At 42.9% G+C, this 72089-nt stretch overlaps 1 protein-coding gene across 1 annotated transcript; it reads right to left on the bottom strand.

Moving 5' to 3' along the window:
- Positions 1-27601: 27601 nt before the first annotated feature.
- On the bottom strand, positions 27602-54436 carry LOC126336558 (uncharacterized). Its single transcript, XM_050000406.1, has 4 exons — positions 54134-54436; positions 53597-53697; positions 51024-51164; positions 27602-28319 (listed from the first exon to the last, which is right to left on the bottom strand). Exons 2-4 carry the CDS (start codon positions 53652-53654, stop codon positions 28102-28104), a joined length of 417 nt encoding a protein of 138 aa, XP_049856363.1. The 5' UTR covers positions 53655-53697; positions 54134-54436; the 3' UTR covers positions 27602-28101.
- Positions 54437-72089: the final 17653 nt, after the last annotated feature.

The following is a 72089-nucleotide window of genomic DNA, read 5'->3' as shown; positions in this document are numbered from 1 at the left end:
TTCATCTTACAATAAGTCAAAGGTCACCGAGACCAGCAATGCCAAGATATGTGGAATGCATTCCAATAAAATAAAGATAGATATTATGCGGTATTACAGTCTCAAATCCCTAAACGTCCGTGGCTGGACCGATCAACGATTTCCACCATCTTCGCCTGTGCTTTAAGCATGTTATTTTTCGTCTACGTCTGTACATGGTCGACTTTTGATTCGCATGCATATGAGTGTGATTCTGAGTGAGAAGCTGATATAAACCGCACCTTGTTTTCGTGTCCCAGATTTGATAATGAACGATCGGAATTTTTGGAGACTTTGATGAGTATGGGCTATCTTCTCACTCAGCGTCTTCTCTTTTGGTTACTAAAGATGTACGCCTTTATAATGTGACTGTCGATTTCATTGGGATTATAGGGAAAAACATGGTAATTTTAATAATATATATCTGTATCGGTTGTGATTAAGTTTAAAAAATAGTGTGAACTAATGACATAGAAATGTCTAGTTTACTTATGACCCTATCAAAAATGGTTCAAATGGCTCTGAGCACTATGGGACTCAACTGCTGTGGTCTTTAGTCCTCTAGAACTTAGAACTACTTAAACCTAACTAACCTAAGGACATCACACACATCCATGCCCGAGGCAGGATTCGAACCTGCGACCGTAGCAGTCGCACGGTTCCGGACTGCGCGCCTAGAACCGCGAGACTATGACCCTATCGGTTAAATATTTATTGTGGATAAAAGTATTTGGTGACTTGAGCTTCCAAATCTGTAAATTAGCATTTATGTATTTTTCCTGTACAATTATTTATTCTATGCAAACATATGTTTTCGATGGCTAAACATAGTACAAACGCTGGAGGCCAAATAACACAAAAATGAGAACGATACGATTTATCGCTGGTAGCAGTAACATCAGTCCTCAGACAGGACACCAGCACTCTCCTTGCTAAAGATCAACAATTCCGTAAAAATTAAATCACCTTGTAGCACGCAGAATAGTTCCAGAGAATAAACAAAACAACATATGTAGCTTATCAGGTGTCACTCTGGGATGAAAGAAAACTGTATAGAGTACGGCCAAATTGCAATGTACGACAGCACATATCAACTTCCTGCACATATCAATTTCCTGAAACGACTTAGTACAAAAGGATGCATCACTAACGAGAAATGAATGGAACAAATCAGATCCTGGTACGCGAAAAGCTGTTATAGGAGAAAGATTGTATGCACCACAGCACAATATTAAACTTCAATCACTCATGTTTCAGACAGCATTTACGCCGCATTCAGATGGTCAGGTCACCGTTTTCTTAATGTGCAATCGCGGACGATGTGGACCACCAGTCGGAGACAACAATCCAAAACACTGGTTCGCGCTTGATGCGTTAATATATTTTTTGGCACCTTCTGTGCTGATACTGATGGTGACAAGTGGTCTAAAAGCTATAAAAGGAGCTATTTCCTTTTCGTGTGCATGTAAGTCAAATACATAAATAAATTATTCAATTAGGAAAACTCTATGAAGCAATAACTGCTAAGAACTGATAGAAGAACACGTACATTTAAATTTACTTGCTAATGTTCTATATGGTAAGTACAGCTGACTCGTAAGGGAACTATTCAGAATATGTAGCCTATTTGTAGGACTTTTATCACTCAGGTTATACCAAGACCTTGACTAAGTCTATTACTCATCAGTTCTATAAGGTTATGTAAATCAGAATGCAGATTTTGTTTTTCAGTGTTTTTCTATCTAAACTGATACGAGTATGTCATGATACCACGTGTCCGCCCGGATAGCCGACCTGATTAAAGCCCGCGCTTCCAGGAGACGGGTCTGCCCCGTACCGAATCCGTCTCGCACATTAACAACGTTATCTCGAGGACTGGCGAGCCTGGATGTGGCTTTTTGAAGGTTTTCCACAGCTAACAAGGTAAATACCGGGCTGGTACCCACGTTTCGCTTCAGACACACGCTGCACAAATATCTGTAAAACAATTGAACACCTGTTTACTCTAGACGCAGACATATGGGGAACACAGATTTCGTCCCAGGGGGAATGGTGGGTTCTTGAAGGACATCTGGTCACTACCATAACTAATGTTGCCTCAACCCATATAACTGTGCTGAACGGGAAAAAGAAAAAGGAAAAAAGCGTGCATGCGAGTGCTTAAATGAAGGAGCACTCTTGAGAACGTAACTTCATTCGTGTTGATTGATCTTTAGTCGCTTCTTGGTAGAAGAACTTCAAAATTATAAATGAAAAGCGCAAAATTGTTGATGTTCTTCGTTGCTTCACTCTCGCAGTAGGTTGCGACAGTGCGGAGAAATATATTTGCTGTTCATGTTAGAATATACTCTCCAGCTTGATATACAACCTTACAATGTCACATGCTTTACGTGAAATATTACATAACGTAATAATACTGTACTAACAGCTGTTATTTGGATTCTTTTGCTAGGCAGTCAGTTCCGACGTAGCCATTATGTCAACTTCAGACTTGTGGTTCATATGGCTCTGAGCACTATGGGACTTAACATCTATGGTCATCCGTCGCCTAGAACTTAGAACTACTTAAACCTAACTAACCTAAGGACGTCACATAACACCTAGTCATCACGAGGCAGAGTAAATCCCTGACCCCGCCGGGAATCGAACCCGGGCGTGGGAGGCGAGAACACTACCGCACGACCACGAGCTGCGGACTTTCAGACCTGTGGCATGCAAGTACCACTCATTCAATAGATAAGGCACCAACAATCTCGTCTAGTTCTGTAGACATCCGAACTTCATGAGTATGTGTACTCTTCTCACAGGTGACAGCAACTGTCAAACCCGGCATCTGTAGCCGAGCGGTTCTAGGCGCTTCTGTCCGAAATCGCGCTGCTACTGCGGTCGCAGGTTCGAATCTTGCCTCGGGCATGGGTGTGTGTGATGTCCTTAGGTTACTTAGGTTTAAGTAGTTGTACGTCTAGGGGGCTGATGACCTCAGATGTTAAGTCCCATAGTGCTTGGAGCCATTTGAACCATTTTGAGCAACTGTCAAACGAATAGTCAAAGAAGACAACAGAAGATGTGTAAGTAGGCTGTTTAGGTTTTTATGTTGGTAGCACTCTGCATGAAAATCACTGACTGTACTGTGTGCAATCTGTGGCTGGTTGGCATTGTTGGAATATTCGCTATTGTAGTGTTGGGCAGTTCGATGTGAACAGCGCGTTGCGTTGCGCAGTTGGACGTGAGCCGCCAGCAGTGCTGGACGTGGGGAGAGAGATGGCAGAAAGTTGAGAGCGGGCGATCTGGACGTGTGTCCGTCAGAAAGAGGAAATTTGTAAGACTGGATGTCATGAACTGATGTATATATTATGACTTTGGAACATTATTAAGATAAATACTTTGTTTATTCTGTACCAAAACCTTTCATGTGCTAACTATGTCTATCAGTAGTTAGTGCCTTCAGTAGTTAGAATCTTTTATTTAGCTGGCAGTATTGGGGCTCGCTGTATTGCAGTAGTTTGAGTAACGAAGATTTTTGTGAGGTAAGTGATTCATGTAAGGTATAGGTCATTGTTAGTCAGGACCATTCTTTTATAAATGGCTCTGAGCACTATGGGACTTTACTTCTAAGGTCATCAGTCCCCTAGAACTTAGAACTGCTTAAACCTAACTAACCTAAGAACACCACACACATCCATGCCCGAGGCAGGATACGAACCTGCGACCGTAGCGTTCGGCGGTTCCAGACTGTAGTGCCTAGAACCGCTCGGCCACTCCGGCCGGCCCATTCTTTTATAGGAATTATTGAAAGTCAGATAGCGTTGCGCTAAAAATATTGTGTGTCAGTTTAGTGTTGATCACAATAAGTAAAGAGAGTAATGTCTGAGTACGTTCAGCTTTGCTCAGCTGTAACGTAAACGTTTACCAGCACAGTCATTCATAATTTTTCTAAGGGGACGTTTTAGATGCTCCGCTGGCTGTCACATGTGTGAATAGCACACAATCTAATGGAGTTCGGATATCCATAGAACCAGATACGATTATTGGTCCCTTGTCTTATACAAGCACATGTGGTACTTGGTGTCATTCATGTGAAAGGTCTGAAGATGACATGATTGGAACGTCGAAACTGGTTGTCTAATAAAAACAATCAAAATAACGGCTGTTTGTACAGTATTACTTGTATTACATTTCATCAACCAGCCGCAGCCCAACGGTCTTGAACCTAAGATGGAGCTACATTTACTGAAATATTTTTTTTACTACCCGAAGTAGAGAGGATATAAAATGTAGACTGGCAACGGCAAGGAAAGCGTTTCCAAAGAAGAGAAATTTGTTAACATCGAGTATAGATTTAAGTGTCAGGAAGTCGTTTCTGAAAGTATTTGTATGGGGTGTAGCCATGTATGGAAGTGAAACATGGACGATAAATAGTTTGGACAAGAAGAGAATAGAAGCTTTCCAAATGCGGTGCTACAGAAGAATGCTGAAGATTAAATGGGTAGATCACATAACTAATGAGGGAGTATTGAATAGGATTGGGGAAAAGAGAAGTTTGTGGCACAACTTGACCATAAGAAGGGATCGGTTGGTAGGACATGTTCTGAGGCATCAAGGAATCACCAATTTAGTATTGGAGGGCAGAGTGGAGAGTTAAAGTCGTAGAGGGAGACCAAGAGATGAATACACTAAGCAGGTTCAGAAGGATGTAGGTTGCAGTAGATACTGGAAGATGTAGAAGCTTGCACAGGATAGAGTAGCATGGAGAGCTGCATCAAACCAGTCTCAGGACTGAAGACAACAACAACAGCAACTATCCTGAAAAGTTTGTAACCTGGATTCGGATTTTCAATAGAAAAGGCAGGGTAGTGCCGTCTAAAGGGGGTAGAGGTTGCCAAGAAGGATTCCCAGTTTAGCGACAGTAATAAGCCGGACGTCAGGAAGGCGACCGCAGCGGACGTGCTGCTTTCTGAGGCAACGACCTCTGAGCGCTCCTTTCAGGCGCGCGCAGCAGATCGGGCTGAAGCCACGTACAGCCTACTAGCGGGCGGCGGCCTTGAAGTCAGCGGTTTGAGGCGATCGACTTGGCGCGAGGCGCCGCGTCCGGATATTTCGGGCGAAAGGCCGCCCGTTCAGGCGCGCACCGGATCGTCTCACGGGGTCAACAATCGCCCCACTGGCGTCTATAGCGAGAAGGGCGCCGCTGCAGTTCGCTTCTGCCGCTGCCCCGTCCAAAGCCGCGGTACCGAAGCTGCGAAGTGAGAGCGGCGCGATGGAATCCCGAGTACGTGTCGAGGATAGAGTCGATACCGCTGAAGCAAGTGTCACGTGACCGTTAATTCTGTCCTAGCAGCCGAATTTTTGGTGAGTTTTCCGCTTTCGTGTGTAACAGTGTATCTATAGCAAATTAGAAATGTGTAAAATCAGCAAATCTTCGATGTTGTTTGCTGTTTGATCAGCGACGTCCGTACGTCAATGCACCGTAATTGTCAACCCCAAAAGAACGATGTGATCCTTCACGTTTGTCGCTACACCATCGGATTCTTCTTTCGAGGAACGTATACCGCGCCCTGTGGACTGCAGTTAATCACACTAAATAGTAATGAACCTGGATAAACAGCTGTGCAGCTACAGGACAAATAAATATAACGAAAAGAAGAAGAGCACAGTTACGTACAGTTACAACTGAGTACGTTTGTGCTACAGTTTCGTGCAATATTGGCTGATTTAAGCTACAGCTGCGCTGCCTTCCCTCCAGTACCAAGAGAGAAATAGGCCATACAACTCAAAGAGTGAGCCACTTCTGGCAGCCTGTCTTACGTGAACCGATTTTCGGGAACAGTTCTAAACATATGATTTATCTCTCTCACGACCGTTGCCAGAGGTCTCAAAAACAGATATGACACATATGTTTGTTGCACACGAAGCATTAGTTTTGTTCACACACGTGATGCATCCTTTTGCTGAAAGAACTCAACCTTCTGTAAAAAGAGACTTTAACGTCTTTCAAGAGCGAGACATATTGGTTGTACATTTGGTTCAAATAGCTCTGAGCACTATGGGACTTAACTGCTGAGGTCGTGAGTCTCCTAGAACCTAGAACTACTTAAACCTTACTAACCTAAGGACATCACACACATCCATGCCCGAGGCAGGATTCGAACCTGCGACCGCAGCGGCCGCGCGGTTCCAGACTGTAGCGCCTAGAAGCGCTCGGCCACTCCGGCCGGCGTACATTTGGAATAATGAATAAGAAGGACTGTTTTTGCAGTAATCTTTCAGTGTCTCCCTCGAACTTTTGGAAGACATAATAAAATGTTGTCGTTGTACTTCACAATTGTGTCCACACTTGAGAAGGAATAATATTTTACCGTTCTTTGCAGTGCAATGGTCTTAAAGATTCAGTATCTGACTCGGTTACAAACTGCAAAGCGACTGTAGCAAAAACTATTCGCGGTAATTTAGCGGACTACATCATCGGCATTACAGGACAACGCACTTGGCGGTATTATGAAATTGAAGCCTGAAAAATTGCACATATCGAAGAAGAAAATTTTTAACTTGTTGTCTCCTACCTTGGAAAGAAACACAACGTATTAGTCACACGCGATTGTTCGGCAGATATCTTCCCAAAGATTATCTAGAATTTTTAGAAGTACTAGCAGGCATATGTCTGCAGTACGCACTTCAGTCCGCGGACCACAGTACTGTACCATCCCGCTAGAGCACCCAAAACAAAATGGTGCAGCCATTTGATGTAAGTGTGGAGTTTATAGACTACCTTAGCCCACCCTAGACTATCTTAATGAAGCATAGACTACTGTACTTTTCATAGTAGATTTGGTCAGTTAAGATCGCACCCACATGACCTCTCAGTTAGCCGTGTTGCACACATATCAGGCGTTACCTTATTTCTATTAATTTGTTTGTGTATGCAATCAGTGTGTTACTAACTTCCCATAAAACCTGGAAGTGGTGAACCCTCTAGAAGCCGAATTAAATATCTAAAGAGCCCAACGCCAGAGGAACACTTTAGTTCTACATAGTTAGCCTCCCGTCTGTTACTTAAAAATGAACACTATTAGTGCCGAGCGGTTCTAGGCGCTACAGTCTGGAACCGCGCGGCCCTTCGGTCGCAGCTTCGAATCCTGCCTCGCGCATGCATGTGTGTGATGTCCTTAGGTTAGTTAGGTTTAAGTAGTTCTAGGTTCTAGGAGACTCATGACCTCAGCAGTTAAGTCCCATAGTGCTCAGAGCCATTTGAACAATTTTTTGAACACTATCAGTAATAAAAGTCAAGTTTTCAATGTTTAATTCAGATTTTAACAGAAACTTGTCGATTTGTAACGCAAAAAAGAGGGATGTTATGGTGACAATTGTTTTAAAATTACTGGTTTATCACATGGTGCTAGGAAACACAATTTCCGCAATAAAAATATAAAGTAAAAAAAAAAGAACATCAGGAAACGAAAATGTATCAGACATCGCTTGAGCACTTAGTCAAGCTTATACAAAACAATTTTCTGTTTTCATAAACAACGTTTTCATTTACCAACAATGACAGGAAACTCTTACGTTTGATCATGATGAAGAACGTTCTACTGAGTACAAAATAATAAAAATTATATAGACCTTTTTATGTTTGTGCACGTAAACGGTACTTGCATCAAAAGTGAATGCTTTGTTTGCATAAAAGCAAAGAAGTTAGGCGATCAACCAGTTCATACAATAAAGGCTTTCACGACAGGATGCGACAGGATGTTTCAGCTGCCTAGAATTCTTCCGAGTTGTATGGCCGTGGTTCATGGAACTCTTCTATCCGTGACGTTTCGTCCAAAGCTACGTTAGACGTCTTCGGAGATGCTTCTGGTTGTGCTGAGTCCAGACTCAGCACAACCAGGAGCACCTCCGAAGATGTCCAACGTAACTTTGGATGAAACGTCACGGATAGAAGAGTCCATGGACCATGGCCATACAAAATAGAAGAATTCTCGGCAGCTGATCAATTTTTCTTACTTATAAAATGCAGTTTATATTTTGTAAAGTTATAAAATGCTAATTGTACTGACAATGAACGATTTGCGATTCTAATTATGTGCAAAACAAAGAAACCAAAAAAAAGAAAGAAGTCCGCTTCGAGTTTCCGTCAAACTAACAAATCGTAGTTTCGGTGGAGTGTAACTCTAACCACGTGCCGTTCTACAGCAATGTGGCACGGACATTTCAATGTGTACCAGGGCTACCAACATTTACCGGCAAACAAGAAAAATAATTACCTAACCTTTTTTTCTATATGACAATCAAAACTTCATGACCGCTTGTCATAGCCATATATTTTGAAGGCACACTACTAATTCCTCATGTCTACGTCTCCCCTTCATCTTCCGCATCTTTCATGCCGCCCCAGATACAAGAAATCTACAGTCGCAGCGCAGCTATTTACATGAGAGAGCCGTTGCTCATCCGTTACAGCTCCCCTGTATCGCCGCCGTAAAACACATCGCTCGCTGTTCCGGGTCGGCCACTTCATTTATTTACCGCTCCTCGCCCCCTGGAGACACTAGTCCGGAAGCTACGCCGGACTGTTATCGCGTGGGCGTCGTCCCGATTCCGCGGGACGGCTTCTGCTCTGCTGATAGCATCCGAAGAAGAGTTTCCGCCGTCGCACTCCTCGCTCCCAGTTCGCCATATCTGCCGGCTGTTTTTGTTAGCCAGCCGCGATCGTTCTTTTCTTATCGCGACGAGCACGGCAGAGTTCTAAAGTCGAGGGGAGACAATCGTGGCCTGCAATAAACTCAGGGGCCGAGGCGCAACAGGAAGGCAAAAAACAGGAGCGGAAGCCATTCCGTGGACTGAGTTTGAGAAAAGAGGCGGTACCACAAGTAAGTTAGTTATTAGTATCCTCTTTGTAACTGGGGTTCTTCTCTACTGTAAATAGAACTGAAACTGTTGTAAGCGGTACTTGCGTTTGGTTGACTTGGGCGGAAGGATCGGGCCTTAAGGGACTGAACATCATTGGCAACAATTATGCATATAAACATTTATTAATACCATCATAATTTTCTTGCTACCTCACAGCTGAATTAATTAAGAAAGTTGGAGAAAGTGGCCGCGGTCGGACGATTACAGTATCGATACATAAGACTCCAATAAGATCTTGCATATGTTCCTGAATGGAAATGTTCATCAATAGGTGTTACTAATCATGTAAATGCGCATATTTCGCTAAGCCAGTGAACAATGTCATGTCACGTCACTTACCACAGTTTGTGTGCATTTACATGACAGTGCGATATCTGGTGTGTTACGTGTCTTCCTGAATGTTGTTGACATGCTCTTGTAAGGCGCTTGCATCGGTTTCTTATGAAGCATTATCTATCAATGTTTCCATACCTTAAAAACTATATGAAGAAAAGCTGATTGAGTATTTATTTGCTTACGCACGCTATTAATACTTTTATACATCCTACAAGAATAAAAAATTAGAATTTGCATATAAGCGAAGATTAAACATTATAATTCAGTTATTAGGACACAAGCAACGTATGGATCCGAGTGCCGAACATTGAATAAGAAAGGCGAATTAAGAGAACTAGAAAAAAGATAGAGAAAAATACTAAGAAAAATTCTAGGTCCTGAGAAAAACAAGTAAAATAGGTGGATTAAAAGGAGAAATGAAGACTTATACAAAAATACAGAAAAGATCAGAGATACAATGAGGAAGAGACGGCTAAAATTTTATGGACATTTAAAAAGAATGGAAGAAACACGGATTACAAAGAAAATTTGTAATTACATTAATAAGCTAAAAAAACTGTAGGATGGATAGAAACAGGAAAGAAAGACGCCAACAAAATAAGTGTTACAGACGAAATAATACGTGACACTAATCACTTCAGGCTACTGATAGAAAAAGCAAACTATGAAGAAGATGAGCTAAGACCTCGACTCAAGAGAATGTGGACAGATTGGCAGAGACGAGCAGTTGGCGAGAAAATGAAGAAGTACTGGGAAGTACGGAAGAAAAAGGAACACCATAAATCGTAAGTTGTATGAGGTCCATAGCTGGCCACACCTACGAGACGGAAGGAGCCAGATACGTGCACGGAAGTTCACTGCGCCACCGTCGGCGGCCTGTCTTGAAATAGGCCGACACACGGACACGATAGCGCAGTTCTGCGTCAGGCTGTGCTCCAGTCAAAGCCTAGATCACGGCATGCAGAGTAGCGCATCCGGCGGCAACAGAGTTAGAGATAACCAGTTAGACTCCAAGCTAATCAGCAATCCTTGCATATTTTTTCTGAAATTTGTTTTTGAACAGTACTACGAGAAAGGGCGTCTACTGAGCAGTGCCTCGAGTTGTATTACCAACGACTGTGTACGGTATTTCATCACAAGTGTTTGACTGGTCCTATCAATGTAAATACATGTACCTACGCCCTGAGCCACAGAAAAGAAGAAATTGTATAACAAAAGGTAAGTGTTCATTTTGACGGTAGATATATTTCAGTTCTTAGATTTGAGGCGGGCAATAATCATGTCATTTATCAGCTGTTCCGAACACAATTCATTTGTGACAAACAACCCATCAGAACAAAATTATTGGAGATATGTCGAGGATGTTAATCTTATAGCTCTGAATTTTATCGGTTTTGGAGAACATCAAAGAAACGACTCCTTCCCAAGATGCACCAGCCCTTGACACTCTGCAAGCAGATACAGTTGATGCAAATGTTCAGTTCTTAGATTTTACGCGTGCAATAATAATGCCATTTATCAGCTGTTCAGAACACAATTCATTTGTGACAAACAACCCATCAGAACAAAATTATTGCGAGGCATGTCGAGGATGCTAATCTTATAGCTCTGAATTTAATTGCTTCTGGAGAACATCGCAGAAACGACTCCTTCCCAAGATGCACCAGGACTTGACATTCTGAAAGCAGATACAGTTGATGCAAATGTTCAGAGAAGTCTGAAGTAACACAGAGTCTGAGGTAACATGGAGCTAACCAGGAACCAACTGCGGAAGAGAGAAAGGAAAGAAAGGAGTATAGAACATACAGGTGCAAGAGGGTGGGAACGTTGTATGAAAATATATTGATCCTCCATCTAAATGGGCTAAAAACGTTCTGAGTGTATAAGTGAAGGCAAGCAATGCATACTGAGGAATTTCTGGCACCTGAACTGTTATGATACGTAAAATGATTGCCTACAAGGTTGTTAACGGTGAAAAAATGTTATTCGTAAATGTATCTATTAAACTTATATTTTGGAGAGATTTCATAGTGATACACTACTGGCCATTGCTACACCAAGAAGAAATGCATACGATAAACGGGTATTCATTGGACAAATATATTATACTAGAGTTGACATGTTATTACATTTTCACGCAATTTGGGTGCATAGATCCTGAGAAATCAGTACCCAGAACAACCACCTCTGGCTGTAATAACAGCCCTGATACGTCAGGGCATTGAGTCAAACAGAGCTTGTATGGCGTGTTCAGGTACAGCTACCCACGCAGTTTCAACACGATACCACAGTTCATCAAGAGTAGTAACTGCCGTATTGAGACGAGCTAGTTGCTCGCCACCATTGATCAGACGTTTTCAGTTGGTGAGAGATCTGGAAAATGTGCTGGCCATGGCAGCAGACGAACATTTTCTGTATCCAGAAAGGCCCGTAAAGGACCTGCAACATGCGGTCGAGCATTATCCTGCTGAAATGTAGGGTTTCTCAGGGATCTAATGAAGGAAGCAGCCACGGGTCGTAAGACATCTGAAATGAAAAATCAACTGTTGAAAGTGCCGTCAATACGAACAAGAGGTGACCGAGACGTGTAACCAATGGCACCCCGTACCATCACGACGGGTGATACGCCAGTATGGCGATGACGAATACACGCTACCAATGTATGGTTACGGCGATGTCGTCAAACACGGATGCGACCATCACGATGCTGTAAACAGAACCGGGATTCATCGGAAAAAATGACGTTTTGCCATTCGTGCACCCAGGTTCGTCGTTGAGTACACCATCGCAGGCGCTCCTGTCTGTGATGCAGCGTCAAGGGTAACCGCAGCCATGGTCTCCGATCTGATAGTCCATGCTGCTACAAACGTCGTCGAACTGTTCGTGCAGATGTTTGTCGTCTAGCAAACGTCCCCATCTGTTCACTCAGGGTTAGAGACGTGGCTGCACGATCCGTTACTGCCATGCGGATAAGATGCCTGTCATCTCGACTGCTAGTGATACGAGGCCGTTGGGATCCAGCAACGGCGTTCCGAATTACCGTCCTGTACCCACCGATTCCGTCTTCTGCTAACAGTCATTGGATCTCGACCAACGCGGGTAGCAACGTCGCGATATGATAAACCGCAATCGCGATAGGCTACAATCCGACCTTTATCAAAGTCGGAAACGTGATGCTACGCATTTCTCCTCCTTACACGAGGCATCACAACAACGTTTCATGAGGCTGTTTGTGTATGAGAAATCCCTTGGAAACTTTCCTCATATCAGCACATTCTAGGTGTCGCCACCGGCGCCAACCTTGTGTGAATGCTCTGCAAAGCTAATCATTTGCATATCACAGCATCTGCCTCCTGTCGGTTAAATTTCGCGTCTGTAGCCGTCATATTCGTGGTGTAGCAATTTTAATGGTCAGTAGTGTGACTCGTTAGTTCGCCCGGCAAGTAAAGCGTGGTAGCTCACAAGTAATTGATGTTTGCACCCTGCTTGCACCATGAGCTATAGATGACAGGGGTGAACGACAGCTGCGGAAATCTGTAGGGCGAACAGACGTCCAACTGGTGGGCAACTGACTGGTGAGATGAACCAAGAGACTACCAACATTGTCTCTTCAACGGCCGTTCAGCGAACGTTGCTGCACAGGGGACTCCACAGCAAGTACCTGGTTCATGCGCCCATGCTGTTTAGTGTTCATCGGCGACGAAGACTGGAATTTACACTCGACTACCGCAACCGGACGTCAATTGTGTGGTGTTAGGTGGCCTTTTCAGATGACAGGTGGCCGCCGGCGTCTACAGAGCGAAACATCTGGATTTAAACACCCCGCAACACTCGTCGGAAGGATCCAGGCCAGAGAATGGAGCGTTATGGCCTGGGCAGTGTTTTCGTGGCATTACATGGATGTCCTCATCATTCTGGAAGGCACAATAGATCAACACAAGTATGCATCTATCCTTGGGGATCAGACGTGCCATTCGTGTTTCCTCGGTACACTGGCATCTACCAGCAGGACAATGCATCGTGTCACACAGCTCGAACAGCACCAGTGTGAGTACAGCGTTTTCCTGGCCTCTAGACTTCCCGGATTTAAATCCAGTCGAGAATCAGTGGTATCACCTCGATCGGGTTGTTCACGCCATGGATCCTCAGCCGAGAAACCTAGCGTAAGTGGCCACAGCACTGGAGTCGTTATAGCTCCACATCCCAGTCCGCACCTTCCAGAACCACACTGATTCTCTTCCCGCACGTCTCGCAGCAGTCCACTCTGCAAATGGTACTTTCAGTCCTTAGACAGGCGGTGACATTAATGTCAATGCAGAGTGTAGGTGAAAACAGTGACTTATGTGCATGAAACATTGCGTTGTACTTACATATAATATCTTATTTATAAGAATTTATCAAAACTTCACTGCGAGATTTCTCGAAACATCCAAAATGTTGCTTGTCGTTGTTTAGAGGCAAAATCTTCATATGATAGCAGAAAGAAGCAGAGATTGTGCAAAATAAGCTGGGACGCTGTCGTGGAGGAACCACTTTCTCGGACACATTCCGCGACACTTCATCATGAAAGCCTCCAGTAACCTTGTCGGGGTATTTCGATAGTTTGTTCCTGAGACACTTTGCCCATTACGAACATAATCTGTTAGCACTATACTGTGCCAGTCTCAGAATCACTCACCATCACCTGCCACCATTTTCGGCGTTGGTGAATGCACCTGTTTCCACTTCTTGCTTTTCTCCCTCGTATCAGGTTCCTAGTGATGGATCCAGCATTCTTCCATAGTGATCAAGCAGCTAAAAAAGTCATCTGGATTGGCTTGTTACAACTTCAACATTACCGCCGGCTGGAGTGACCGAGCGCTTCTAGGCGCTAGAGTCTGAACCGCGCGACCGCTACGTTCGCAGGTTCGAATCCTGCCTAAGACATGGATGTGTGTGATGTCTTAGGTTAGTTAGTTTAAGTAGTTCTAAGTTATAGGGGACTGATGACCTCAGAAGGTAAGTCCCATAGTGCTCAGAGCCATTTGAACCATTTTTGCAAAATTACCGCATGCTGTCTCGATTGGGCAGTATTTTTTAATCGGTATCAGCAGTCGTGGAACCCAGTTGGTTCTTGTTCAAAATGCCCTGTGACATATTCACAAGTGATCTACTGATTTGCAATTTTTCCATAATCGCCTTAAGTGTGACATGCCGATCTCCGAGTACCAGGGGATTCATTCACTTGCGATTCACGGATCTTCCCAGTAACGTGATCGCAGTATTATGAAGCGCGATCAGAAAGCTTCCCTTTGAGGCGTTGCTGCAGCTTATGTACAACGTAGCGCGACTCCGATGCAGGTATGTCAATGATTTGTGAGGTATTCGCGTCTTTCCGTCGTGCGTGTGGTAAATGCGGAGACGTGAACTATGGTGACGTTATTACCAAATGCGTCCAAAGAGGACCAACGTGCTATTACTCTTTTCATTGCTCCCTGTGGACAAACACCAGTAGACATCCATCGGAGAATGAAGAATGTGTATGGGTCAGCATGTCTGTCGAAACTACCATTGAGGAATGGAGCGTCAAGTTCTGTGCCAGTCATATTAATGCATCTCCTCATATCAAACATATCGTAACGGAGAAATTACGCCCACTCAGGGAGGACGCACCCAAGCACCCCTTTCCTCCCCCCGTAGTCCTGATCTCACTCCATCCGATTATCACGCCTTCAGTCCCTTAAAAAATACATAGAAAGGCCGAAAATTCTGTCTGACGACGATGTGCAGTAGGTAGTTGCCCACTTCATCCAGCAGGACGTTGTTTTTTACCGGACGAGTACCTTGAACCTGGTACGTCGGTAGCATGATTGCCTCAATGATCACCGTGATTTTGCATGATTGGCATAACGATTCTGGGCTGTACAGCCTTTGAACAGAAACTTTTTGATCGCTTCCCATACATGCTGATTCGGGTGGCCCTACCGACAGAATTATGCAACATGCAGCACCTTCAAATACTATGAATAAGATTTTCATATTCTCTTCCTCACCATATGCGAACTGTTAGTGATACATAAAAATCGAACAGGACCTTTTTGAAGGAAATTCAATGTAGTTAAATTTTATACAAGAATAAGTTTTCGCTAGAGGCCACAGGTTTCGAATTATTCAAGAAAAACGTGAAAAGGGACCTTGAAATTTAAAATGATTTTAATATTCAGAATCTGTATTAGATTGTATTACACCATGAAAATATTTTTTAACTGAAACTGGAGCGTGTGTATAACTGAGGCTCCTTAAGACGTATGTTTGTGACCACTGAAATTCCAAATGGCCCACAGCTATCACCCGACACTGTGGGGAAGAGGCGTCATCAGTATTTTACTGACTTGTAGCTTCTACAGCAGGGTTTTTTCATTATTAATACATCTCGTGCTTTGATGTTACGATGATGAATAAATGAATTCCATACGCTAAAAAAGATCACATCTAAAATTTCAGGACGATCAGGATCAACAACATTTAGGCCTTTTATGCTCTCCTTATCATTACTGGATGGTTCTGCCACAGACCTTCAGTCCTTCAGTCGATTTCCTGCTCTGATTCCGTCTACCTCAGACAGTCGTCCACTTCTTACATCCGCATTGTCGATGGGACAATCACTATTAACTAACCTCAAGAAACTAAATATCTCCACAAAAGAAATAACAAACAGAGAAATATACAGAGAAAACATCAGAAGACAGAAATTCGAGGAAACACCAAAAGAGAAGAAACCAGGAAATAAGAGAGAAGAGAGGAAGAAGAAACACAGTGAATATATGAGAGTTTTTTGGGAAGAGAAAAGAAAGAGAGGAAAAAAGTGCCCTGAAAATTTATTGTTTTAACTCTCTCCAAAATGAGAAATAAACCATAATAATAATAATAATAATAATAATAATAATTAACATTCCCTCTTGCTTTCTCACCTAGAGATTTTGTGCATCAAAGTAGTATCTTCTGACGATGATCAATAAATATATACATGTATAAAGAAAGTAAGTTGTATGTGACATAAAAAGCTGCTACCTAAGCAAATCTTCATTTGCTGCCAGTTTAGATGGAACTGATCATGATCAAGAAATATAAAATAGTTAACGTTAACAGAGCATTTAAACATCCACTTCAGCCTTGACACAGGAAGTTAGCCTGGCTATTTGTAATTTTAGTTTTAAAATTGATGCCACAGAAAGGGCGATGCCACTAGGTTCCTGAACAAATTTACGTTGGCTGATGATCAATTTTGTCAAAACTCGTAGCAAATACTCAACTGTTTAAGCACCAGCTACTGATATTAAATAAAGATTACTTCTTTTAAAAAACACTATCTGAACAAAAGTATGTGGACATCATTAACTGGCCAATAATATGGGACTTGTCCACTCTGTGCCTTTATGAGGGCTTGAACTCTGCAGGAGGAAATTTCAATTAGGTGCTAACCCATTCTTTCCCAAAAGCCGGAAACAGAGAAGGTAGGGACGTGGTACCCTGTAACCTGGAGCGAAGCCTACGTTCTGACTCATATCAAATGTTTCAGTGAGTTCATGTCGGGACTCTGGGCAGACCAGTCCATTTCAGCAATGATATTGTCCAGAACCTATTCCGCATGGATGCTGCTTCATTCCAGGGTGCATTAACTTGCCGATACAAAGAAATCATCGTATACGGCATGTTTCTCTACTCTACGCAGTACACAATGCTGAAAAATGTGTTCTTACCTGAAGACCACCTGCTCCGCACTTCGCTGTTGACACTGCACACGACGGCGGGTAACGCTCTCCCGGCATTCGCCAAATCCAAAGCCTCCCATGGGATTCCCACGGGGTATAGTACGATTCATCACTCCAAATTAGTCGTATCCAGTCATCCACTGGCCAGTAGCGTCGCACTTTACATCACTTCCAGCCCCACTTTGTAGTGTCTAAAGAACCACACTGATACGCCAAAGAAACTGGTACTGGCATGCATATTCAAATACAGAGATATATAAACAGGCAGAACACGGCGCTGCTGCTGGCAATGCCTAAATAAGACAAAAAGGGCCAAGTGCGGCTGTTAGATCGGTTACTGCTTCTAAAATGGTTACCAAGACTTAAGTGAGTTTGAACGTTTTGCTATAATCGGCGCACGAGCGATGGGATACACCATCTCCTATGTAGCGATGAAGTGGAGATTTTCCCGTACGACCATTTCATGAGTATACCGCGAATATCAGGAATCCGGTAAAACATGAAATCTCCGACATCGCTACAGCCGGAAAAAGATTCGACAAGAACGGGACCGACAACGAGAATTGTTCAACTTGACGGAAGTGCAACTGTTCGGCAAATTGCAGCAGATTTCAGTGTTGGGCCATCAACAATTGTCAGCGAGCGAACCATTCAACGAAACATCGTGTACCCTTGATGACTGCACGATACAAAGCCTTAAGCCTTGCCTGGGCCTGTCAACACAGACATTGGACTGTTGATGACTGGAAGCATGTTGCCTGGAAGGACGTGTCTCGTTTCAAATCTTATCGAGCGAATGGGCGTGTACAGGTATGGAGACAACCACACGAATCTATGGAACCTGCATGTCACCAGGGAACTGTTCAAGCTGGTGGGGGCTCTGTAATGGAATGGAGCGTGTGCAGCTGGAGTGACTTGGAACTCCTGAAACGTCTAGATACGACTGTAAAAGGTGACACGTACATACGTATCCCGTGTGATCACGTGCATCCGTTCATTATGATTGACTTGTCCAATTTCAGCAGCACAATGCGACACCCCACGCTCCCATAACTGCTACAGCGTGGCTCCAGGAACACTCTTCTGAGCTTAAACATTTCTACTGGCCTCCAAACTCCACAGACATGAACGTTATTGGGCATATCTAGGATGCCTCGCAACTTTCTGTTCAGAAGAAATCTCCATCCCCTCGTACTCTTTCGGATTTATGGACAGCCCTGCAGGATCTATGGTGTCAATTCCCTGCAGCACTACTTCAGACATTAGTTGAGTCCATGCCACGTCGTGCTGCGGCGCTTCTGCGTGCTCGCGGGGGCCATGCACGATATTAGGCAGGTGTAGCACTTTCTTTGGCTTTTCAGTGTATGTGGCTTCTGAGAAGCTGCTCGACTATTGTACCCCATTCTTTTTAACACCCTAACCACAGTCATTGTGTTTGATGTTCTACTGGTAGCATTTTAAAACTCATTGGCGATTTCTTTCGCGATTTCATGGCATTGTTTACAACCATCCTCCACAACAATCGATGATGTTTCGCTGATTGGTTCGCACGCTGACACTTGTTGATGGCCCAGAATTGAAATCTGCAGCAATTTGGGGAAGGTTTGCACTTACATCTCGCTCAACGTTCCTCTTCAGTCGTCGTTGGTCCCGTTCTTGCAGGATCTCTTCCCGGCTGCAGCGATGTCGGAGATTTGATGTTTTACCGGATTCCTGATATTCACGGTACATTCCGGAAATGATCGTCCCGGAAAATCCCTACTTCATCGCTATCTCGGAGATGCCGTGTCCCATCGCTCGTACGTCGACTATAACGCCACGTTCAAACTCACTTAAATCTTTTTAAGCTGCCATTGTAGCAGCAGTAACCGATGTAACAACTGCGCCAGACACTTGTTGTCTCTTATAGGCGTTGCCGACCGCAGCGCCGTATTCTGCCTGTTTACAACTCTCTATACTTGAATACGAATGCCTATACCAGTTTGCCGGCCGCTGTGGCCGAGCGGTTCTAGGAGCTTCAGTCCGGAACCGCGAGGCCGCTATGGTCGCAGGTTCGAATCCTGCCTGGGGCATGAATGCGTATGATGTCCTTAGGTTAGTTAGGTTTAAGTAGTTCTATGTTCTAGAGGACTGATGACCTCAGATGTTAAGTACCGTAGTGCTCAGAGCCATTTGAACCACTTGGACCTATACTAGTTTCTTTGGCGCTTCAGTGTAAATGTGAAGATCCAACTCCACTAATACTTTCCGAGTTCTTAGTCGTCATGGCACTGCGCATCGCATTTATCTGGTTGATTTTTGTAATTTGTCTCTGTTCTGTTGCCGTTGGGGAACGGTTTGATTGGAAGTGTATGCTACAGGAATCTAGTGAGCACACAGCTATGGGGTCAGTCTAACCTGTAATCATATACAATTCGTCCACGTGTCGTCACAATTGTCTGTACAGACGCTGAACATCAAGTGTCTTCTGCCTCCTCTTAAAGACGAAGTCAAGTAGAGTCGGAAGTTCCCTCGTATTTGTTGCCAGACTGTTGACACTGAGCTGAATGCGATCAACTTCCTCCATGACAGGGAGATTTATGGTACATCTTTTTGGGTGATTGTGTCTACTGGGTGCGTTATTCGTATGGTTAGCACATGCATATCGTCTGATTCAGCCAGTCTCATTGCATTTTCACAAATTTCGTAACCTTCCCACGAGTCAGAGCACAAACATATTCCCATTTTGAAACTTCCATTTTTCATGTCATGTCCATCACTGTCATCCTTTCCGTAATTCCCGATGCAGGCTGTAGGTGTTATGATTTGTGTATTTTCATAATCTTCCTCTGTTAGCTGTTGCGTGCTACCACACTCCGCTCCTACAATATATTGCGTGCTATCACACGTTGCATTTATTGCACTTTCGACTTTTTCCCAATTTGATAGTATGTCATTAAAAAAAATGGTTCAAATGGCTCTGAGCACTATGGGGCTTAACATCTGTGGTCATCAGTCCCCTAGAACTTAGAACTACTTAAACCTAACTATCCTAAGGACATCACACACATCCATGCCCGAGGCAGGATTCGAACCTGAGACCGTAGCAGTCACGCGGTTCCGGACTGAGCGCCTTAACCGCGAGACCACCGCGGACGGCTATGTCATTATTTATGCCTTTTTTTGTCTAGAGGTGGGCTGTCTGTCCCTTGGTTTCCTTTCTTCTTAGCCACTTCCAGAAACTGCACATCTTCTCTCTATTGTTTTGCCATTGATTATCTCCTTATCGCCCTTGTCTACACGGTGAGTCACGTTTTCTATTACCGTTACTATGTCTTCTCGTTCTGCTCTTCACATTGGTCCAGAATATCTTGGCTCTTTCTGCATCTCGCTTCCTTTTCGATGGAGGATTCCGTTTCATATACAGATAGCAGGCAATTTTATAATCGTTTTGGTCAGTGGACGGGTTGAATAGCTTTCTTCTTGCACAGCGTTTTTTCATCTTCATCGACTGTCGACCTGATATTTGTTTCGTTTGTAGTTACTCTGTGATTTCCTGTGCTGGCCAGCGGATTATACAATGGTTCAGAATCCATATCCGTTTCGTTGAACTTCCCGCTCCAAGAACATTTGGTACGTCGCATAGTCTTTACCTCGTTAGCTGCATGATTTCTTCCTTTTCACATATGGAATGCTCACTGGAGCTTGCTTCGTGTTGTCACAGTTTCTTTAGATAGTCACACTCCTCACAGTCGGAGCATGTCACTTTGTTTTCCTGACAGTATTTTGCAATGTTCCCATAGTCGTGGCAGTTGTAGCATTTGGTGAGTGCATTGTAGTCCTTCACAGTGATTGATCGAAATACAATGTATATTCTTTTCTGAATAACCAACTGTGCTTTGACTTTCGGATTGACCTCCATTACATAATTTACTGTCAGCTTCTCCTCTGTGTCCGTTTTGAGCGCGACTTTTGTGTCTTCTAAGAACTGTTTCCTCTCTGTCGTTCCCTCCAAGTTCTGTTCGTATAGTGACTCAGTTAATTCACTTTCTGGCATGGTAACTGGGAAGTCATCCATTATCACTTCCGGCCTACGCTTCCTAGGCGGCTCGCAAGTCATTTTTTTATTTCCCTCCCACTCTGTTCCTGTTTCAGTTATGAGTACATCGTTTTCTGCCTTTATTTTCTTGATTCTTATCTTTTCTTTCTTCGGACCAATTAGCTCTGTCACTCGTGTCTGCATTTTCTTTGCGTCTTTCTTGTTCATGGATTTGATGAATAGTGTGCTATCTTGCCTTGGCTTGTGTGTTCTCAATTTTGATTTTGTGGCGACCTTCTAAACGACTGAAGCAGTGGCTACCTCACTAGCGAACGAATGCACCTCTTGTTTTTGTTTTCTTCCCTAAGCCTGGCATTTTCTTTTTCTAACTGTTCTATACGCCTCGTCAGTTTTGCGTGCGATGTTGCCCAATGATTGAGTTTGTATTTCAATGCTAGTTCTTTTAAGGCAGCAACATTTATGGTTTCGCTGAATTGCAGATCAATATATTGTACATTAAAGAGCCAAAGAAATTGGTACACCTTCTTAATATCGCATAGAGCCCCCGCAAGCACGCAGAAGTGTCGCAACAAGACGTGGCATTCACTCGACTAACGTCTGAAGTAGTGCTGGAGGGAACTGGCACCATGACTCCTGTAGGGCTGTCCTGAAATCCATAGGAGTACGAGGGGTTGGAGGTCTCTTCTGAACAGCACCCTGCAAGGCATCCCAGATATGCTCAATAATGTTAATGTCAAGGGAGTTTGACGTCGAGTCTTTAAACTCTGTGTGTTCCTGGAAATACTCTGTAGCAAATCTGGGCGTGCGGGGTGTCGCATTGTCCTGCTGGGACTGCCCAAGTCCATCGGAATGTGCAATGGACATGACAGAATCAGGTGATTACACAAGATGCTTACGTACGTGATACCTGTCAAAGTTGTATCTAAGCGTATCAGCGGTACCATATCACTCGAACTGCACATGCCCCACACCATTACACTGCTTCCATCAGCATGAACCGTCCCCTGCTGACATGCAGTGTCCATGGATTCATGAGGTTGTCACCGTACCCGTACAAGTTCATTCGCTCGTTACAATCTGAAACGAAACTCGTCCGACCACGCAACACGTTTCCAGTCATCAACAGTCCAATGTCGGCGCTGACGGGCCCAGGCGAGACGTAAAGCTTTGTATCGTGCAGTCATCAAGGGTACACGAGTGGGCCTACAGTGCCCAAAGCCCGTATCAATGATGTTTAGTTGAATGGTTCGCATGCTGTCAATTGTTGATGGCTCGGCATTGAAATTCGCAGCAATTTGCGGAGGGCTCTCACTTCTGTCACGTTGAACAATTCTCTTCAGTCGTCGTTGGTCCCGTTCTTGGAGGAACTTTTCCAGCCGTAGCGATATCGGAGTTTTGATGTTTTAACGGATTCCTGATATTCACGGAACACTCATGAAATGGTCGTACGGGAAAATACCCATTTCATTGCTACCTCGGAGGTACTTTGTCCCGACGCTCGTGCGCCGACTTCAACGCCACGTTCAACTCACTTAAATCGTGATAACCTGACACTGTAGCAGCAGTAACCGATCTAACAACTGCGCCAGACACTTGTGCTATATAGCCGCTGCCAGCTGCAGCGTCATATTCTGTCTGTTTACATATGTCTATGTTTGAATACGCATGCCTATACCAATTTCTTTGGCTCTTTAGTGTATTATATCCTCAAGTTCGTCCAGCAGTACATTAATTGTTTCTGAGTGATCGGAAGTTATTGTGGACGGCTTTGTTGCTCTCACTGTGTAGCGTTTTGCCTCATCCACGTTTCATAAGGTGTAGGTGAGATACGTAGGCCTTGATGTGTTGGTACTCACCTGTATGTACACACGCCGTTGTTACTAACGCGTCCGCTGTCTCCGCAGTCGCAGTCGTCCCACACCTCCTCCGCCGCCGAATCCGATGTCCCCCGTGGCTGGCAGCTTGACAGATGGTGCCGGTGTCGCTACTAATGAAAGCTGCGCTCCAATTGGCCCGGGCCGCGGTGAACGACTGTTACTTGCAGACGAATACACTATGAGTATTTATACGTCTCGTATTTTCACAGCAACGTCCGCACGCATTACAGTCACTCACAGTGAAGCCATTACATGCACTAGCTACTGAACGCGAACGTTGGTAGATTCCGTTTTCCACTGCAGATATGCAATACGGATATTAATCTACTACCGACAAGGCGGCCACCCATCTTGCCTCAGTACAGTGTCTAATTTCCTAAACCCAGTAATTGTTTGGTGGATGAATAAAGTTGACACAAAGGAACCGAGAGCAAGCAGCGAGGGTGTGGCGCAAAAACCCATGGACATACCACGACCGAGCCAAAATTTGCATCACCTCGGTTCCGACAGTCCCAGAACTTGCACAGAAAAGTGGAACAGAGATCAACATAAACTTCATTTCCGCCTTATTTATTGCTCATGAAACCATACATCGCGCATGTTGCACTACCATACAGCGAGACCCTCAGAGGCTGCGGTCCTGATTGCTGTACACACCGGTACCTGTAATACCCAGTACCACGTCCTCTTGCATTGATGCATGCCTGTATTCGTCTTGGCATACTATCCACAAGTTCATCAAGGCACTGTTGGTCCAGATTGTCCCATTCCTCAACGGCGATTTGGCGTAGATCCCTTAGAGCGGTTGGTGGGGCACGTCGTCCATAAACAGCCCTTGTCAATCTATCCCAGGCATGTTCGACAGTGTTCATGTCTGGAGAACATGCTGGCCACTCTAGTCGAGAGATGTCGTCATCCTAAAGAAAGTCATTCAACAGAGGTGCACGATGAAGGCGCGCAATTGTCATCCATGACGACAAATGCCTCGCTAATATACTGCCGATATCGTTGCACTCTCGGTCGGAAGATGACATTCACGTATCGTACAGCCATTACGGCGCATTCCATGATCACCAGCGGCGTATGTCGGCACCACATAATGCCGCCCTAAAACAACAGGGACCCTCCAACTTGCTGCACTCGCTGGACAGTGTGTCTAAGTGGTTCAGCCTTACCGGTTTGCCTCCAAACACGTCTCCGACGAGTCTCTGAAGGCATGTGCGACACTCATCCGTGAAAATAACATGATGCTAATCATGAGCTGTCCATTCGGCATGTTGTTGGGCCCATCTGTACCGCACTGCATGGTGTCGTAGTTGCAAAGATGGACCTCGCCATGGACGACGGTAGTGAAGTTGCGCATCATGCAGCCTATTGCGCACAGTTTGAGTGGTAACACGACGTCCTGTGGCTGCACGAAAAGCATTATTCAACATGGTGGCGTTGTTGTCAGGGTTCCTTCGAGCCATATTCCGCAGGTAGCGGTCGTCCACTGCAGTAGTAGGACTTGGACGGCCTGAGCGAGGCATCTCATCGACAGTTCCTGTCTCTCTGTATCTCTTACATGTCCAATCAACATTGCTTTGGTTCACTCCGAGACGCCTGGATACTTCCCTTGCTGATAGCCCTTTCTGCCACAAAGTAACAATGCGGACGCGATCGAACCGCGGTTTTGACCGTCTATGCATGGTTGAACACGAGCCGTGTACCTCCTTCCCGGTGTAATGACTGGAACTGATCGGGTGTCGGACCCCTCCGTGTAATAGACGCTGCTCATGCATGGTTGTTTACATCTTTGGGTGGGTTTGGCTCAAAATGGCTCTGAGCACTATGGGACTTAACTTCTAAGGTCATCAGTCCCCTAGAACTTAGAACTACTTAAACCTAACTAACCTAAGGACATCACACACATCCATGCCCGAGGCAGGATTCGAACCTGCGACCGTAGCGGTCGCGCGGTTCCAGACTGAAGCGCCTAGAACCGCTCGGCCACTCTATCCGGCAGCAAGTTAGTAGAACACCTAGCCAGAGTTATGTTGTGTGTAGTCTCTAAGATGCCTCACGAGTCATTGCTGCTTTGAGATGGTAGTCTGGCCACTGCCACATTATGCGCACTCTGGTTCCGACAATCACAGCACATTTTCCATCCGCTACAGCCTAATTTGTGAGTCAGACGGTCAGCTCTGGTCTTTACTGCTGAGTGGCCAGCAGACCCAGAGCTTGATGTTATCTGCCTCTGCACAGCGCAGTAATATGTCATATTGTAGACAATTCGTAATCTCATAACGTCTGATTTTTAAAAAAGTTATCGATTAACCGAATGTTTAAAGAAATTTCTAGCCAGTCACTATGTACTACATTTCACAGTATTTCGACTTTGTTACCGGCCCCTCATATTCAGGTGAGCCATCGAAAACTACCCCTCTGTCCCGCAGTTTACTAGTGCTCTGTATGTATTCTTTAAATGCATTAAGATTGTGGTGGCAGATCGGTCACAGTACCCAGTGGGCAGCGACACCGCCGGTGGAACTGCAGATCTCAACAGTCCTCAGGGATGTCTCTCACCTTGACCATCAGGGTAACCTGTAGTCTTCGGTTAGAGCAAATTGTGGGAATGATCTGGTTCCATGCATTATCCAACTGGTAACCGCTATCACGGATCATTACATTTTGAGTATTTCTCCGCATTTGAATCTGATGAAACGTCATAGCTGGTATAGGATAATGCGTGAATGTCCATCATTTCCACAATTTGATCCAGACGAAAGCCACAGATTACACCAATGGTCAATGCGAGTGGCATCCCTGAAAACAGCTGAGTTCTGCTGTTCCACCAGCGATGGCGCTGACCACTTGGTAGCGTGGTCAATTTGCCACAGTTTTAACGCTTAGCCGGCCGCTGTGGCCGAGCGGTTCTAGGCGCTTCAGTCCGGAACCGCGCTACTGCTACGGTACCAGGTTCGAATCCTGCCTCGGACATGAATGTGTGTGATGTCTCAGGTTAGTTAGGATTAAGTCGTTCTAAGTCTATGGTACTGATGACCTCAGATGTTAAGTCCCACAGTGCTTAGAGCGATTTGAACCAATAACGCTTGCATGGAATACACACAGTATACTAGTAAACTTCGAAACAGAGTGCGCATTCTTCATCAGTTTAATGGCCCACCTGAAGATGACTTGCAGGTGCCTGATAGAAATGACGTGTAGTAAAGGCCAATCAGCTATATGTTCACACTTCTTTTCATACACCATGTGTCTCTAGTGCTACCTAGGAAACATACCCCAGGAGAATTTTGCTCTCTGAAAAGCTGATCGCAAATGTTTCTTCACAGTCAATCACTCACAGTAACGCGATTTTATCACGGTGTTTGTGTTTCAGTGGTTAATACTTGTACTCGCCAACGTTAATATTTCATTCCATTAATGTTTCCTTCAATTCCATTCCATGATACCCCATATTTTCATATAAATTTCCTACCATTCTGCATTTCAGGATTGTACGCACGCTGTAGGATGTTTTAATTGGGGTAACAAGTTAGGCGCCCAGACCAAAGAAGTAATTAAACTTCTTAAGCATGAACAACTGAACGGAATGGACAGTGCCTTGAAAGGAGGAGAATATAAGATGAAAATCAACAAAAGCAAAACGAGGGTAACGAAATATAGTCATAATAAATCAGGTGATGCTAGGGAATTACATTAGGGAACGCGACAAGTAATTTAGCAGGTGAGTTTTGCAATTTGGGCAGCAAAATAATTGATGATGGCCGAAGTGAGAGGATTAGAAGAGCGCTGAATATTAGATGGGTGTTTCACACAAATAGGTGCTAAATAGAACTGAGGAGAAAAGATATTTGTGGCACAACTTGATTTCAAGAAGGGGTCGGTTGACAGGACACATTCTGAGACGTCGATGAATCAGTGGTTTAGCACTCGAGGGAAGTATGGCGGGTAAAAATCGTAGAGGAACAATAATGGATGAATACAGTAAGCAGATTTAGAAAGATGTTGCTTGCAGTAGTTATTCGGAGATGAATAGGCTCTCATTGGATAGAGTAGTATGGAGAGCTCCATCAGACCATTCTTGAGACTGAAGTCCACAACAATAACAAACATGAACGAACGCAGCAGGAACGAATTCTTCTATAAACTGAAATCCCAGTGTGCAGTTGCACAAATTAGAACATTCTCGTCTGTTACGAAAATGCTCCAACAACCACGTTATACCTCTATCAGAAATTTCAGACATAATAATATTGAAGTGATTAGAGATGGGACTGGATAAGAAATTGGCTATGGGTTTGTCAAAGAAAGCAGCCCCGTTCCACCAAAATGTGAACCCAGTCTCCTAGGGACTGCACCACATGATCTGGTATGAGATTATCATTGACGGAGTGGTTCGCCCAGTTCGTGTGAAGAAGTCTGGCACTTCGTACTGGTCATTGGTTCACAGTTCTCACTCTGTTTGCCGGCCATACGCTGATCAGGTTAGAAACTTCCACTACTAGCATTAGTACCAGCAACCTCATCCCACACTCACTGTGTTGAATGCAATAGTGACTATGATTTTGTTATTTCAGTCCCCCCGAGGAAGATGTCCCATAGTGCATTCCTTGCTCATGATATCTGAAACATGATCTCACGTATGTCTACAGAAGAGAAGATACAATCTGTTTTCTTTAACTGAGGTATTTACTTAATTATCCAGCCCCAAACCACTTGCGAGGTACAGTAAGTATTTGAAGATACATTTACTGCAAACATTTTTGTCGTTTTCCCTTTTATCTTTATTACATGCATAACATACACAAATAATAAAATACTATACTACAGAATAGGTCTAAAAAAATTGACACATAATCAATGCACTTGCTGCAAGAACTTCTAAAACTCAGTCTAATAAAATATGCCTGTGCAGACCATAACGTGCCGCTTCGTTCCCATTTCTCCCCTCGTTTTCCATAAAATCTTTTCGGGTCTTTCAGACGCAGCTTATGTGAAGCGTTCAGTTCGAAGCATTATTTTTGTGTCCACACAATAAATAATAGGAATAGGAATGAATCTTACAAATCCGGTGAAAGGTGTTGAATCATGCAAGTTTCTCCATCTGAAAAAACACTTGGTACCCAATTATCGCTCGCGCCAGCACGGTAGTGGCAGCGGGTCAATGGCTCTAGATGGCTATGGCGATGACGACGGTGATCGTGGCGGCTGCGGCAAATGTCGGCAGGTGGCGAGCCTCGGCACGGTTGCAGGCATCGTTGACACACTCGCAGGTGAGCTGGTAGCCCGTGTGTGGGAACCGGGACAGGAAGCACGCCTCCTTCTCGGGGTGCCGCAGGTAGCCGCACTCCCGCACGTACGCCTCGTCACTATTCTTCGTGAAATACACTGCACAGTGTTACACCGCACTCTTTACCAAATGCTGCAGTACGGTTGTCTAGGATAGTCTGTTCCACAGCTGGCCCACCCAGTACGAACGTCACCTAGCGTCACTCACTAGGAACTATTCCCAGACGTACTTATACACAAACGACCTTAATGAAACTACGCAGGTATGTAGAGGGAGCAAAATTATGCAGTACCTATTTTTTCGATTATGCCAAATTCCATATTTAAGGGGTAAAATAGACCACATAAGGTAATTTGGCGTATTAGGTATAGAAGGAATATGCTCTAAACCATAATATTTAAAAACTATGTTTCACATAAAGATTGGAACGTAATTAACGTTCTTGAAAACTGTGCAATAAATTTCTCTAATAATATAAAATTTTGCAAAATACCCCATCACACTTAATTATTTCTGAAAAATGAAAACTTTTGTTGCAATTTAAACTGAAGGAGCTTTCACGCCACATACATCCATGTGTAATAAAGCTGGTTTCTGAAACACCATGTTTGGAAAATAAAGTGTACATGGTGCGCTGTCGAACAATTTTCGACATTTAGAATCAAAATATCTAAACGTTCAATATTATTCTGTTTATGTTACTTATTTTTGTTTTATTTTTAAAACTGGCGTCTTACGTTTTACATTAACTTTCTTCTGTTTCACATATGCTTATTTTGTTTATAAGGAGGTAGATGAAATTGAAATGGAAGATATGATACGGCGTGAAAAGTTTGGCAGAGCACTGAAAGACCTAAGTCGAAACAAGGCCCCAGGAGTACACAACATTCCATTAGAACTACTGACAGCCTTGGGAGAGCCACTCCTGACAAAACTCTACCTTCTGGTGAGCAAGATGTATGAGACAGGCGAAATTCCCTCAGACTTCTAGAAGAATATAATAATTCCAGTCCCAAAGAAAGCAGGTGTTGATAGATGTGAAAATTACCGAACTATCAGTTTAATAAGTCACAGCTTCAAAATACTAACGCGAATTCTTTACAGACGAATGGAAGAACTAGTAGAAGCTGATCTCGGGGAAGATCAGTTTGGATTCCGTAGAAATGTTGGAACACGTGAGGCAATACTGACCCTACGACTTATCTTAGAAGAAAGATTAAGGAAAGGCAAACCTACGTTTCTAGCATTTGTAGACTTAGAGAAAGCTTTTGACAATGTTGACTGGAATACTCTCTTTCAAATTCTGAAGGTGGCAGGGGTAAAATACAGGGAGAGAAAAGCTATTTACAATTTGTACAGAAACCAGATGGCAGTTATAGGACATGAAAGGGAAGCATTGGTTGGGAAGGGAGTGAGACTGGGTTGTAGCCTCTCCCCGATGCTATTCAATCTGTATGCTGAGCAAGCAGGAAAGGAAACAAAAGAAAAATTCGGAGTAGGTATTAAAATCCATGAAGAAGAAATAAAAACTTTGAGGTTCGCCGATGACACTCTAATTCTGTCAGAGACAGCAAAGGACTTGGAAGAGCAGTTTAACGGAATGGATAGTGTCTTTAAAGGAGGATATAAGATGAACATCAACAAAATCAAAACGAGAACAATGGTACGTAGTCGAATTAAATCGGGTGATGCTGACGGAATTAGATTAGGAAGTGAGACTCTTAAAGTAGTAAGGGAGTTTTGCTATTTGGGGAGCAAAGTAACTGATGATGGTCGAAGTAGAGAGGATATAAAATGACTGGCAATGGCAAGGAAAGCGTTTCTGGAGAAGAGAAATTTGTTAGCATCGACTATAGATTTAAGTGTCAGGAAGTCGTTTCTGAAAGTATTTATATGGAGTGTAGCCTTGTATGGAAGTGAAACGTGGACGATAAATACTTTAGACAAGAAGACAATAGAAGCTTTAGAAATGTGGTGCTACAGAAGAATGCTGAAGATTAGATGGGTAGATCGCGTAACTAATGATGAGGTATTGAATAGAATTGGGGAGAAGAGGAGTTTGTGGCACAACTTGACTGGAAGAAGGGATCGGTTGGTAGGACATGTTCTGAGGCATCGAGGGATCACCAATTTAGTACTGGAGGGCGGCATGGAGGGTAAAAATCGTAGAGGGAGACCAAGAGATGAATACACTAAGCAGATTCAGAAGGATATAGGCTGCAGTAGGTACTGGAAGATAAATATTTTGAACAGGATAGAGTTGTATGGAGAGCTGCATCAAAGCAATCTCAGGACTGAAGACCACAACAACAACAACTACTATTACTACTTTTTCGGCTTTGCCCAATTTCATTTTTAAGTTGCAGTACTCTGCCAGCCTCTGCCGGCTTTATAAGGCCAGCGCAGCAGCAGTACACTCAGTATAATGTCGTTTATTAAAATTGAACTACACTTCTCGAAAAATCACTATATACACACAAAAACAAATAACTTGTAGACGACCATTCATCAAGAGCGTTGGTGAGGTTCATAGGAGCTGGTCCTAGCTCGGCGAGGAACTGGCTGTACTGCTACTGCACTGTCCTTATAAAGCCAGCGGTGGTTGGCAGAGTACTCGAACTTTCCCTGTATCTGTGAGGCGACCTCTACAGAAAAAGGTTTGCATTAGTCTCTAGCAAGTTATGTTTGTTTTCAAAAATTGTGTTCCTCTTGGTTGCGCCTGCAACTGCTTGTTTATGTTATATGGCACACAGGAGTGTCTTGAGTGTAGTCTGCCTGGCAGGGGCCATCTGTCGTAGACGTAACATTATCTAAACGTTCAAAATTATTCTGATGATATTACTTATTTTTGTTTTATGTTTAAAACTGGTATTTTACGTTTTACATTAACTTTCTTCTGTTAACTGCTTCACATATGCTTATTTTGTCAATAAAGAATAACTCATTCATTACAATAATGATAATCCATAAATACATGATTAAATCATAACGTTTTTTACACTATGCAGATAAAATGAACAAGATTTCTACACAAAATACACACGACAGACGACACAAGACAACACGAAATTCAGCAGGATTCTCAAATTGTGGCGGGTGACCCTCTAAATATTCTGATTTGTACACGCTGTTTTCAGAGAAATGGAAAATCTTGGTCAAGAGAATTGATTATCCACTACTGACTGCAGTTTGCTTACATTGTTTGTCTGAGATGGTAATCATTTAGTAGAACTCACAAATGTCTTCCCACATCGAATTCCATATATGGCCAATAAATGCATGTGTCCCATTGAGCCTTTGGGATCATCAGATGAACTAGTTCCTTGTCCTTACATACAATGTTCAAAACTGTTCTTTCCCACTGACTACAACAAGGATCTAACAATAATACAGATTTTTCTCCCAGACGGGGAAAGAAAACGTTTTTCAAATACCTTTTTGTCTGGGTCAGATGTTAGTTCACCAGATTTGGGGCTTCAAACTCAGATTCTCAAATTCTTTCTCTAGACTCTCCATAATTTTCTTTTATGACTATGAAAAGTCGGAGGTTCAGTGAGCGTCCTAACTGAGAACAAGGAACCCGTTCATCTGGTGATTCCAAAAGACACAGGGGTTCGCACAGCCGTGGGATGTATAAGATCTTCGATATTAGAAGAGCTTTGTGAGTTTTTCAGAACAAATTCTGCTGAATGATTTTGATGTCAATCTTCTCTTGAGAGACATTATATTCAAGCTGGAGCCACTAGCACATAATCAGTTCTCCCAGTCAAGGTTTTCCATCTACTCAAATGTGCATTGCACAAATCAGTATATTTGAGAATCACCAGTTGCTGTTTCAGAATCCTGCAGAATTTTGTTATATATTGTGTTGTCCATCGTGTGTATTGTGCATGGTGTAAAAAAGTTATGTTTTAAACGTTTCTTTACAGATTATCATTATTATTACGATTCTTCATCATAATAATGAGCTATTCATATGTCAATGGTAAACTAAAAAAACAAAAATAAAAATGTCAACGTAAAATAATTTGCAACATAAAAGTTAATTAATTTACATAATTAAGAGTAATAATGATACTGTAACTAGGTATATTGAAAATACTCTGGCAGTAAAATGCGTACAGCTCATTTTCCAAAAATGATATTTCAGAAACCAGCTTTATTATCCATGGACGTATGTGGTGTGAAAACTTCTCCAATTTATGTTGTAAGAAAAGTTTTCCTTTTTCAGAATTGATTAATGATGTTGCGATATTTTGCAAAATTTCAGATTATTACAAAAGTTGATTATATATTTGTCAAGAACAGTAATTAAATTTCAGTTTTTATATGAAACCATTTTTATATGTCACGGTTTCGAAGATAATCCTTCTAAACCTAATATACAAAATATTACATTTTAATGCATTTTCCCCTTAAAAGTAAAACTGAGCAAAATCGAAAAAATAAATATTGTATTATTTTCACCTCCCTACATACCATTCAAGATTCATCAAGATCATTTATTTATCCTTGGGAATGTTCCCTCGTTAGCTCCCTCTCAAACAGGTACAGCTGGCACATGCTACCCACCAGTCATCCTTCACATGTGCGAGTTACTCAGCAGCAACCACCCACGTGTGGCTGACCGGTACACTCCGTAGGCTATGTCTTGACTGCCTGTTCATCAGCTTGTTTTAAACCTCTGCCTATAGTACAGTTTGAATAAGAAGTTTTCTGACAGCTGCAGAGGGCTGAGAGAATCAGCTTCCCACCTGCCTCAACCGGCCGCGTAATGGTATTTTGTAAACATGTCTATGGCAATGCTGCCAGGTTTCAGGAATCACCTTACGCCAATTCGACTATACTTGCGCCCATGGGTGCCCGGCTGCCCGCTGGTGGCCAGTCGCGCTGGAACAGACTGCTCTAGAGAATTTTTCAAAGTGCGACGTTTCTACTTAACGAACTTGGTGCTCACCAACAGCCATAGGCCAATTCACACTTGCCCAGTAACCGTCTAAATGGTGTCATGTGCGAGGCACTGGTATGGAAATCCATATGGTGACTTGGACATCTACTCAGCTAAGGCTGGTGCCGAAAAAAATGGACATAGCAGCGGTAGAGCCGCCGGTCGTTCCATCTGTAGTGGACAGCAGCCGAGCATTCTGCACGGTGCAGCATAGGGTAGTGGGGACCTATACTTCAAATAAAGTAAGTCTGTGACTTCTCAACGATAGGAGTGTTAGAGAGGCCAGCCAACAATCAATCCTGGTTCCTTCTCAAGTGTTACATGCTCTCTGTGTTGCCTGTTTTGCTTGTACCTCTCAGGTCTGGCTGGCTGCACGCCTCCAACACTGGTCTCCAACGCACCAGTGCGTCAACCATTCTCATAACTGCCTGTGTAACAAGCCAGCCTCATGGAGCAGAGTTCTTGACAGTTACTAGGACAGGATTCATAAAAAAAAGTGCCAAGTAATATATTCTTGGAATCGAATCGATTATTTCCACACATGAACAGCAAGAACCGAACCGAATAAGTAAATATCAAATTTTTTACAGCTCCATTTTCAAAAAATGGTGTTTGCCTGAAACTGATTAATAAAGATCTTTCTAAAAGCTATATTTTAGAGGTCTTGTCAGTTCAGAGACGTATCTAACACCAACAAGCAATCTGCCATCACTTTCCTGACATTTCCTGAAATTCCTCCTCATACTTGCCCAACTGCTTATACCTGATCAAGTCTAGTTATCAGTAACGTTTCTCTGATTAGCCTTCTTTTCTAACCAACAATAAACTGAAATCCCTGTTAGTATTTCTCCAAGTTATCTTTTCCTGGAACTGTATTGAGATACAGGAAGCAATGAAATGAAGGGAGACACTGACAATCGTCGTGAACTGTGCACCACAGCTTTCGAATAGAAGTGAAATCAATGCAATAGCATGCCATGAACGTAGTGCCATTTAGATGGTGCACAGCAAGTGTGAAATAAGCTTTATGATTTCTGTCTGCAGAACGAACCTTTGATTTTGGCGTAGAAAGTTGTATTACATACTTCATCAACTGTAGACAGAAGATATTTTTCTGACTGGAGGAGAGTAGGGGGACAGGGAGCAATAATTAATGGAGTTCCATAAGGTTCAATGTTAGCTCCACTACTGTTTCTGATATGTGTAAATAATTTATCTTTTAGTCTTTTTACATACTACATAAGTAATAATCAGTTCCAATAGACATATAGCAGAATATGTAAACTTTGTTAGTCAAGTTAAAATACCTAACTCCAAAGACAAAATTGTAAATAATGTGATTTAAATAATTATTGACTTTTTCTGCAAGTAGTCTCACAGACTTTAAAGAAATGCAACATATTCAACTCAGCACACAAAAGCATACAATGCCAACAAAAATGAATTTAAAAGCATGGACAAGTGTTTCTAAGTATCTTCAAAACTTTTGGGTGCACATACTGATGACAACTTAAATGTGAAATGTAAACATATTTTAGTGCTTTTTTAATCAACTCTGGTCAGTCACTTCTGCACTTTGTGTAGTTGCAAGTACTGAGGGGAAAAATTCTGTATAATAAAATACCTTGATCATTTGTATGCAATAAATCCATATGAAATTACACTCTAGGGTAACTCATTCTCACGAAATAAACTCGTCGTTACACGAAAGTGCGCCACATGAATAATATCTTATCCTCACAAAAGCTTGTCACATAACCAAATGTGATGTTAGGTATTGTAACTAGACCATAAAAGTACAATACATACTGCCTCTCATGAAATTTGGTGTAGATAATACATAGATTTTAGAATGAACAATGATAAAAATAATTAAAACTCTAGAAGATAAATGACTTGATTATTCTTAATTAAAACTCACTTTTGCTCCAAAAGGAGTGAATAATACTACTAACAAAACTTTTGATTAATTATCCATTATCATTGAAGCCAGAACATTAGCAAAGTTAAATTGTGAAGTAGACTTCAGTTCCAGACATGAACTTTTATTCATATTCTTGTAGCTGATTTAGTGCAAAACCTTATGTACTCAGTAATGTTATTAAATATTATTGTTTATTATTTGAAATCCCTATAAATTGTCAGCATACAGCTATAGTTAAATAAAATTTTAATTAATAGAGTGCCCATTGACTCGTTCCATCTTATTACGAGATATTGTGCATGTTATCTATGAAACACATAGCATACAAACTAACTGCTAGAGTGATGTGCAACTACGAAGATAAGTTGTGAAAAAAATGCACAGAAGCACATAGCAGTGCGCTGCACAGTATGTGTTGCGTTAGCCGTTACGTCAATTTTGTCTCGTGAGTCTAAGCGAGACTGACGACCTTTATAAAAGTAACACTGTCCACAATGGATCCCAGTCCGGCGATGTTTTCTTTAACTAAAGAGTAGTATAGCACGTCCACAATTCGTGCACATGCACCACATCACAAGGAATGTGTCGATTATGACAGCGAAGTCGTCATATCTGTCAGTTTTAAGTGGGTGTGGCTAGGAAATCATTGAGAACAGTGCATATGTTATCCTTCTAAATATTCATATTGCCACCAGCCAACACATAACCATTTTCTCCTGGAGTATTTTGTATATGAAAATTTAGTGTTGTGAACGATTTTGAGGATGAATATCGATGTAAACATGTTGTCAGTTTTACACTGCAATACAGCAGGGCAGTTTGAAATGATTGCTATCAGTTTTGATGTGTGCAGAACCCTGAATGTAGCCCATCCCTATTATCTACACACGTTTCAAACATGGATTATGAGAAAATGAGTGGAATTGGGCGATTTGGTATAAAGTAATTCGTTCCTTAATGTTACCAAACCACAGTTACACAAAGATTACTAGGATCACTTTCCTCTGACTTGAAGCCTAGGGATGTTCTTTCAGTAAACTTAAGCTCCTGCATGAAACTAACAGGCAGATTAAAAGTGTGTGTTGGACCAGGATTCGTATCCGGAAAGCTTGCCTTTCGATGATAATGCTCTAACCGACTGACTTTACAGGCTTCATTCACGACCAGATCTCACAATTTTTGCTATGGAGAAATGCTTTAGCAGCAACCTATTTGATTTTTTTGCAGAAGGACTCTTTCACTCTGCAGCTTATTGTGTGATGTTTCATAAGTTCATGGCTGATACATAAGTATAACGTTTTCCAAAGGACAGTTTGACCGACGGCATTATATTCATTAAAACGAACGCTCTGGAAGGTTGTTCAGATTTTTAAGCAGGTGAATGATGATATCTGGCAGGTACGTAGCACAATAAAGAAAGGAATTCCTCGTTGTTAATATCCCCTCTTCCACAATTCCTCGCGCAGAGGAACGAAGAAATGTTTTAAAACTTCATTACATTGACGTGATGTTCCCAACTGTAACCTATAGTGATGATCTGGTTGTTTAATATAGCCACATAGAATTTATTCTAACACTTCTCAATAAATAGCTGCATTGGTCACTTATTCGTAATCTAGTTACAGTTATATATCGTATTCACAAGTCTTAAGCACGTGTCACTTCAAGCGCAATAAGAATTGTACACAATTTAAGCAAACATTGTTTTATAACCATCTGCTCAAAATATTATTATGTTTAATGAAGCATTCCGCGTTCTAGAAACGTTTCTCAAATGTCAGATTGATACTTACTGTGCCTACGTCTCTAGACAACCCAAACGGTCTCAGAGTCGAGCGGGAAGCATATTTTAGGCGCAGCAGCTGTCGTGCCTTCTACTGGATTCGTATTTATATCAGTGAATGTATTGCAAATCCTCAACTTTATTTCAAATAATTTTTTATGCATTCACGCCACTTTTTGTCTTACTACTGTTTATTGCAATTTTATGTGCGAAGAGGTATGTATGTCTGCGTGGTAAAATACACTACGCACGGTAAGGGTATATGAGAATTCCACTGCTTGACAAATGATAAGATACTGAAACATTGTTGAACAGTAATAATCACAGGCAACGATGGACGACGTAAAGCACAGCACGTACGCAATGGAGTTCTAGAAATAACGGAAAATGGTATACATTTCACCGCATGTGAAAGCAGGATAACTGGACACAAGTAACGTTCATGTTTGACACAGGTCAGACTCCCAACGTAAAGGTCGACATCGGACTTTCTGTAAGGAATATGTCCTCCTCGGGCACTTATGTACATTCTGCATCTGTTATTCATGCTGACTACAAAACTGTTGAAGAGTCCTTGGGGGATATTGTGCCAGTCCTCTCTCAATACGATTTTCAGTTCTTGAACGGTTCGGTAAGGGAGTGTTCGTTGAAAATCACATCTGCCAAGAGCATCCCACGCATGTTCTACAGGCTTTAGGTGGGATAGGGGGGGAGGGGGAAGTATTAAGCTCATTCCACATGTTCAATATCTTGAGTTCCCAGTGCGTCCGACAACTCAGCAGTCCTGTGTGTGTGTGTGTGGAGGGGGGGGGGGGGGCATTGTCGTCCATAAATAGAAAGTCGGGGTCCACCGTACCCCTAAACAGACTGACATGATACAGAGTGATCTACCTGCAATACCACTGTGCTGTCACAGTAACTCGCAACAAGATATGCAGCGGTGTTCGGTCATTCTGCCTGAGACCTAGGCCATAGTCAAGATCATATTTGATATATGACGTGTTCCCCCCCCCCCCTCCCCTCTCTCTCTCCCCCTCTCCACGTTAACTGGTGACCGGAATCACTTGCCACAGTGTAACGCGATTCGCCGGAGAACTTCATTCTGTATCACTGTTGCTTACCACAACCAACATGCCTCTACACCAACGTATTGTTTCTCGACGACGACGTAACTGAAGTGGGTTTAACAGGCTTCCGAGCAAACAAACCAGCCTGATTTAATCGTTGGGAAATCGTTTTTGTGGAGACACCTGTATCGTTACCGGTCGGAAGGTCTGCAGCGATCTGCCTAGGATTGGGATGTGTGCACCTTTTCGCCACCGGGTCTACGTATCCTCCTGATGTATGAAGGTCCATCTACGAGCACCCTCATCCTCAGTAGCCTTTTCTAATCGCGAGATGGCACTTTTGGACACACTCATTACTGCAGCCACAGTAGAGACACTTTGGAAAGCTTCGAGCCCTTTTGGACACACTCATTACTGCAGCCACAGTAGAGACACTTTGGAAAGCTTCGAGCCGTCCAGCTGCTCGTCGACGATCGCAGACAAACTAATGATGTCTTGTAGACATGGTGCCATACCACACATGATGTCGCACTAACGGGTTCCGCAACAACCACCGTCGAACACCGTACTGCGTGAACTTAGGAATACATACAGAGGGTCTGGGAACAGGCTTCAAGGAATCCCGCCCTCAACATTTCCTCTTACTATCATTGGTTAAGTATTCCGTAGAAATTGTTGGTTGCTCCGTTACAACGGCCAGTTGCTCCTTAGCAAATGTCAGCAGCTGTCAAGCAGTGTAGATAAATAACGCAGCAAATGTTTAATGAAAATGTCTCTAACACACATTGGTTTGTTTGACTTGTACCGTATTAACTGGCATTCGAGTCTTCCACAAAAGTGGAACGTCCTTAAGACCACTGAACCACTTACCTTATTCGACAACTAAAATACATATCACAGTAATTCTTCTATATCACAGTAGCAAATATTTCTTGAAAAGATTACATGCAATTTTGTAAGCCATCAGTACATCTAGTGGTTTTATATTGTCCTTTCTCGTTCCCTCTCTTGTGCCAACCTTTCCACCTCTATACGACTGCTACACTTTACACATTCCATGATCTGTTTTGCATAATTTAATCATCTGCCTCTGATATTTTCCCTTCAGATACTTCTAACAGTGCCAAGTAAATCATTCACAGATTCTGTAGCAATTATTCCACTGATTTGTCGTTTCCTCCAGTTATGGTCTTCCAGGTATACTGTCTGACAAAAAAAGTGAGGCGCCCAGAACGGTAGGAGGAAACGAAAAGTTCAGGTGTTGAGTGGGTTGTTGTTGTTGTTGTTGTTGTGGTCTTCAGTGCAGAGACTGGTTTCATGCAGCTCTCCACGCCACTCCATCCTGTGCAAGCTTCTTCATCTCCAAATAACTACTGCAGCCTACATCCTTCTGAATCTGCTTAGTGTATTCATCTCTTGGTCTCCCTCTACGACTTTTACCCTCCAAGCTGATCTCCAATGTTAAATTGGTGATCCCTTGATGCCTCAGAACATGTCCTACCAACCGATCCCTTCTTCTAGTCAAGCTCAGCCACAAATTCCTCTTCTCCCCAATTCCGTTCAGTACCTCATTAGTTACGTGATATACCCATATAATCTTCAGCATTCTTCTGCAGCACAACATTTCGAAAGCTTCTATTCTCTACTTGTCTTAACTATTTATTGTCCATGTTTCACTTCCATACATGGCTACACTCCATATAAATACTTTCAGAAAAGATTTCCTCACACTAAAATCTATACTCGGTGTTAACAATTTTCATTTCTTCAGAAACGCTTTCCCTGCCATTGCGAGTCTACATTGTGTATCCTCTCTACTTCGACCGTCATCAGTTATTTTGCTTCCCAAACAGCGAAACTCATATAGTACTTTATGTGCCTCACTTCCTAATCTAATTCCCTCAGCATCACCTGATTTAATTCGACTACATTCCATTATCCTCGATTTGCTTTTGTTGATGTTGAGTGGGTATGTGATATTATTTCAGTGATCACCAAAGCGAGTGAAATTTACGAAGAACTTGGCAGTACGAGCCCATTTATCAGCATGACGTTGCACCCGCTCTCGCCTGGATACATGTACTAATTCTGTTTGGAACGGTGTCACAAAACCGTTCAATCCTCTCACGAGCCAAGTTGGCTCACATCTATTGTAACTGGTCCTTATATCATGGATACTGGGACATGGACGGCCAAAGTGGTCCCCATGTGTTTTATCGGGTCAGATCTGAGGATATTGCTTCTCATGGGACTACCTCAACGTCACTTATACTGTTTATAGAGTACTAAGCCATATGTGGACGAGCATTACCACAATAATGTCGTATGAGAAGTAACACGTAAGGACATAAGATGTGCGTGACGTGCTGTTATGCCATCAGAGTTCCCTCAGCCTTTACCAGCCACGACCTGACGTCATACCTGTTGTCTCTCTAACAACGAGGCCAGGAATAACACCGCAGTGCTTCACCAAAACACTGGGAGAATCTGACGTCTCCCAAAGTCGCCGCTATACTTGCCAGCGATGGTCAGAAACACGATTTACAGCTGAACACAATCCGACTCCATTCATCAACAGTTCCTCGTTACCAGTCACAACACCACCCCAAACGCAGCCGCTGTGTTTAGGAACAATGAAGAGCTAAAGAAACTGGTAGACATGCCTAATATCGTGTAGGGCACGCGGGAGCACACAGAAGTGTCGCAACACGACGAGTTATTGAGTAGAGTAATGTCTGAAGTAGTGCTGGAGGGAATCGACACCTTGAATCCTGCTGGACTATCCATGCGAGTAAGAGGGATTGGACCTCCCTTCTGAACAGAACGTTGCAAGGCATCCCAGATATGCTCAATAATGTTTATGTCTGGAGAGTTTGGTGGGCAGCGGAAGTGTCTAAACTCAGAAGACTGTTCCTGGAGCCACTCTGTAGCAGTTCTGGGCGTGTAGGGTGACGCATTGTCCTGCTGGAATTGCCCAAGTCTGTCCAAGTGCACAATGGACATGAATGGCTGCAGGTGATCAAAAAGGATGCTGACACACGTGTCACTGTCAGAGTCGTATCTAGACGTATCAGGGGTCCCATATCACTCCAATTGCATGCGCCCCACACCATTACAGAGCCTCCACCAGCATTAACAGCCCCCTGCAGACATGAATGATCCATGGTTTCATGAGGTTGTCTCCATGCCCGTACATGTCCATCCACTCGATACAATTTGAAACGAGACTCGTCCGACCAGGCAACATGTTCATAGTCATCAACAGTCCAATGTCGGTGTTGACGGGCATAGAGGAGACGTAAAGCTTTGTGTCGCGCAGTCATCAAGGATACACGAGTGGGCCTTCGGCTCTGAAAACCGCTATCGATGATGTTTCTTTGAATGGCTCAAACGCTGATACTTGTTGATTGCCCAGCATTTAAATCTGCAGCAATGTGCGGAAAGGTTGCACTTCTGTCACACTGAGCCATTCTCGTCAGTCGTAGTTGATTCCGTTCCTGCAGGATCTTTTTCCGGCCGCAGCGATATAGGAGATTTGATGTTATACCGGATTCCTGAGATTCACGGTACACTCGTGAAACAGTCGTACTTGAAAATCCCCAACGATGTAACAACTGCACCAGAAAATTGTTGTCTCATATAGACGTTGCCAACGGTAGCGCCGTATTCTGCCTATTTGCATATCTCTGTATTTGGAAACGCATGCCTATACCAGTTTTTTCGGCGCTTCAGCCCGACCATCGGATGGTATTTTCGTAGTGTGGCAACTGCTAGTTTCAGACGAGTGGTGAGAGATGACGCAGAATGTTGCAGAAAGTCAATTTCTAATTTCGGATGGTAAGCGCAGATGTGAAGGGGTTCGATGTGCTTGGTGCAGAATAACGCGATTCTCCCATTTGGTGGTTAGACAAGGACGACGGTACCTTGACGATGATTATGCCCCCCAAACGTTCCCATGTAGTTCAACATTGTGCTTCCGTCACATCCGAATGCCCTACAGATCCGCATATTGCACGATTCGACCAGCTGGCGAAATGGATACTCGCAATGAGGCAGTTTCAAAGTCTGTCAGGTGCCAATAACGTTGTCTCTCACGACTACATGACATTCCGTATCCTTCAAAGTGGTCACTCAACATGCGACGTTGTGCACACCCTTACATATCCTAGCATGCCTGGTAATAATACTAACCACGGACAAGACTAACGAACTCTTGTGGCCGTTCTACCTGTTCCAGATAGTTGAAACTCTGAATAGTTTACACACCCACCGATGGAGAGTAAGTGTACGACGTTACACTGCAACTTACAGTGTCTTATGGGTGCTTCACTTTTTTGTGAAGCAGTGCAATTCTTTTGTCGCCTGTCTTTTTGGTGCTTCATCATTCCATACTTCATATGTCCACCTAATTTTAATGCCCTTGGATAGCACCGTATTTTAAATGCCACCAATGAAATGAAACGAAACTGCAGAAACTTAACATCTTTATGTTTATTATACATAAGGTGACGAACTAAACTGAAAGACTATAGATGGAGAATAGTCTCCGAAACCCGTCTTGACTAATAAAAATATATCTGAACATGTGACAGCGGAATGTTTTTGCCATGTTAACAATACGTATTTATCATTAAATTGAAGGTATTGTGGTTCGTAATTGCGGTTTACAAAAAATTCTCGAGGAACCATTTTGTACACCCTTACGAAGTGGCAGAAGATTGAATACTTCCTATGTCCGTACTAAAAAAAACGAATAATTATGATTTTCAGAGGCCTTAGGTAACGCATCTATTTTGTCTGTTGGCCGTAGGTGTTACATACTGGAGAAATGAGAGTGGACAAATTAACGAATTTGTAAGTGAATGGGTATACATTTTTTGTACGGAAAGATCATAAATTAGACACTGAAAATACAGTCTAAAGTAGACACAAAAGTTAAAGTAAAGAGAGTAGCAATATAAAGGACGACACTTTCTTCGACAGCTGCCGCTACACATGTTAAAACACCTTCAAATTAAGGCTTTGGGCGTTTCAAAGTGGACAGTATTATTAATCAATCAAACAAAGTATTCCCTCTGCCACACAACTCACGGTGAATTGTGGTTTGTGAAGTACTAATACAGATGTACAACATGAAAGTAGTTGCTATGTCTCCTAAACATTATTTCTGTGCTTGTAGCAACATACCCTTCTTCAATAGACAATCGTCTCACTTATACAACAAATAATCTGATTAAGGCGTTTCCGATACCGCAAATCCATCTGCTTTTTAGCTGCAGAGCTTCTACTAGAAACGGGAACTTTATTTATTATGAATCTGAAGACTAATTGACAATGTACGATTCTCTGCTGCCGTCGCTGTTGTAACAATTTGTTACTGGGCTTCTCATTTCCAGCAAGGTAACATTCCCATTCACGTGTCGGAAAACACAATCGAGTGCCTGAAGTGAGTGAGTGTGTGTGTGTGTGTTGCCGACCCTACATGCTTCATAGTGTAACAATAATGGGTAAATAATATCAGTGTTGATGAGTTAAATTATGACTTACAAAGAAATCATACACGACTAAGATTGGAACATGAAATGAAATATGACAAAATGGATCGCTGACCAAATATATTGAAGTGAGAAGTGGCAGCTACCCAGGACTTGAGGAAGAGGACAGTAATGGTCTATGACGCCCGCCCAGTTAGCCGTGCGGTCTAACGCTCGGCTTTCTGGCTTGAGAAGGAGCCCCTAGTCACTTGTGTCGAGGTGCAGTGAGCCGGCCAGTCTGTGGATGGTTTTTAAACGGTTTTCCACCTGCCCCGGTGAATGGGGGCTGGCTCCCCTTATTCCGCCTCAGCTACGCTATGTCGGCGATTGCTGTGCAAACACGTTCTCCGCGTACGCGTACACCACCATTAGTCTACCACGCAAACATAGGGGTTACACTTACCTGGTGTGAGACGTTCCCTTGGGGAGGGGGTCACCGGGAGCCTCTCCGTCGTTTCTAGGCCCCCAGAGCAATACGCAGACTGACTATTCTCACCGAGAGGATATATGACGAGGGCATTCGAGGTGGAGATTAGCGTTTAACGTCCGTTCGACAACGAGGTCATTAGAGACGGAGCACAAGCTCGGATTAGGGGAGGATGGCGAAGGAAATCGGCCGTGCCCTATCAAAAGAACCATCCCTGTATTTGCCTGAAGCGGCTTAAGGGGGTTACGGATTTGAACCTTCGTCCTCCGGAATGCTAGTCCAATGTGCTAACCACTGCACCACCTCGCTCGCTAAGGACTTTCAACCTGGAGGATTTAATTAAGGGTATGCTAGTCCGATTATGTAGAAAGATAGCGCCAAAGAATGGGCAATGATTACTATTTCGGATTACAAAAGACGCACGTAGCGTTGTACTGATATTTGATAGTACAATTGACCATGATGTGAATGTTGTTGTTGTTGTTGTGGTCTTCAGTCCTGAGACTGGTTTGATGCAGCTCTCCATGCTACTCTATCCTGTGCAAACATCTTCATCTCCCAGTACCTACTGCAACCTACATCCTTCTGAACGTGCTTAGTGTATTCATCTCTTGGTCTCCCTCTACGATTCTTACCCTCCGCACTGCCCTCCAGTACTAAATTGATGATCCCTTGATGCCTCAGAACATGTCCTACCAACTGATCCCTTCTTCTAGTCAAGTTGTGCCACAAACTTCTCTTCTCCCCAATCCTATTCAATACCTCCATGTTAGTTATGTGATCTACCCATCTAATCTTCAGCATTCTTCTGTAGCACCTCATTTCGAAAGCTTCTATTCTCTTCTTGTCCAAGCTATTTATTATCCATGTTTCACTTCCATACATGGCTACACTCCATACAAATACTTTCAGAAATGACTTCCTGACACTTAAATCTATACTCAATGCTAACAAATTTCTCTTCTTCAGAAACACTTTCCTTGCCATTGCCAGTCTACATTTTATATCCTCTCTACTTCGACTATTGTCAGTTATTTTGCTCCCCAAATAGCAAAACTCCTTTACTACTTTAAGTGTTTCATTTTGTAATCTAATTCCCTCAGCATCACCCAACTTAATTCGACTACATTCCATTATCCTCGTTTTCCTTTTGTTGATGTTCATCTTACACCCTCCTTTCAAGACACTGTCCATTCTGTTCAACTGTTCTTCCAAGTCCTTGCTGTCTCTGACAAAATTACAATGTCATCGGCGAACCTCAAGGTTTTTATTTCTTCTCCCTGGATTTTAATACCTCCTCCGAATTTTTCCCTGTCTTACTCCCTTCCCAACCACTGCTTCCCTTTCATACCCCTCAACTCTTATAACTGCCATCTGGTTTTTGTACAAATTTTAAGTAGCATTTCGCTCCCTGTATTTTACCCCTGCCACCTTTAGAATTTGAAAGAGAGTATTCCAGTCAACATTGTCAAAAGCTTTCTTTAAGTCTACAAATGCTAGAAACATAGGGTTACCCTTTCTTAATCTTTCTTCTAAGATAAGTCGTAAGGTCAGTATTGCCTCACGTGTTCCAGTATTTCTACGGAATCCAAACTGATCTTCCCTGAGGTCGGCTTCTACTAGTTTTTCCATTCGTCTGTAAAGAATTCATGTTAGTATTTTGCAGCAGTGACTTATTAAACTGATTGTTCGGTAATTTTCACATTTGTCAACACCTGCTTTCTTTGGGATTGGAATTATTATGTTCTTCTTGCAGTCTGAGGGTATTTCGCCTGTTTCATACATCTTGTTCACCAGATGGTAGAGTTTTGTCAGGACTGGCTCTCCCAATGGAATGTTGTCTACTCCGGGGGCCTTGTTTCGACTCAGGTCTTTCAATGCTCTGTCAAACTCTTCACGCAGAGACCTTTGTAGAAAAGAGAACCACTTGTATGAATATCAATAGCTCAGATGGAAACCCAGTTCTAAGCAAAGAAGGGAAAGCAGAGAGGTGGAAGGAGTATATAGAGGGTCTATACAAGGGTGATGTACTTGAGGACAATATTATGATGTGAATAAGGATCAGTTTTATTTCAGAAAAGGGAAATGAACATCGAGGTATCGTTGGATGTTTGAGAATTCTATGACACCTAATGCTAGAAGTCAGCAGGAGTATATAAGTCTACAATAACACTTGGCTACATCATTTTGAGCCGGCGTCCAAGTGTCAAAGCATGCAGTAGAAACATACTGAATCGCCAGTGCGGAAGAAATTCAAAACGCAAACATTGGTTGGTAAGGTCGATATAAGTACCTTTTTAAATCCCAATAATCCCATTTTCTGTGATTTTTTGGAAGATTAACGCAATACTGACCCTACAATTTATCTTAGAAGATAGGTTAACAAAAGGCAAACCTACATTTGTAGTATTCGTGGACTTACAGAAAGCTTTTGACATAGTAATACTCTCTTCGAATTTTGAAGGTAGCAGGGGTAAAATACAGGCATCGAAAGGCTGTTTACAAGTTGCAGAGAAACGAAACGGTAGTTATAAGAGTCAGGAGGCATTAAAGGGAAGCGGTGGTTGAGAAGGTAGTGAGACAAGGTTGTAGCGTATCGCCGATGTCATTCAATCTGTACTTTATACAAGGACGAAAGAATGGCCGGCCGGAGTAGCCTTGCGGTTCTAGGCACTACAGTCTGGAACCGAGCGACCGCTAGGGTCGCATGTTCAAATCCTGCCTCGGACATGGATGTGTGTGATGTCCTTAGGGTAGTTAGCCTTAATTAGTTCTAAGTTCTAGGCGACTGATGACCTCAGAAGTTAAGTCGCATAGTGCTCAGAGCCATTTGAACCGTTTTTCTTTCTTTTTTTCACGAAAGAAAAATTTGGTGTAGGAATTAAAGTTCAGGGAGAAGAAATAAAATCTTTGAGGTTTGTCGATGACATTGTAATTCTGTCAGGGATAGCACAGAAATTGGAAGAGCAGTTGACCGGAATGTACAACGTCTTGAATGCAGGATATAAGATTAACGTCAACAAAAGCAAAACAAAGATAATGGAATGTAGTCGAATTAAATCAGCTGATGTGAGAGAATTAGATTAGGAAACGAAACAGTTACAGTAGGAGTTTAGTCCTCTTATTTGGGCAACGAAATAACTGATCATGGCTGAAATAGAGAGGATATAAAATGTAGACTGGCAATGAAAAAAAAATCATTTCTGAAAAACGGAAATATGCTATCATCGAATATAAATTTAACTGTTAGGAAGTCTTTGCTGAAAGTATTTGTACTGGGTGTAGCCATGTATGGAAGTGAAACATGAACGATAAACAGTTTAGGCAAGACGTAAAAAGAAGCTTTTGAAATGTGGTGTTGAAGAAAAATGCTGAGGATTAAATGGGTAGATCACCTAACTAATGAGGAGATACAGAGTAGAACAGGGAAGGAAAAAGAATTATGGCACAACCTGACAAGAAGAAGAAATCGATTGACAGGAGATCAAATGTTTCAAATGGCACTGAGCACTACGGGATTCAACTTCTGAGGTCATCAGTCCCCTAGAACTTAGAACTACTTAAGCCTAACTAACCCAAGGATATCACAAACGTCCATTCCCGAGGCAGGATTCGAATCTGCGACCGTAGCGGTCGCGCGGGTCCAGACTGTAACACCTAGAACCGCTCGGCTACTCTGGCCGGTTTGATAGGAGACATCAAGGGAATAGCGCGCTTGCTCTTCAAGACAACGCTTGATCTCATGCAGTAAAAATGACTCTATGAACTATTGGCCAAGTGGACTGGTCGCTGCTACATCATCATCCTTACAGCTTCGACCTGGGCCCTTCCGATTTTTATACGCGTGGTTCAACGAAAGAAGCTTCACGAGGTATCAAGTTCAACAGGAAGGAAGAGGTATAGACCAAAGTAAGAAACCTGCTTCGAGATCAAGGGAAAGAAATCTTATCTGAGAGAATAAGAAAACTCATAAGCAGGTAGTGCACGTGCTTTGAATTGGTGAGGTTTACCTGGAAATATTGACAGCAAATTGTATTGATTGAATAAAACATTTTTCCTGTGCCGCTATTTGTTTATTTAATTCTGAACGACCGTCGTATACAGGGTCTTTATAAATTAGTTATACAAACGTAATCTGTAATTGTAAAAAGGGTAAATAACTTACAGAAATATGTGATACAGCACTGAATGAAAATATATAATCAAGTTTTATTCCGTCCTATCACTGTTAGTTTCCGACGTTCCCGCTAGGTAGCATGCACGAATGCGTTATTCCAACAGCCATTCATGGCGTATAACGATGCACAGTGTGCGCAGAGTTATATATGGTTTCATGAACTCAAATCCGCTACTGCAGTTCAGCGACAATTAAGGGATAAATATCACAAGCCACAACCTCACGGATAAATTGTTACTAATTGAAATGATTATTAAATCAAGACCCTAAGCTTTCGACAGGCGTTGATATGCATCAACAGGGACAGTTGAAAATGTGTGTCCAGACCGGGACTCTAACCCGGGATCTCCTTCTTACATGGCAGACGCTCTATGCATTTGAGCCACCGAGGGTTCAATATGGTTCAAATGGCTCTGAGCACTATGGGACTTAACATCTGTGGTCATCAGTCCCCTAGAACTTAGAACTACTTAAACCTAACTAACCTAAGGACATCACACACATCCATGCCCGAGGCAGGATTCTAACCTGCGACCGTAGCAGTCGCGCGGCTCCGGACTGAGCGCCTAGAACCGCGAGACCACCGCGGCCGGCGCACCGAGGGCACAGAGGATAATGCGACTGCAGGTATTTATGCCTTGCACGCTCCCTGTGAGACCCACATTCCCAACTTAATGTCCACATACTACATCCGTAGTGCCCCAGCCCATTACACTCATTACTCGTGACAGACCATCTTACCGAGTCCCGTAAGAGTTCGGGCAATGCGTGTGCATCCAGCACAGAAGAAGAAAGTTAGTGGCTGGTTAGCCTTAACATCCGAAAGAACAGATACCATCTTCATATGTTACTAATTGGTATTATCGTTTCACCGCAACTGGCTGTGGATCACATAGGACGCCAGGTCAGGGTCAGACAGAAGTCTCTAACACATCACTTTAATAAGATCGGCGATCTTACATTCATAGTCCGGATAATAAACGACACTCGCCAGCTTAGAATTGAATATGCCTAGTGTTATAGTGTGGAAGGTATTACGAAAACGCCATTCAAAGTTTTCGAATTGGAACTGCTGTAAGATGACAAAGAGGAACGTGCTGAGATTTGTGTAGAAATGTTTAAAAATGCAGGTTGAAGATACTTGTGTTAAAAAATTGTGTTCAATGACCAAGCCACCTTCCATACCTGTGGTAAAGTCAATCGGCATAATGATCGGCGAGCAGAAACCATGTCATTTAATCGAACAGATTGACAGTCCTTTCTTTTTGCCGAGTCAAATGTAACTGGCCTATTGTAGCTGGTCACGTTTGAACTTTATCCAATGCCTCAGTTATGGCAGGATATGGGCACAGAATTTATTTTCTAGCAGGGTGGCACGGCACTACATCTCCATCGTGAAGTTGTCCTGTATGTCTGTAGGGATGTGCCGTGTTGGATTGGAAGTGGTTGAACAATGTCATGCCACCCTGATAAACAGATCTGGCAGGAAACTGTTTACAGGCGGGACATTTGTCATGTTACAAAAACTACCCACATCGCACATATATAAATAAAACTCAATGATATACGCTGATGTGAAATAAAGTCATGTGATAGTAATATGCAGATAGACAGATGGCGGAAATACCGCGTGCACAAGGTATAAAAAAGAAGTGCATTGGCCAAACAGTCATTTGTACCCAGGTGACTCATGTGAAAAGGTCTGCGACATTGTTATGACCGCTCTACAGGAATTAATAGACTTTGAGCACAGAATGATCTGTAGTTACAGCTAGACACGTGAGATATTTGTGAAATCGAGAGTCAAGAGTGTACCAAGAATTTAAAGTTAAGGCATTACCTCTCACCAGGGACAACACTGGTCGACGGCCTTCACTTAACGACCGACAGCAATGGCGTTTGTCAGTGCAAACAGACAAGCAACACTACGTGAGATAAACGCAGAAATCAATGTTGGACGTTCTATGAACGTATCCCTTAGGACATTGAGGCGAAATTTGGAGCTAATGGGCTGTGGCACCAGTCGAACGACGCTACTGCCAGTGCTAACAGCACGTCATCGCTTCTGGCGTCTCTCCTGGTCTCGTGACCATATCGGTTGAATCCTAGAATACTAGTGCCGAGGTGGATTTCAGGTGGTAAGAGCTGCTGGTAAGGTTCGAGAGCGCTGCAGGCCCCAAGGAGCTATGGACCCAAGTTGTCAACAAGACACACTGCTGGTGGCTCCGTAATGGTGTGGGCTGTTTTTACTTGGAATGGACTGGGTACCCTGAGCCGATTATTGACTAACAACGGTTACGTTCGGCTACTTGGAGACCATATGCAGCGATTCACGGACTTCATGTTCCCAAACAAAGTTGAAATTTTTATGGATGATAATGCGCCACGTCACTGGGCTACAGTTGCTCACGATTTGTTTGAAAGAGTATTCCGGACAATTCGAGCGAGTGATCTGCCTACCCATATCATCTGACACGAATCGCATCGAACATTTAACGGATGTAAATGACAGTTCAGTTCCTGCAGCGGCGACGTTTCTGCAGTTATGGACGGCTGTAGATGCATCATGGCTCAATATTTCTGCAGGAGGACTTCCCAACGGCTTGCTGAGTCGATGCCACGTCGGTTGCTGCCTAAACGCCTAGCAAAAGAAGATCGGACACGATGTTTGTCATGTCAGTGTACGGCATTCAGTGCTGTGTCAAACATTTCTGTACGCTATTTACCTTTTTCATAAGTAAAGGTTACTTTTGAATGACTAATTTATAAACATCCTGTATGTCGAAGAAACTGCGTGGTGCGATGAGTCATCAAAGGAAAGGGAAGAGAGAGAGGAAGAAGAAGGCATAGAATGCTGGACGCCATTAAAAACAGTCTATACCTCTCGTAAGAGAGATATAACTACCAGGACGGGAGGTGCGGAGGTGCAGTAGGCTACGTACGTATCTGGTGTATCTTGCGGCAGAAGGGCGAGCCGCCCGTGTCGTTGTCTGGACAGCTCAGCAGGTAATTGTCGTCGACGGGCGCTTGGTAGCAGCCCTCGTCGCGGTCCGAGCGACACTGGTAGCACTGCATACAGCGGGCTGTACAGAAACACACACTCCTCACATACCTTGCTATAATATAAGCACAAACACTTGAACTACTACTGCTAAAATTACCTCCTGATATATTTTCCAAAATATTAGAAAAAAGAAAGCACTCAAAAAGAGTCTCACATTTAAGTAGAAACAGCCTACTTACTGTGGAATCGAACCAACTTCCCCTCGCCGATGTGATTCACGTTGACATGGCGTGTAGGACACGACTAGGACTTATCATACGTACACAGGAAGACGCAAATCTCAGATTGAGACTGTTGGGATGTTTTACACAGTTGTAAGGCAACTGCCAGAAGTGGAAATTCCCTGCCAAACATTGCCAATTTGATGTCCATTTGCACCCTGACTAAAATTTATACGTGTTCTGCTCAAGCAGTAATAAGTGATGCAGAAAACTAAGTACTTCATGAAGACCACAAATGATTGTCAATAGCACAAACCACAAAAGATTTATCCCGAAAAATCCACATGAGCCTAGGCAAATAGGTTCAGTCACGTACACAGGTTCAGTCACCAGTCGCGATATAATGTTCCTCAAAATGTAGCATATATCCGAGAATTCACTGAGTAAAACATAATGATTCAGGAAATAAATCACCCACAGCTACAATTAACTTTTTTAGCCGTACACTCTGACCATTTGCTTGGTATGGCCAGACCAGGTGGATAAAGAGGTTAATTGTAGCTATGAAAGATTTGTATCCTGAAATATTATCTTCAGCTTGGAACCTATAACAATTTTCTCTAGAAACAGGGCGAAGATTACGGAAATTATCACGGTATATTTCTGTAAACTAGAAAATAGATAAGTCTTCCGTTACAAAGTCAAGAAGTTGTAAGTGATAGTGACACATCCCAGCTTTCTTGTGAAAACAGATTGGAGTCTAAAACAGATTAATATCCACTAGATCAACCGGAAGGCACCGTAATTGTCAGCTTCGCTCTCGTGGGAGAACACTGATGACGTGCCAAACAATCTTCAATGACAGTGGTTTCTGGCAGCCTCCAATTGTCTTACGAAAACGTGCTCACAAAATTACAAAATAACTCTTCTCTTAATAGTATTCATTTATTATCATGTAGCCACTTATTTATGCAAATTGTGAATATAGGATCCGATAACAGCATTGAGAAAGCAAGCAAGTTATTATTCCTTCCACATTTCGTTTGCGCAAGGAATAACATGTATCTTATTTTGTCACCATGCGGGATGCGTTAAAAAACAAGTGTCATTGGGAATCTTGAATAAATTGCAAAGTTTCCCCAATGGGCACGACAAGCTTTCACTGGAACCTATCTGAAGAGTAACAACTATTGGTATGCCATCTGTAGTGGCGAACGGAAAACAGATCTCTGTTCCTAAAAGAACCTCCAGATGTCAGTGTTGGCATCCTGCCATCTTAGTTGCTTCACACTCTCAGAGATGGAGCGGTCGGCGCTACACAGGGGAAAGAAGCGCGCTACACAGTCTCGAAAACTGCTTTGTGAATTATATTAACATGACTTCAATTCAGACTAGCACTAAAACTTACACCGACAGTATCATCGACTTTCTTACTGTGGAAATAGTTATTCCATTTACGTTTTCTTGATCTGTAAAAACAACGAATACAAATCCGAGTTGCAATTCTGAAACAGTGCACGAAACTCCGCAAAGAAAGGAACTTTAGCGTTCCACTTCTATTTTAACGCAGTATAATACAATGCAGATTAATTATACGCTCAATGTAGCGATACGTGGAGATAAGAAAATTAAGATATATTAACTAAGAAATAATTCTTGCGCTTTTAAAAAATTAAAGGTCTTCATTTGTTTCATTGGGCATATTATTTATCTTCAACTTCACTGAACATATGCTGTAATCCAAGTATAAATAGAAATTTTAACAGGTCTAACTAGAAGCATGACAATTTTATTCTCCCGAAAAAGAAAGCAGACTTAATTTTCGTACCAATAACCTTCACGTAAAAGGTGGACATACAGCACAAAAAAATAAGATGTTAATTTTCAAGTAACATGTAACATTATCACACATACAAAATGTTAATTTTCAAGTAACTTCTAACATCAATAACGACGTACGTAACCAAGTATTCTAACTAACGCAAAACAGATGTTTATGGTTAAGTTGCCAAACAATTAGCAGGTGGTAGAAAATATCCCACATTATCAGCCAAGTCTCTTCAAAAGCAAAACAATTAATTTCTGTGTAGTGCCACATTCCTGTCATGCAGTAGGAGCAAAGTTGTTACCAATTACTTTCTGTTTTAACATCACTGTTGATACGTCTTTCCTGTCAATGTACTGCAGCTATTTTTTTGGAATGTGACAATTATTTTAAATTATTCCTGAAAGTGTTAGTGATTTCTAACGGTATTTACAATGAAACTAGCGAACTATACATATTTCTTACCATTTTTGATTGAATACTGAAGGATAAATATCAGGTGAGCAGCAGACATCAAGTTCATACTTCTTCCATCGCAACTCGGTTAAAGCGCATAATGCTGGAACCTAGAACGGGCAAAAATGAACAACTGTAACTCGTTTTACAAGACAACGGAACAGGACACATTCCTTACAGATCTTTTATGTTCAAAATAACAATATGTTGAATGTTAGTGTCTGCATGGAACATCGATAATGAGCAAGATAATCTTTTCTGAGCAATAATGATAGACTATTGTAACCATACTTCTTTTAAAAAAATCACCGTGCGACAGAAATGAATAATACGTCAAATACAACAGATTTTAAATTTTCTTCATCTCGCAAAACTGCAGAATTTTCACTTATTGTGATGTCACATCATCTGGACCCTTACATACATCAACTGTCAAGTACTGAGGAACAATCTAATACTAACATTCGAGTCCAAACATCCACTGTCCTTGGTTTTCAGTGCATGTGTTTCCGAGAAATGCAAAAATCTTAATATGATCTCCCTTACCTTCATCTGGGTAAATATTGTCCGTGGTTCTACGTAAACTTCAGCCAGCCCAGAAAAAAATTAATAAATGGACATACAGTATAAGCTTACTTCCAAGGAAAAGAAAATTAAATTTAAACATGGTGTAAAGAGACCTTTCGTCTCTCTTCTCTTCGTAACCGATTAAACATATTTGCTGCTGTACTAATAAGCTATAAACAACGCTGCACTGAAAAGAGAATATCTTTGGGGCTCCACAGAGAAAGTAGATGCCAATTTGTCAACTCCAGCGTGACATCTAGAGAGCCGTTGTCAGTAATCTTTGGAAGTTTTCATAGGAATGAAACGATTATATCCATAAAGAGCATTTCAGAAATGTTAGACTGCAAATCCCACAGTCTCTTATGTGAACCATGTGTGTACCTACCATTTAATTTCTCCTATTTAAGTAAAACTCCTTTTACATACGAATATTATACGTATGGTTAAATGAGACTGTAATGTTCCATTAACAAAATATATCTGTGTGTCCAGAGTGTCTCATTACTCGGAGACCAGGAGAGATGGCGTAGTGGTTAGCAAAGGGCGCGAAACTCATCTAGGAACTTCTGCCACGCCACTTGCAGCGCTGCAATTTTACCAGTCCATCATCTCGCTTTCTTATTGGTTGATTTTTATAGTCTTCCACATTTGTTTTCGTTTCGTATTTAAGAGAAATTGTCTTCATCGCAGTGTGCTTCTGATTACGACTTCTCGTACGTACTGCACTCTTCAAATTGCGTTGTAAATATGTTACTCGTATTCTGAATGCGTTCTTCTCGCATACATAATTTTGGGACGGGTAAATGAATCCAAATTTGTTTATGTATCATACAGAACGGAAGTTGCTTTCGTTTTGTCGAACTTACTTCGTGTATCTGTTAATGCTTAAGAGACTGACTTGTGAGTCTGAACTGTTTGATTTAAGTGCATTGAATGTCGCTCGTGTTCTACGTTATTTTCGTTTGCATACGTTTCCGTATTTTATCGTATTTAATGGAGAATTCATGCTAACAGGTTTTGATAGTATTCGTATTCAGTTTTATTATACAGGGTGTGTCAAAAAAAATCATCTGACTTGGCACATCTATATTTCTGAAACTAATAAACATAAATGAATTTTGCTTTTTTATGAACGGGTAAATCAAAAAGTTCATACCTTTTCATAGTTGTTCAGTATGCCCCCTTCAGATTCACGGCATATAGCAATGCGGTATTCAAATTGTTCCCACACTGCAGCCTCCACAGCTGCTGTCATGCGAAGTCTCAGTTCAGTCACTGTTGTTTGTAACGGAGGCACATAAACAGAGTCTTTTATAAACCACCAGAAGAAATGATCACATACAGTCAGGCCCAGTGATCTTGAAGGCCAGTAAATCTGAGTCAGCTGGGCAAGTGCGACCGATCCATCGTTCAATAATCCTATGATTTAAAAATTCCCACACTTCCAGATGCCAGTCTGGCGGAGTCCCGACGTCTTGATAAATGAAGTCGTTCGAATCAGTCTCCAACTGTGGGAATAGAAAGTTCTCAAGTGTATCGAGATACGTGCTTCCTCTAACAGTGTTCTCGGCGAAGAAAAATGAACCATGCACCTTTTCCCGTGTAACTGCACAAAATACATTAAATTTTGGAGAGGCCCTCTCATATTGTATAACTTCATGTGGTTGTTCCGTACCCCACATTCTCACACAATGACGGCTCACCTTTCCATTTAAATGGAATGTTGCCACGTTACTAAACACTAAGCGTGGAAGAAAGCTGTCAGCCTCCATCTTGCCCCTCGTTGTTGTTTGTCACCTTCACGAAGAGCTTGCAGTAGCAGAATTTTGTTTAGTTTCATGTGTAAACGTCGACGCAACACTCGTCAGATGGACATCGGGGACATGTTGAGCTGTCGAGCCGCACGGCGAACGGCTTTTCTGCGGATTCTTAGAGAAGCTATGGTGGATGCGCCCGACGTCTGTGTCAGACACTGGGGGACGCCCAGCGATTTGCCTTTACACAAACAACCTGTCTCTCGGAATTGTTCATGCCCTCGTCTAATGTTGTGTGCTGTATGAGGATCCATACCATACATAGTACAAAAGTTACGCTGAACAGTTATTACTGCTGAACCGCACTGCTCAAAACGCAGAACACAAAACGCTTTTTGTTGTCCCGACACTATTATTACTAAAACTGATGTGGGCGCACATTGCTGCTGCTTACCGCAAACCATGTAAAACTCGAGAGTTTGCTCTTTCCAACAGTACGTTGTTCACGCACAAGTCTCAAAGAAGATAATACAGTCCTGGAAATGGAAAAAAGAACACATTGACACCGGAGTGTCAGACCCACCATACTTGCTCCGGACACTGCGAGAGGGCTGTACAAGCAATGATCACACGCACGGCACAGCGGACACACCAGGAACCGCGGTGTTGGCCGTCGAATGGCGCTAGCTGCGCAGCATTTGTGCACCGCCGCCGTCAGTGTCAGCCAGTTTGCCGTGGCATACGGAGCTCCATCGCAGTCTTTAACACTGGTAGCATGCCGCGACAGCGTGGACCTGAACCGTATGTGCAGTTGACGGACTTTGAGCGAGGGCGTATAGTGGGCATGCGGGAGGCCGGGTGGACGTACCGCCGAATTGCTCAACACGTGGGGCGTGAGGTCTCCACAGTACATCGATGTTGTCGCCAGTGGTCGGCGGAAGGTGCACGTGCCCGTCGACCTGGGACCGGACCGCAGCGACGCACGGATGCACGCCAAGACCGTAGGATCCTACGCAGTGCCGTAGGGGACCGCACCGCCACTTCCCAGCAAATTAGGGACACTGTTGCTCCTGGGGTCTCGGCGAGGACCATTCGCAACCGTCTCCATGAAGCTGGGCTACGGTCCCGCACACCGTTAGGCCGTCTTCCGCTCACGCCCCAACATTGTGCAGCCGCCTCCAGTGGTGTCGCGACAGGCGTGAATGGAGGGACGAATGGAGACGTGTCGTCTTCAGCGATGAGAGTCGCTTCTGCCTTGGTGCCAATGATGGTCGTATGCGTGTTTCGCGCCGTGCAGGTGAGCGCCACAATCAGGACTGCATACGACCGAGGCACACAGGGCCAACACCCGGCACCATGGTGTGGGGAGCGATCTCCTACACTGGCCGTACACCTCTGATGATCGTCGAGGGGACACTGAATAGTGCACGGTACATCCAAACCGTCATCAAACCCATCGTTCTACCATTCCTAGACCGGCAAGGGAACTTGCTGCTCCAACAGGACAGTGCACGTCCGAATGTATCCCGTGCCACCCAACGTGCTCTAGAAGGTGTAAGTCAACTACCCTGGCCAGCAAGATCTCCGGATCTGTCCCCCATTGAGCATGTTTGGGACTGGATGAAGCGTCGTCTCACGCGGTCTGCACGTCCAGCACGAACGCTGGTCCAACTGAGGCGCCAGGTGGAAATGGCATGGCAAGCCGTTCCACAAGACTACATCCAGCATCTCTACGATCGTCTCCATGGGAGAATAGCAGCCTGCATTGCTGCGAAACGTGGATATACACTGTACTAGTGCCGACATTGTGCATGCTCTGTTGCCTGTGTCTATGTGCCTGTGGTTCTGTCAGTGTGATCATGTGATGTATCTGACCCCAGGAATGTGTCAATAAAGTTTCCACTTCCTGGGACAATGAATTCACGGTGTTCTTATTTCAATTTCCAGGAGTGTAGTTATGATTTTTTTTAAATCGGGTGGTTCTTTTTGATACGCCCTTCGCTTATTTTGCCACGGAATGAATATGTAATTTTGCTTTGAATGATGTTTCTTGCCACTGAGTGCTATGCATTTCACGGTGTCTTGCGGAGTACGGATGTAGACGTAGATTAGTACGCACTATGCTTTGTAGTCTTTATAACTAGAGCATTTTTCCTTGTATATGCTACAATAATGCGACAGTAATTATGCAAATATTTTCACACATTAACACCTACTAAAAACAGTACTTTTAGGTGGCGCCAATGAAATTTTCAGTGGCCTCCATTAAATGCGAGAGTAGGAAAAGTGTATAGTAACAAAAGTAACCTAAAATACGAGCAGTAAATTTACAGCGTATTTAAATCCACACGTGGATTCATAAGCAGCAATAAATAGACGTGAATCCACAGAATACCACGAGAGGAAACGAATTTCTAACATGGTCACTCCAAAAGAAATGCACACTATTTTTGTAAAAATACAGTTTTCATTCTGCATGTTTGAAAGTTTTACAGTGTGTAGATACATCCTTCCCACTTGTTGTCAAACTTAGTTCAACCTGTTCCAATGAGTGGCGATGTCACAGCATGTCTTCAAGATGGCTGCTACACTTGACATTCATCAGAAGCAATGTGCCGCCGTAGAATTCCTGTGCTGTGAAAACGAGACAGTGGGAAACATCCACAAGAGGTTGAGAAAGGTGTATGGAGATGCTGCTGTCGATCGCAGCACAGTTAGTCGGTGGGCAAGCAGGTTACGTGGTGAAAGCGGGCACGGCAATATTGAGGATTGTCCTTGCAACGGCAGGCCTCGTACTGCATACACACCAGACAATGTGCAGAGAGTTAAAGAATTGGTGACTGCTGACAGACGCATCACAGTGAACGAATTGTCGCGCTACGTTGGGATAGGGGAAGGAAGTTTTCAGAATACTGAAAGTGTTGGCGTTAAAAAAGGTTTGTTCCAGGTGGGTTCCCACGATGTTGACAGTGGCTCACAAAGAAACAAGAAAAACGGTATGCAGCGAATTTTTGGAACGGTACGAGAATGGTGGAGATGAGTTTTTTGGAAGAATCGTGACAGGCGATGAAACATGGGTCCATCATTTTTCACCAGAGACGAAGAGGCAACCAATGGAGTGGCATCATGCAAATTCACCCAAGAAAAAAAATTCAAAACCACACCTTCTGCTGGAAAAGCTATGGCTACAGTGTTTTTCGATTTCGAATGACTCTTGCTTTTGGACACCATGCCTAGTTGAACCACCATAAATTCTGATGCATATGTGGCCACACTGAAGAAACTTCAAGCTTGACTGAATAGTGTTCGACCACACCGGCAAAAGCAGGATGTTTTGCTGTTGCACGACAGTGCACGGCCACCATTGAAGCGTTCACAAAACTCGGATGGACATCACTGAAACACCATCCTTACAGTCCTGATCTGGCTCCATGCGACTATCATCTCTTTGGGAAACCGAAAGACTGTCTTCGTGGAACAAGGTTTGAAGATGATGACTCCCTTGTGCACGCTGCCAACAGTGGCTCCAACAGCTTGGTCCAGAATTTTACTGCGCTGGTTCTAAGATGGCATAAGGCAGTTGAGAGGGATGTAAATGATGTGGAGAAATGAAAATATTGTTCCTAAAGGATGTATCTACACACTGTAAAACTTTTAAACAAGCAGAATAAAAGATGTATTTTTAAAAAAATTGTGCGTATTTCTTTTGGAGTGACCCTTGTATTTCATACGAAACAAAAACAAATGTGGAATTATTTACTCCACCCATTACTATGGATCAGAGTAAATGTTAAGCAGAATATGAGCATCATATTTACGTTGCAATTCAAAGAGCGAAATACGCTCAAGGTAGTCGTATCAGGAACATAATTTCCACATGACAACAGCCACATGGTCGAAATTGCAATAATGGGTTTTACAAATAAATACACTTTACCATCAGACCCACCCGTAAAGTATAAATGAAACATATTGTCACCTAGTACTAGTTTTTGGAAAAGCAACTATACGTATCTTCGCGCCATATTTTCCGTATTCACAGTTCACCGCCACGTCACTTGGAGTGCAACTGTCGTTCTCTGTTGAAGCGTAGTAACACGGATCTTGCATTTGTGACATTCTGGTGTTCTGTAGTGGTTAGCAAACCGAACTCGCATTCACGAGGACGACTGTTCAAACACCCGTCCGGTCATTCACATTTAGGTTTTCTTTATTCCCTAAATCGCATGAGGCAGATTTTCAAAGAGCACTGCGGAATTCCTTCTCCATCCTTCCTTAATTCAGCTTATGTTCGGTCACTAATGACGAACGGTAAACTCTTTAATCTTCGTTCATTTCTCGGAGGTTTTCAGAAGGCTTGTTTTTCTTTCCGAATACATCCCAAAAATTCAAGCCCATTTAATTTTGAACTAGGATTCTCTTCCACACAATTCCATCTTAGGGGCATTAGCTGGAAATATACGTGTTACTAAAAGTACCTGCTTTCAATTGACGCGCTATTAAGTTGCGTAAACACAAAAATGAAGCCAGCCGGTGTGGCCGTGCGGTTCTAGGCGCTTCAGTCTGGAACCGCGTCACCGCTACGGTCGCAGATTTGAATCCTGCCTCGGGCATGGATGTGTCTGATATCCATACGTTAGTTAGGTTTATGTAGTTCTAAGTTCTAGGGGACTGATGAACACAGATGTTAAGTCCCATAGTGCTCAGAGCCATTTGAACCATTTTGAACAAAAATGAAATAAATATGTCTCCCATCAGGATGGGTGTGTAGTATCATTGTTCATGGAGTTAATTTTTCCGTGCTTATCCCAATCCAAACGTTGTGTATGTTTCAAAATTTCCGGAATTTTCCGTTTCTTTGTGAGAAACCTTGAGCTGTATACAAGCGTACACCATAAACACTTATTGTGCTAATTGCAATGGTTATATTTCACTTTATCGCTTATCTGAAAGTTTCCATCGAGACTTTTCGTCTTCTCTTAATACAATAAATATGAGTCCTTTTCCACGTTGTAGAATAGTAAACTACTTGTTAGCCCACGTGCGTTTCTCAGTTCTCCATTATTTAAAAACATTTTTGTGGGAGAGCTATAATGTTATTTTAGTGTTCGTTTCATGAAAATACGCTCTAAAACGAAAAACGACGCACTACGAACGAATTATCCGAATGAAACGGAAATCGGTGGAGAGAGCTTCACAAACTAAGTCAATAAGGCGTTGGTCCACCTCTGGCCCTTATGAAGGCAGTTATTCAGTTTGGTTTCGACTGATATGTTGTAACTGTAATTGTCATTCTATCAGGGACAGCGTAGGACCTGGAAGGGCAGCTTAACGGAATGGGCAGTGTCTTGAAAGGAGGATATAAGGAACATTAACAAAAGTAAAACGTTGATAATGGAATGTAGTCGAATTAAATAAGGTGACGCCGAGGCAATTAGATTAGGAAATGAGACATATGGGGTTTGCTATTTGGGGAGCAAAATAACTGATAATGGTCGAAGTAGAGAGAAAATAATATGTATACTGCCAGTGGCAAGAAAAGGGTTTCTGAAATACAGAAATTTGTCAACATCGAGTATAGATTTAAGTGTAAGGAAGTCTTTTATGAAAGTATTTGCATGGGGTGTAGTCAGGTATGGAAGTGAAATATCGATGATAAATAGTTTAGACAAGAAGAGAACAGAAGCTTTCGAAATGTGGAGCTACAGAAGAATGCTGAAGATCAGATGGGTAAATCACGCAACTAATGAAGAGGTACTGAATAGAATTGGGGAGAAGAGGAATGTGGGACACAACTCGATTAGAAGAAGGGATCGGCTGGTAGGACAGGTTCTGAAGAGTCAAGGGATTACCCACTTAGTTCAAATGGCTCTGAGCAGTATGGGACTCAACTGCTGAGGTCATTAGTCCCCTAGAACTTAGAACTACTTAAAGCTAACTAACCTAAGGACATCACACACATCCATGCCCGAGGCAGGATTCGAACCTGCGACCGTAGCGGTCTCGCGGTTCCAGACTGCAGCGCCGAGAACCGCACGGCCACTCCGGCCGGCTTACCCACTTAGTATTGGAGGGAAGCGTGGAGTGTAAAAATCATAGAGGGAGACCAAGAGACGAATACACAAAGCAGATTCAGAAGGATGTAGGTTGCAGTGGTTATTCGGAGATGAAGAGGTTGCACAGGATACAATAGCATGGAGAGCTGCATCAGACGAGTCTCTAGACTGAAGACCACGACAGCAACAACAACAACATTGATTGATAAAGTTGTTAGATATCGGCCTGGGGGATATCGCGGCAATTTCTGTGCAACTGGCTCGTTAGATCGTCAGAATCTTGAGATGGTTGCAGGGCAATGCCCATAATGCTCCAAACGTTCTCAACTGGAGAGGGATCCAGTGACCTTGGTGGCAAGACAGGGCATGGCAACCACGAAGACAAGCAGGAAAAACTCTCGCCGTGTATGGCCGAGCATTATCTTGCTGACATGTAAGCCCAGGATGTTTTGCCACGAAGGGCAATAAAACGGAACGCAGAATTCTGTTGACATACCGCTATGCTGTAAGCGTGCAGCAGGGACCATCAAAGGGATCTTGCTACGAAAAGAATTGACAACTCAGGCAGTCACTCTTTGTTGTCGGGTCGTAAGGCTGGCAACAGTCAGGTTGGTATCCTACCGTTGTCCAGGGAGTCTACAGACACGTCTTCACTGGTCATCGGGGCTCAGTTTCAATGAGTTTCCAGGTCGAAGATGACTCTGGAGACACCCCAGACAGTGGTGAGTTACCAACCTGTGTGTCGCCCGTCGTACAGCCCTACAACCAGGACTGATAGTCTGGAGTGCCATTTCATTTCGACGATATAACACGCTAATTGGATCGAATTGGCACGATGCCCTTAGTGGACATCCTAAATTTGTCAATCAGTGCCAAATCGAATAACTGCTTGCATAAGGACCAGAGGTGGACCGACGTATTGTTGATTTGCCCAATTTGTGAAGCTCTTTCTCATGAATAATGTTTCAATTTTTCTGAAATTATAATCATTTGTTTACCTGTATATTGTGACGGTACGTCACATAAATATTGACATTGTTATCGGTTGTAAGCCGTAGTTAACGTATTTTATGAACATAATTAGTGTAAAAGATACAGTTAATGTTCTTGAAACAACTGATATGCAGCGATAATTCAAAATTAGCATGAAAATAAAAAAGGATTATAAAGAGACGCGATTTTACGGCCGAGGAGGAAGGACGTACTTCATGGGGCCCATACTGCTTTGTTTCGCGATACGGAAGGCAGCCATTGACCGGCTACACATATTTTATGTCTGTTATTCGGTATTCTGCTAAAATAAACTAATTATTGTTATGACAAAATTAATTTCTTTGTAATTGTTGTCACCTCAAATGGTCGCAGCGTCTAATTATTTTTAATAAGCATTTTTTGAGTAATTTGCGCTGCGAGAAGCTCATCTTCCGATGCAGCCTCGGGTCGGCAGTTACGCGCCGAAGTATTAATTTATTTCTCAAAGTGCTGACAGTAACTGTAAATGCGAGAGATTTCGTTGAAAGAAGCTTTCTAAATTGCAACAGATAATTAATTTACGTTAAAGTTCATTTTTAAATTATACATATTCCATGAGTTCAGTAAGTTTTATCTTGGCTGCTCCACGGCAACAGTCGAAATTTTCTCGAACCTTGCTTTGCCATCAATAAATAGAAACTAACAAAACTACATTCAATTCAGTTAACGGCAACTATATTTTAGTCATCACGTTCAAAATCTAAAGCTGGTACATGAATAAGAGCGGCTCTTCAAGAACCCGTTTGATATTTACTTATGCACGTATGTAAAGGTGATAAGAAAAGATAATATCCCTGAGAGAAAGAATAATGCTCTAACAAAAGAAAAATTCATGCTGATATATATATATATATAACGTAACAAATGGCACCAACGTAACAATATGTACATCAAATACATCGATTTCTGTCTCACTCGTGGTGAGTCTTTTTTTTTTCCTTAGACTGTGTTATTGACGTACCTGAGCAGGAAAAAATGCAATTTGTTCGCCAGTAAAGCAAGTAGAAATTCCGTAGATGCTGTGTAAACTGTACAGTGCAACACACTTGGTTCATTGAGCACGGCTTTAGTTTCAAACTGAAAGCGAATTAGCAAATCTAAGTACGCTGAATCCGGTTTGCTCATTCTGATTAATTGGTAGCGTCAGGCACGACTGAACAACTGAACATGGGAGCAGGATTAAACTGCCGTTCTGCCCAACATAAGGCTTTTGGAGGATTTCGTTGTTAATGTCACCGATACATATACGAGTCTGATGAAGCTGTCTACGGTTATCTGTCTTGTGCCACTATTTTCGTATTTGCAGAACTACTGCATAGAATATGTATCTGAACTGGCTTACTGTGTTCAAGTGTCGCCTCCGTCTACGATGTGTACCATCGCTCTTCTCTCCAGTACCATATACATTATTTTTAATGCCTCAGGAAGTCATATTAATCCACCTCTTCTTTTAGTCAAATTGCACCAAAAAACTGTCTTCCCAAGTTTGATTCCATACCTCTTCATTGTTATTTCGTCCAACATTTTTGCTTGAACTCAGGGCATCCGCAACTGTCTGCACTAGTTTTATTTAGCTGCATCTCCACATGCACCTATAACTACCACTCAGTGGGAGCCTCTTCATTAGTTACCCATCTACCCACATAATTTTCAGTGACCTTCTGTAGCACATTTTTTTTTATCTTCTTGCCCTGTTGCTCCGCCTTTCATTTCCACATAAGTCTTCATAGATTTCCTCTCACTTAAATTTATAGCCGGCCAGTGTGGCCGACAGTGTCTGGCTTTAGCTGTCGCAGCGGTCGCACGCTCCTCAAGTTTGCTCCGTGCACGTTCAATGTTTACACCAGTGTTTTCGTGTTTCGTGATCGTTTATTGACGTTTTGCACGTGAATTAAGTGTTATCAATTGAGCATTTGGTCTTCGTTCGTGTCGTCTGTCTACGTAGTGCCTTTGGGATTTCGGCGTTGTCCGAGATTTCTTCGCTGCAGAACACCATGGCAAACGCCGTAAGAAAAAACACCGTGATTTTCACCTTCGACAAGTACACCCGTTGAGTACATCCCTCTGCACTTGAAATATACGACTGGATTACCGAGGTAATTGGCCTTCATTCTGAATCTGTTCATACCATGCAGCTAGACGCAGATGAATACTGCATTTTCGTAAAGTTTAACGATTCCGTGAGTGTAGACCGCTTTCTGGCAAAGTTTGGTTATGAAACGGAATTTGTACACCGTGATGGTACTAAAAGTACTGTCAAACTCCGGAATTCCGAGTCTGTAATTAGGAATGTTAGGGTTTTGAATATTCCCATAGAAGTAGACAACTCGAAAATTAAGGATGTCCTTTCAAAGTATGGGATTGTCAGGCAAATAGCCAACGAAAGGTGGGCTCCGCATTTCAAGCTGCAGTGCTTTAACGGTATTCGCTCCGTGGAGATGGAAGTGAAGGCAAACATTCCCTCCCACATCTTTGTTGACTGGCACAAGGCGCATGTTATGTACTCAGGGCAAACCCCTACATGTCATCTATGTAACGAGTCTGGTCACCTCCGTCAGCACTGCCCTCGCCGTGTTTTTGTGCTAACAAATAACCTTACGGAACGCCGGAAATTAACACTCAACGATTTGTTGCCAGCCAGTAATACAACAGAGCCGGCGGCTGTCGTGGATCCTGTTACTACCTCTGAAAATGTTGCACTAAATGTTAATGACTTTTCGCCTTTAAAACCTGCATTAACTGCTGAAATTCCGTGCCGTGACAGCGCGATTCCCACTAAAAAGCGTCCTCTAGAGGACACTGAAAAAAATGTTGATGAAGACTCTTCCTGTGAAACACCCGTTGCCAGGAGGCCGAAGCCCAGTCCTGAAGATTTGGTGGAAGTGGAAAAAGGAGATGGAATGCAGGTCGATGTGTTTTTCCCACTTCCGCACAAGAACTTATACCGCCACGAACAGGTAGTGACGCAGCTAGTAGTGACCTTTCACGGAAATGTGACCCTGAGCCTGAGGTCACGGCTGCAATAACCGCATCAAGTGCACAGCCCATACGGTGCGAACAGTATGAGGGAGTACCAAGTAAACAACCTGCTGACTCCGAAGCGCAACGCCGCGCCGAAGGAGGGAACAAACAAGCATCGCCGAAGGAGGGAACAAACAAGCATCACCGCCTCGCCAGCAAGACAACACAACAGACACCACGCCGGAGCCACATATTGACGACTCGCAAGCCACGGCCGTTGCCCCATACAACCACCGCCGGCGGCAGCGACCGTCACCGGGTCTTGCTGTCACGCGTCATCAAGCGAAAGCCACACCAGAGAAGAAAGACCTCAAGAAAAAGAATAATAAATATGAAGTCATCAGGGCCCACGCTGACGAGGAGAAAGAGGAGGGCCACAGTGACTCATAGCCATGCATTGTCAGTATTTCAGGATACTTTTCTTCTCAAGCTTTTTGTTTAAACGCAGTGCAAATTTTTCTAGGAAGTGTACAGCCAACCCGTCGATTCAGGGGCCAATGGAATTTAAATATCTCTGTTTTAACTGACGAAGAACTGGAACAGGAAATAAGAGTAGCGTGGACTATGAGCCTCCGCCCAGCAGACAAGCACCCAACAGTCATTGACTGGTGGACTAGGAGGGCTAAACCAAGGCTGCGGAAAGTTGTCATGCAGTTTAATGTAGCGAGGCACAGGGAGTTGAGGAATACAATGGAGTTTTATTATAAAGTTTTAAGAGACTTATATCAACAGGCCCATGATGACGTAATTCGTCTGAATGAAACCAAAAAAATAAAAGCAAAGTTATTAAGCATTAAACGGCAACAGACGGAGGGACTCAAAATTAAATCGAAAGCCACATCAGTCGTAACAGATGAAACAGCTTCTCTGTATCACTTGGTACGGCATGCTAAAAACAGACGTCTAACTTTAATTGATGAAGTCCAGACGCATACTGGTACGAGGCTCACATGCCAGAAACAAATACTGGACGAAGTCCACAGGTACTATGAAACCTTATATACCCCTACCACAGTGGAAGATGCAGTTCTCGAGGACTTTCTCACTATTTTAGGTCTACAATTGTCGGGAACAGACAATGCTGACATCATGTCACCCACTACCAAAAATGAAGTGCATGAGGCAGTGCGTAACTCACCTCTCAAAAAATCTCCGGGACTTGATGGCCTCCCTGTGGAGTTTTATGCCCGCTACTGGTCTGTCATTGGGGACAAGATCACTTCCATGGCAAATGAGGTCCTAAACGGAAAACCGGTCCCTGCAGAGTTTAAAGAAAGCAAAATAGTACTGATTCCTAAGAGTAAAGGCAAAACCAAATTAAACAATTTTCGGCCTCTTTCGCTACTAAATTCTGATTACAAAATACTTTCGCGTATTATCAACAAAAGACTCTCTGCCTTTTCCAACAAAATATTGAGTCATCATCAATCTTGTTCTCCGATCAGAACGATATTCGAAAGTCTATCTGCATACAGAGACGTCATTGTAATTACCTCAGTGACACGTGTAAAATGTGCGTTAATCATTAAAGATTCAACAAAGCTTTTGACCGCGTTAGTCATAGATACCTCTTTACGACGCTGTTAAAAATGGCTTTCCACCCCCAGATTGTGAACATGATAAGGAATAGTGCAACAGGTATAAATGCGAAAATAGCAATCAATGGCCAAACATCTAAACCCATACAGATAAGGCGAGGGGTTCCACAGGGCAGTCCCTTATCTATGTTTTTATTTTCCGTGTCTTTAGAGCCCTTCCTCCACACTGTCCACGCACGATTAACAGGCATAACATTGAGTGGTGAGAAAACTGTCATACGAGCTTATGCTGATGACATGGGCGTTGTAATAAGGAATAAGGAGGAGACAGTGACACGGGAAAGAGAAATCCAAAGGTATTGTCTAGCGTCGGGAGCGACAGCAAATGAAAACAAAAGTCAAATATTGAATCTGAGGGGCCTAGATCACCTTCGACTGGCATGGGCAAAACAAGACAACAAACATAAAACTTTGGGAATAACCTTAATGGCATGTCCGATGAGGATGGCTGATTTAACTGGACGGAAACTAGGAGGAAAGTTCATGGTGCTGTGATGGAGAACATCCATCGAACTATGGACCTGGTGCAAAAAGTCAGATTCATGAACTCCTGCGTTTTGTCTAAAGCGTATTTCACTGCTCAGGTATTTCCAATACATAAACTAGTAGCGAAAGGGATCATGTCCACTGTTACCAATTATTTATGACGAGGAAACATATTCAGGGTTGGCGCGACTACCGTTATACTGGATGTCAGAAACGGGGGCCTCGGTTTGGTGGATATTCGCAATAAAGCGTCTGCTCTGTTCCTCAAACGGACTTTCCATATACTCAGAAAACTTCCACAATGTATAACCGCAAAGCTCTTTGAGGCTGTGACACCCCATAGCCTGCAAGCACCGATTGATGTGCGAAGAATTAATGCCCGTCTGCAGTATGTGAGGAACTTTTTCCTCGCAGCAAGTTCTCTTAGTGACGAAATCAGAAGCAACACACGTATCAAAGCGCGCGACATCATACTTGAAAGGAAGTTAAATGAGGGTAGAAACAAAATTGAAACGAAATTCTCAAATTGTGACTGAAAAGCTGTATGGCGGAACATCAACTATGCCGGGCTATCTACAGACGCTATTTCCGCATGGTACAAAACAGTTAATAATGTCATCAGCACCAACGAGAGACTATATGGGATCGGTTTAAACCAGACACACCTTTGTGGAATATGCAATCTGGTGGATACACTCAGCCACAGATTCGCCTGTGGTGGCAATGTGCATAACTGCAATCGGATCAGGCAACAAATCGCCTTTCTTACCAGATCCTCTCGGAATATATAACGCCATCGCTCCTCCTGAGACCAGACACGACATACTTTCGGAAATTAAAAACCAACGCCATTAGCTGGTCACTGGGAAAATATGTTAGTTATGTCAAAAACTGGCTCTGAGCACTATGGGACTAAACATCTATGGTCATCAGTCCCCTAGAACTTAAAACTACCAAAACCTAACTAACCTAAGGACAACACACAACACCCAGCCATCACGAGGTAGAGAAAATCCCTGACCCCGCCGTGAATCGAACCCGGGAACCCGGGCACGGGAAGCGAGAACGCTACCGCACGACCACGAGATGCGGGCTTAGTTATGTCATCCACACACTTGGGCCAGACAACGAGACAGAATTCCGCGTTTACATGAAGTATGAATATGCAAAAATCAGCACGTATCGCAACCACAAGAAGCACTACGGCAACATGCTGAAGATCGTTTTTGAAAGAATGGGCGTTGGTTAAATATGTGGAACCACTACAACATCTTGAACGAGAACGAACTGAAGAAAATTGAACGTCACTTGGTTTCTTATTATTATTTACTATTACCATATTTTGTTTTTTTTTTTTCAAATATTTTGTTCAAAATTACTCGTCTTCGACTTCTAAAGTATTTGTGTGATTCGAGAAGAATTGTTAAGTTTAATTTTTTGTTTTATTATAGAGGTTCCAGTTTCTACTCAGAGAAGAGTTCTCTTTGTCTTTCTTACATCGGAGAATGGGAATATTTTGTTAAGATTTCTGCACACTTAGTGCTATGACCCAACAGGGAACATGTAAAAGGGATGGGAGGGATTTGAGCCTCGACGCGCTGGCAGTGCCGTGAACAGACCCCACTGCTAGTGCGTCGTGTATCACGCCCTGACCATCATAAAAATAAAAAAATAAAAAATTAAAAAAAATAAAAATAAAATAAAAGTGGTTAATAAAAATTGGATTGCTGGAAAAAAGGATGGATAAAAAAAGCGGATAGAGAAAAAAGATAGAAAAAAGTGGTAAAAAAAGGTGAAAAAAAGCGAAAACAAAAAAACAAAAAAGCAGTTCTAGGCGCTTCTGTCTGGAACCGCGCGACCCCTACGGTCGCAGGTTCGAATCCTGCCTCGGACATGGATGTGTGTGATGTTCTTAGGTTAGTTAGGTTTAAGTAGTTCTAAGTTCCAGGGAACTGATGACCTCAGATGTTAAGTTCCATAGTGCTCAAAGCCATTTGAACCATTTTTTTAAATTCATAGCTATTTCATTTCAATTTTTCAGAAAATATTTTCTTGCTACCGCCGGGCTAAATATTACATCTGCTTTACTAATACTGTTGTCAAATATTTTGTTGCCCAAAAAGCAAAACTGTTGTACTACTTTCAGTGTCTCATTTCTAAAGCAATTCCTTAGTATCACCAGACTTAATCCAACTACAATTCATTATTCTTGTTTTACTGTTACTAATGTTCCACCAAATTATGTTGGCAATCCTAGACAAGAAATGCACAGCGCAGAGCAACAACAAAATTATGCGTTGTGCTTTGTATAGCAATGAATATCCCAGTAATTTGTGAGGAAGCTTTATGTGAATGTTGGTATAAACAGGTAAAAGTCCACAAACACAAATAAAACTTGCAAATAACTACCGGGAATTCAGACAGGTAACACTTTCAGTGAGGGGAACACCACGCCATTTTCAAGGCAAACTGCAACGGACAGGCGACGTACATGCAAATTTAAAACATCGGTTCTCGGCCTGACGCAGGGAAGATAACACACACACACTGAACACTACTGCCACCAAAGGTGGCCAAAGTCAGAGGTATTGATAGACTACGAACTCGCAGGTGAGGTAGCATGGACTCTGTCCCTCTGTTTTTTGACAAGGAAGAGAGCCGGATTCCAAACAGAGTTTAAACAAAAACCTCGAACCCTGTTAACAAGGTTGCTCGCTAATTTAATCTCAACTAATTTAATCTCAACTGTTGGTAGAGCACTTGCCCGCGAAAGGCAAAGAGTTCCCGAGTTCGAGTCTTGGTACGGCACACAGTTTTAATCCGCCAGGAAGTTTCATATCAGTGCACACTCCGCTGCAGAGTGAAAATCTCATTCTAGAAACGTCCCCCCAGGCTGTGGCTAAGCCTTGTCTCCGCTTCTTTCAGGAGTGCTAGTCTTGCAAAGGTTCGCAGTAGAGCTTCTGTAAAGTTTGGAAGGTAGGAGACGAGATACTGGCGGAAGTAAAGCTGTGAGTATGGGACGTGAGTAGTGCTTGGGTAGCTCAGTTGGTAGAGCACTTGCTCGCGAAAGGCAAAGGTCCCGAGTTCGAGTCTTGGTCCAGCACACAGTTTTAATCTGCCAGGAAGTTTCTTAATCTCAACTGCCTCCAAATATAACACTGTCCCAATAGCTGGACGTGCACGCCAATATCTGTGTGTTACTATGTAAAATGGGATCACCAGGATCCAAGCAATGTTCGGCAGTAGCAGATCTACTTGGCTGCTGTAATCGTGTGTGGCGTTTATGCTCAGTACATCTGTCCTCCACGGTCCTGATAGTTTGACCAACATATGCCCTGCCGCAGCTACAAGGAATGTAATATACACCCGCCTTACGCAGACCGAGGTTTTAAATTTGCATTTACGTCGCCTGTCCGTTGCAGTTTGCCTTGAAAATGGCGGGGTATTCTCCTGCCGAAATATCGGCGGTCGCTGAAAGTGTTACCTGGCTGAATGTTCCCGGAAGTTATTTGAAAGTTGTATACGCCAGGAGAAACTCACGTGTCATAAATAAAAATGGTTCACTGTAAGATCAAAAGATGCCAGGTGCATGCACCCATGATATATTCTCAAAATTTAGGCCCTTTGTGATTCTCACAACCAAAGCTTCAGATGTCACTCAGATCAATATCAAACGTTGCATCGCCAGAGTATCAATCAGAACTCCGATAAAGTTTGTGCTTTGTGCTGCCGTCCACGAGAACGTGCGTAAACTGTAAGTAGTAACTACCAACTGGCACACAGATCGCAGGAAAAGTATAACTGTGAGCTATATCGCGTAGAGCTCCCGTGGGAATGTCGGTAGGGTCCTCAGATCGAGCTCTGGTCATGCGAGTTTTTGTACTGTAGTATGTGTGAAACTGTTTATATGGGATATCATGTTCCTGACATCTACAAAGACCGTTCGGAGTTTATGACAATGTTCTATTGGTAGTCCGCTTGCGCTCCG

Source organism: Schistocerca gregaria, chromosome 2 (assembly GCF_023897955.1).
Source record: "Schistocerca gregaria isolate iqSchGreg1 chromosome 2, iqSchGreg1.2, whole genome shotgun sequence".
Taxonomy (NCBI): Eukaryota; Metazoa; Arthropoda; class Insecta; order Orthoptera; family Acrididae; genus Schistocerca; species Schistocerca gregaria.
This window is presented reverse-complemented; position numbering and strand designations above follow the sequence as displayed.

Coding starts and splice junctions, on each gene's coding strand:
- LOC126336558 (XM_050000406.1), bottom strand. CDS start 53,654: ATGAACTTGATGTCTGCTGCTCACCTGATATTTATCCTTCAGTATTCA. Junction 51,165..53,596: donor TCAGTATTCAATCAAAAATG/GTAAGAAATATG, acceptor GTTTCTGTACAG/CCCGCTGTATGCAGTGCTAC. Junction 28,320..51,023: donor CCGCAAGATACACCAGATAC/GTACGTAGCCTA, acceptor AACACTGTGCAG/TGTATTTCACGAAGAATAGT.